Here is a 52,703-nt window from a genome sequence, read left to right on the forward strand (position 1 = left end):
TTAAAAACGAGTAGCATTTTAAAGCAAAATATAGACTAACTTTCCTATTTGCGGTCCTGCCAATCCCCAGATCATTAGGGGTTGAATTGACCCTTATTTAAGAAATTATTCTCTAATTTCTAAATCCAGCCAAATTTGGTTAAAATCAATTCAAGCATTAAGAAAGAGTAACATTTTAAATCAAAATGTTACCTTACTTCTCTTTTTGGGCCCCCACCCCAAAATCCCTATGGGTCAAATAAAATTTTTGAATATAAGAAATGATTCCCCTCTCTCAATGATGTTTCAGACCAAATTTGGTTGAAACCCATTCAAGCATTAAATGGAGCAGTGTTTTGAAGAAAACAATATTTCGGTAATACCCACATTATATTCTACCACATGAGTTTAACAAAAAAAAAAATGAAAAAAAAAAAACAAATAACAGATAATTTTCACAATTTACAAAATTTAATTAAGCACAGTTATGTGAATGTATCACATCTACATATTGTCACCTCAATAAACTGTTTTTAAAGTATTCTTCATTCTCTGATCATTAAATCTTCAAATATGATGCCAATATATTCTTGCAAGCCTTAATTTAAAAGCTGAACCCTGATTTGTTGAATAACCAACTCATTGCAAGCATCATTTGTGTTCAAATTTGCAACCAGATGTCACTCTGATCACAGGACTCTGTATCAGTATTTATAATAGTGAAGTTTCTATATATGTCACACTCAATTCCTATTTGTTATTTTGTTATACAGAGCACGACATGGTCACCAGACCTGTTGTTTACAGAGACTACATATACACTGATAAAATGTCAAAGATCCCTTAATGTAAACACAACTGTAGTAAGTGTTGTTTACTTGTATAACATCAACTACTCCAATATGGATATACTGGAATATTATATATCAATTTATGTGGTTTTTCAAGACAGTACTATTTGCTGGAGAAATTCAGCATAATAAATTCACTTATGCTTATTTCAACAGTTTGCAGATTTATGAATTTTGTGGAATAAAAGTTCAAACAAAATCATAGGAAATAAAACTCCCACAAATATTAATGATTTTGCAGTAGATAGTTCAGATCTTGTTTAGCTATTTCTACTAAATAGTTAAAAAGTAGATCATTGAATTATAGAAATATCTTGTGAAGTATCTTTCATAGATTGCATTATAAAATATTTTCCTTTATTTTGTGAAATAACCGTGTTTTGAACTGAACAAATTGCATCCCATCACAGTAATATAATAATTCACAGTATCTCAGAATATGATATTTCACTGTCCTAGATAGTTATCGTCTCGAATTCCTAAGATTTTAATGCAGAGAAATCAATTGATCATTTAGTGCATGTTGACTAGTCTTGAATACTGTTAAAATCATTAATTTTCACTAGGGATTTATTTATGTTAAATTTGTGGGTACTCTAAATCCAGAACTATATATCCATGAATGATATGCAGATAAAAGTTGATAATAGTACTTGTGCATTTTTCCAGCAAGATTTAACTACAAAATCATGTGTCAACAAAGATGCACATTTTTGGCAAACCTCAAACCTCAAAATTTTAGCCTCACAAAAAATATTATTTGACAGTATCTGATAGCAGGGTAACATTTTAACTGACACAATTTATGCAGCGACACAACCATATATATATATATAGTATCACTGTCTACCATTTTTGTGTTTTCCTTTTTCTTTTTAAAAGACAATTTTGTGTTTGGTCAGGTTTTATTGAAACATAAAACAAACTATTGGCCTTCACCATGAGCCTTATATCATGAAATATACCAGAGTGAAGCAGATTTCAAAAATGAAATATCCCAACAGATCAATGAGATCTTTTTGACAAAATGTTAGTAATTTCACAAGTTCAGTAATGTTTAAACTTAAAATACACTAGTCATTGTGACATATTTACACTAAATCCATAAAGCAATTCATTCACTTAACCAATCTCAAACACTTGCAGCCCCAATTCCATACAAACACACACACACACACACACCCTCACACACACACACACACACACACACACACACAAACGCACATATGAAAGTGTCACTTGCTTTATCACTAACATGATACACAAACCCATACAAACATTAGAAATCTCCCACAATGTGTCGCTCACTGAATTGCACATCCACTTTACCAGCATTTTATCCTACAAACCCTTACACACAGTAGAAATCTGCCACAATGTGTTGCTCACTTAACGTCACATCCACTTGATTAACATGTTATCACATAAACCCTAATACACATTAAATAATACAAGTCAACTGTTTTATGATGATGATATAAAATGTGTAGATTTAGCTTTCGTCAAATGTTTTTAACAATATTTTCAAAATGTTTCTTACAAATATAGGCACCTCGAGTTATACCATTGTAAATCCCAAGTCAAAACTAAGGAAATATCTTCCCACAAACAGACAACCATGACTGACCAGCTACTCGACAGCATATTCAAGATCGTCCATTCTGATCGCTAGTTTATGTTATTCAATGTATCCAGTGAAAAATATGAATGCTTTAAAGATCATTTTGCATCAGCAAATTTAAATTGATATAAACAACTAAATTATATCCAGAACAGAGAGTCTAATTTACTGTTTAAAATGTAACCAAGCATACATTTCTGAATCAACATACTTTTGTTCAAATAATCTGAGATTAACAATAAAAAATGTATCTATGTAAGGTGTCCTGTTTAAAGGCCACCCACATCAATTGTGTTTTCAGCAGAAATACCAAATAATGCTATATCACTATTGTGTAATAAATCTTAACTTCCTCATTTGAGTCGGACATTATTAGTTTGTCCCGTGGGCTTAATACACGAAATGGTATTTGTTTATACTGTGATTTAAGTATGGTTTTACTGAAGCTATTTCTCAATACATTTCTTGTGGCACTGAAGAGTGTATTATTGCACCAAACATCTTTGACCTTATGACCTCTAAAACGTGATGTATACTAGTTCATGAGGACCTCAATCTGGACGAGTCGTGCATTTGTGTCTCCTGGAAGTCTGTATGGCAACATTCCAGCAAACATGATCAGCGCGCGAGCCTGACTTCTCAGAAAATTCAGGAACTGAAACATAAATTGTCTTTTGTCTTATTTCCCATCTGATGATAATGATCTCCATAAAATAAACTGCAACAGCAGAAATTATCAATTCAAATATCTGAGAATACAACTGTAAGTTGTGCCAATTCAAATATAATAAGACACTCACCGTTTCCTTTCCACCGTCACCTGCTCTTGACCCTCTGCCTGTTACTGGACTTTGTGGAGCAGTATTTCTGAAAGAAAATCAATCAATTGTTTCCGAAAAATTTTAATAAAATGTCACTATTTTCACTTTGACAAAATGATACACCTTCAGAAATTATTAACATAAATCATACTATGCACAAACAATCTACCTCCTAGATTTGACTTTTATGAAATTAACTGAAACCAAACAAAATTAGACAAGTATATTTTCTATTTTTGTGTTTCAAATAACATTAAGATAAAATGGTATTGGTATTTTGCTTAGGGTTGTATTAATTCAAATTTAAACTGAAAGTAAGATTATAACAGTTCTTATCTGTAAGTGTCACATTCTGTATACAAAATTACAATAAAGCAGGGGGGTGGGGCCGGAGGGGGTTGGAGGTGAATGAACTATCCCCATTACAATCAAAACTACTAGTTTAATATAACACATTACATTCTCTTAGGCTAATGCAATAAAGGTAATTCTGAAAGCACTCAAAATCAAAACTGCTATCTTCAGGAAGTAAAATTTCTAATGTTTCACTGGCAAGAATATAATGTACAGTGATCTTTTTTCAACTTACTTGGCATTTTTGTATTGGTGATGTAAAATGTTCATTGTAGCTAACAGTATATCAGGTAAACATCTACGCACCTGAAACAACAAACATAAGAAAATTATTTACCTTAATTAATCAAAATCAATCTTACATGGACAACAGCTATTCTACAATGATGCAATACAATATCTTTTTATATTCTGGAAGTAATTCCAAACTTGAACACAAAGAGAAAATGACTATAAGACATGATGCCCAGGTTGTTTTAAGAACCAGAATATGATCAGGAGTAGAATTAAGTGTTCTGACACTATGGAGTATATATAACCTACATCTGTAAAGAGATACTCAAGAAATTATACCAACTGATAACAGACGGTAACATGACGGACGGATACAGGTAGGCGCATAAATAAGTTTAATGAAATTCATAGATGTGATATACCACCATAATTAACATGAAATTAGCAAAAAGCATTACCTCATCTGTGTAATGTCGGAATGAGTTCACTTTCTGTTCTACAGCATCCGCTGTAAGGGGAAGTAACTGCAACTGTTTCATCACCTGTAACAACCATCATAACACTAACACATAAAGAAGACCAAAGACTCTGAGGTTTATATGTAATGACCTTTAATGTCCCAGAAATAGTTCTTTGTCTGTAGTAACTGACATATCTTTGTTATTACAGTTGTTGGTAACTAACAATGTCTAATGTTTTATCCACACATAAAACATCTGACGTACAAGCCTAAATACAAATTTATAGGCTGAAGATGTATTAATGGGCTGGTTTATGTAGTTGGCCATCCTAAGAAGAATAGTTTGAAACATCACGTAAAACAATACCATAAAATGTGTTTTATCTTGTATTACAACTGATTTCACAAGTCCTTGTGCATTGAAATGTCACATCCTGTAATATCTTAGTTCTAAATGTGAACGACTGCTGTGGAAATTTCGATCTTCCAGTTTATTTTTCATTAAAAACTATATTTTCTCATGAAACAGAAAATGGTACTTGTACTATATTTTTGTATGTCAAATAAGTATACACAGTTTCTCTTGAAATCATTTTCATCATTTATTTTATACTTCTAATAATATTTCACTCAAAATCTAAATGACTTCCAATTGTTTAGAATATTATCCTCAGAAAATGAAATAACAGATGAATAAAACAATTGAAACACAAACCAAAACTCAATTCTTCTGAGAAGATATATATATGTTCAAAAACATATCAGCTTCATACAGGAAATAACAAAATCTGCAAATGTTCAATGTTGCACACAACAGTGGATTACATAAGGACAACTTACTGAGAGGCCTTCATCCATGTTGCCAGCGTGGTAGAAGTCAAAGAAAGTGAGAAGATCAAGAAGGAGGAAGAATGTGCTGGTGTTGGAACGATTGCCTTCCACACCCTCAGACCTGTATCTGTAAGACAGCAATAATCAATAATCTCTATATCAGGATATCATGCAAATTCTACACATAAAACCAGGAAATATCTGACAGAAATAAATTAATCCTCTCATGCTTGTAAGTATCATTGTTAAATAAAGTTGCACAAGTTGTCAAATGTGACATTTAGGAATTTGACGCTGTCCTACTACCATCTTAATGAAATAAGATGCAGAGTTTGATGTAATGCTACGCGGCAAAACTTAGAGTGCAGATGAATCATTTATCTGCATCAATGAAAAGGCCCTTGGTGTTTTCCAATGAAAATAACCAAAGGAGTTAACTTACCTCTCTGCCATACCAATGGCCAAATTGCGTAGCCGATCCCGTGCTGACTGAGGTGAGTTTGACTGGGACACTACCTGACTGATCAGTTTGTTCAAGATCTCCAGCACCTTGTCATGTTTCTGGTAATCAAATTCAAAAGCATATCTATCATATGTTATACTACAATTACAATTTTCAAGATGATACCATATAACAACATACTTCAACAGACTTTACATCTTACTTATCCTAGTTAGATTATACAGCTTTAAAACCTCCTCAAACAGAACTTAGGTCTCCCACACCTTAGCTAGATCATACCACCTAACAACCTCCTCAAACAGAACTTAGGTCTCCCACACCTTAGCTAGATCATACCACCTAACAACCTCCTCAAACATAACTTAGGTCTCCCACACCTCAGCTAGATCATACCACCTAACAACCTCCTCAAACAGAACTTAGGTCTCCCACACCTTCGCTAGATCATACCACCAAACAACCTCCTCAAACAGAACTTAGGTCTCCCACACCTTAGCTAGATCATACCACCTAACAACCTCCTCAAACAGAACTTAGGTCTCCCACACCTTAGCTAGATCATACCACCTAACAACCTCCTCAAACAGAACTTAGGTCTCCCACACCTTAGCTAGATCATACCACCTAACAACCTCCTCAAACAGTTCTTAGGTCTCCCACACCTTAGCTAGATCATACCACCTAACAACCTCCTCAAACAGTTCTTAGGTCTCCCACACCTTAGCTAGATCATACCACCTAACAACCTCCTCAAACAGTTCTTAGGTCTCCCACATAGCTAGATCATACTAACAACCTCCTCAAACAACCTCCCACACCTCAAACACCTCCTAACAACCTCCTAGGTCTCCCACACCTCAGCTAGATCATACCTCCTAACAACCTCCTCTCCCACACCTTAGCTAGATCATACCACCTAACAACCTCCTCAAACAGTTCTTAGGTCTCCCACACCTCAGCTAGATCATACCTCCTAACAACCTCCTCAAACATAACTTAGTCTCCCACACCTCAGTCTAACAACCTCCTCAAACAGAACCTCAGCTAGCTAGATCATACCTCCTAACAACCTCCTCAAACAGAACTTAGGTCTCCCACACCTCAGCTAGATCATACCTCCTAACAACCTCCTCAAACAGTTCTTAGGTCTCCCACACCTCAGCTAGATCATACCTCCTAACAACCTCCTCAAACAGAACTTAGGTCTCCCACACCTTAGCTAGATCATACCACCTAACAACCTCCTCAAACAGAACTTAGGTCTCCCACACCTTAGCTAGATCATACCACCTAACAACCTCCTCAAACAGTTCTTAGGTCTCCCACACCTCAGCTAGATCATACCTCCTAACAACCTCCTCAAACATAACTTAGGTCTCCCACACCTCAGCTAGATCATACCTCCTAACAACCTCCTCAAACAGAACTTAGGTCTCCCACACCTCAGCTAGATCATACCTCCTAACAACCTCCTCAAACATAACTTAGGTCTCCCACACCTCAGCTAGATCATACCTCCTAACAACCTCCTCAAACAGAACTTTGGTCTCCCACACCTCAGCTAGATCATACCTCCTAACAACCTCCTCAAACAGTTCTTAGGTCTCCCACACCTCAGCTAGATCATACCTCCTAACAACCTCCTCAAACAGAACTTTGGTCTCCCACACCTCAGCTAGATCATACCTCCTAACAACCTCCTCAAACAGTTCTTAGGTCTCCCACACCTCAGCTAGATCATACCTCCTAACAACCTCCTCAAACAGAACTTAGGTCTCCCACACCTTAGCTAGATCATACCACCTAACAACCTCCTCAAACAGAACTTAGGTCTCCCACACCTTAGCTAGATCATACCACCTAACAACCTCCTCAAACAGTTCTTAGGTCTCCCACACCTCAGCTAGATCATACCTCCTAACAACCTCCTCAAACAGAACTTAGGTCTCCCACACCTCAGCTAGATCATACCTCCTAACAACCTCCTCAAACAGAACTTAGGTCTCCCACACCTCAGCTAGATCATACCTCCTAACAACCTCCTCAAACAGTTCTTAGGTCTCCCACACCTCAGCTAGATCATACCTCCTAACAACCTCCTCAAACAGAACTTAGGTCTCCCACACCTTAGCTAGATCATACCACCTAACAACCTCCTCAAACAGAACTTAGGTCTCCCACACCTTAGCTAGATCATACCACCTAACAACCTCCTCAAACAGTTCTTAGGTCTCCCACACCTCAGCTAGATCATACCTCCTAACAACCTCCTCAAACATAACTTAGGTCTCCCACACCTCAGCTAGATCATACCTCCTAACAACCTCCTCAAACAGAACTTAGGTCTCCCACACCTCAGCTAGATCATACCTCCTAACAACCTCCTCAAACAGTTCTTAGGTCTCCCACACCTCAGCTAGATCATACCTCCTAACAACCTCCTCAAACAGAACTTAGGTCTCCCACACCTTAGCTAGATCATACCACCTAACAACCTCCTCAAACAGAACTTAGGTCTCCCACACCTTAGCTAGATCATACCACCTAACAACCTCCTCAAACAGAACTTAGGTCTCCCTCACCTCAGCTAGATTATCAACATCATCAAATATACCTCTACTCTATCTCGCCTCAGCTTCATCATACAACTTAACAGCATCCTCAAACAGACCTTAGGTCTTTCTCACCTTAGCTAGATCATACAACCTAACAACCTCCTCAAACAGACCTTAGGTCTTTCTCACCTTAGCTAGATCATACAGCCTAACAGCATCCTCAAACAGACCTTAGGTCTTTCTCACCTTAGCTAGATCATACAGCCAAACAGTCTCCTCAAACAGACCTTAGGTCTTTCTCACCTTAGCTAGATCATACAGCCTAACAGCATCCTCAAACAGACCTTAGGTCTTTCTCACCTTAGCTAGATCATACAACCTAACAACCTCCTCAAACAGACCTTAGGTCTTTCTCACCTTAGCTAGATCATTCAGCCTAACAGCATCCTCAAACAGACCTTAGGTCTTTCTCACCTTAGCTAGATCATACAGCCTAACAGCATCCTCAAACAGGCCTTAGGTCTTTCTCACATTAGCTAGATCATACAGCCTAACAGCATCCTCAAACAGAACCTTAGGTTTCCCTTACCTCAGCTAGATCACACCTAACAGTCTCCTCAAACAGACCTTTATTCTCCCTCACCTCAGCTAGATCATACAACCTAACAACCTCCTCAAACAGACCTTAGGTCTTTCTCACCTTAGCTATATCATACAGCCTAACAGCATCCTCAAACAGACCTTAGGTCTTTCTCACCTTAGCTAGATCATACAGCCTAACAGCATCCTCAAACAGACCTTAGGTCTTTCTCACCTTAGCTAGATCATACAGCCTAACAGCATCCTCAAACAGGCCTTAGGTCTTTCTCACATTAGCTAGATCATACAGCCTAACAGCATCCTCAAACAGAACCTTAGGTTTCCCTTACCTCAGCTAGATCACACAACCTAACAGTCTCCTCAAACAGACCTTTATTCTCCCTCACCTCAGCTAGATCATACAACCTAACAACCTCCTCAAACAGACCTTAGGTCTTTCTCACCTTAGCTATATCATACAGCCTAACAGCATCCTCAAACAGACCTTAGGTCTTTCTCACCTTAGCTAGATCATACAGCCTAACAGCATCCTCAAACAGACCTTAGGTCTTTCTCACCTTAGCTAGATCATACAGCCTAACAGCATCCTCAAACAGGCCTTAGGTCTTTCTCACATTAGCTAGATCATACAGCCTAACAGCATCCTCAAACAGAACCTTAGGTTTCCCTTACCTCAGCTAGATCACACAACCTAACAGTCTCCTCAAACAGACCTTTATTCTCCCTCACCTCAGCTAGATCATACAACCTAACAACCTCCTCAAACAGACCTTAGGTCTTTCTCACCTTAGCTATATCATACAGCCTAACAGCATCCTCAAACAGACCTTAGGTCTTTCTCACCTTAGCTAGATCATACAGCCTAACAGCATCCTCAAACAGACCTTAGGTCTTTCTCACCTTAGCTAGATCATACAGCCTAACAGCATCCTCAAACAGACCTTAGGTCTTTCTCACCTTAGCTAGATCATACAGCCTAACAGCATCCTCAAACAGACCTTAGGTCTTTCTCACCTTAGCTAGATCATACAGCCTAACAGCATCCTCAAACAGAACTTAGGTCTTTCTCACCTTAGCTAGATCATACAGCCTAACAGCATCCTCAAACAGACCTTAGGTCTTTCTCACCTTAGCTAGATCATACAGCCTAACAGCATCCTCGAACAGGCCTTTACTCTCAGTATCTTTAGCCACCAGTTCTATGATCTTCTGCGTGTCACCATGAAATTTATCTATGGCTCCTGGCTGCAATCAGCAACACAATATTTGTTAATACAACAATTACTTATTTCAGATGACATTGTAAATTAAATTGATGAATTAGCCGCAAGTTCATTTGTCCCTTTCGTGCAATTATATCTAATGAGAATAACAATATATCAGGTCACTAAATAAAATTATCATGAGTGTGAGTTATATTTTGCAATAATAATCATCGATTTCAGTTGATGGGGCAATTTAATTGTAATATCATCTTCTTGATGAAAATAACACTTTCACTTCAAAAAGAAGTGTAACGATCCATCCCCCTCATCTCACAAAAGTCAAAAATTCTTTTTTCTAGTATTCATTACACTATATTTCAGACAAAGTCAGCATCTTATCAATGTAAATTACTGCAATCCTAATTAATGTAAATCTTCATAGCCTGATTGCATATTGTTTACACTACATAAAGGTTTATAGTCAATGGTCGCCTTGTCTTGTTCTTATTCAAGTTTTAAAAGTTTCACAAGGCGACTGATTTACAATTATATGCACTGTTTTGGACTTTTTACTTACCCGTCGTGTCCCATCACGTTCAATCTTCCCAAGCAACATCTCGAACTGGAAATTGAAAAGAACCACATTACATGTTTAAAGAAATATTTATGCTCAGATCATGCTTAATATTATATTTCCTCAGATATAACATTAGAATTTATTCATCTACTATCTACACAATGATCAATGTAAAATGGTGCTTTTTATAATTATAGTGTTACTTAAGTTAAACCACTGATTAATATGATGTCCTGCAGTCATAATTTTTCCTTTGTACTGAATATTCCTTTCTCTGGAAAATAGAATATCTTTATAAGCCTGTTATACTTTATCTAAAGATAATTTTAACTAACTGGAAAATGCTCTTTAAGGTTTTTCATGCTTACATGCAATTGATTTTTTCAAAAAAATTATAAATCACTTTAACCTTCAATTTTAATGATTAACAAGACTAACACTATGTAATGTAAAACTCACTTCCCGTGTTTCCAGTACAAGCTCACTAACACATGACATGAATAAGTTCTCCCCTTGTCCACTTCTTAAGTCCCTGTGGGCAAAATACAAAACAACAAATGTTGTGACCATCTCTGATTTGGCTACCCCTAAAATCTCAAAATGTGCAAAACAAAAGTCAAACAATATCAAATGTGCCATGTTATAAAATTTTACTGTACTTAGCCATCAGCAGTTATTAGAAACCTTATTAATAACAATGATATCCCTATGTATAATTCATTAATTACTATATAATCCCTCTGTATAATTAATTAATTACTATATAATCCCTCTGTATAATTAATTAATTACTATATAATCCCTATGTATAATTAATTAATTACTATATAATCCCTCTGTATAATTAATTAATTACTATATAATCCCTATGTATAATTAATTAATTACTATATAATCCCTCTGTATAATTAATTAATTACTATATAATCCCTATGTATAATTGATTAATTACTATATAATCCCTCTGTATAATTGATTAATTACTATATAATCCCTAAGTATAATTGATTAATTCGAATATAATCAGTCCGTATAATTGATTAATTACGATGGTATCCCTGTAAATAATTAATCAAATATGATATCTTTTCTGTGTATAATTTAATAATTACAATGGTATCCCTGTGTATAATTTAATAATTACAATGGTATCCCTGTGTATAATTTAATAATTACAATGGCATCCCTGTGTATAATTTAATAATTACAATGATATCCCTTTGTATAATTTAATATTTACAATGGCATCCCTGTGTATAATTTAATAATTGCAATGGTATCCCTGTGTATAATTTAATATTTACAATGGTATCCCTGTGTATAATTTAACAATTACAATGGTATCCCTGTGTATAATTTAATAATTACAATGATATCCCTGTAAATAATTCATTAATTAAAATGACAATCATTGTGTATAATTAATTGATTACCATGGTACACCCTGTGTATAATTAATCAATTAATTACAATGTGTCCCTGTTTATAATATACATTATCTTTGAGTCTGATTTACAGGTAAAGCAGCATTTCTTTGTTAAAGCTGTTTTTGTTGATTTAAATAAAACTAAATGGTATGTGTATTTTTCTGGAGAAGTAAAAGTAAAAAAATACCTTAGTAATACAGCAGTTAAAGCCTAAAAATAACCCAATGTGCTTAACAAAAGTAAAATGGCTTGTAATGTATGGGTAAGATATGATAGCATTACAGACCTGAGGAAGTAGAAATACTGTAGTGCTTCTCGACTGTCAGTGGCCTCAAATTTCCGTGTGTACATGGTAATGAGGCGTACAAAATTCAGTCGCCTCATTGGCTGTTCATCTGCTGCTTCCTTGGTTACTGCAATAAGATAAAACAAAGACTATTATACTGGTTTTCACTTGAAAATATGAAATAAATTACTTTGATTGACCAGGACTTTCATCATGAGTGTTATTAATGAAGTAGAAGATGCTTTTCCTTTCTAAACATCTGGTCTTATTCATGTACTGTTTAAGGAGTCTGCATGCAAGTCTTTCTTTTGTTTATATTTTACCCTATTTCCTTCGAAGTTGAGTTTGAATGAAGATTCTGTTGAACTATTTTTTGTATTTTTTTTTTCTTTCTGTAAAACAAATTTATGAATGAGTTCCATCCTCCTCCTCCACACAAACATTTCAGCAAACTTGCATATCATAATATAGCATATCAAATTATGAAATCTTCAAAATCATCCTCACTTTTTTTTTCTCTTGATGCATGCCAGATACACAGCCTATCAAGTCAAGGGGCTTCTTTAAATCACTAGGCCATGTTATTCAAACCAGTAACACATTTACAAACTGAAATTGTTGAATACTTACAGAGCTGTGACTGATTGGAAGAAGCCAGCATCAACATCTTCAATTCGTACAAAACTAGAGCCACATGGACCGAGTGACAAAGAAGCTTATCAATTCGGGACATAAACTCGATGGCTGCTTCAAATTGAGCTGTGAGGATTAACACCTGAAAATACAGGTATGGCTGCTGGTATCCATTGAAGTAACTCTCACCTGGATAACAAATGAAAACTACAAATCAAAACAACTTTTGACAATTACCTCAAACTTTACTAATTGATGATGAATTTGTACAATGTTTACAATGATATTGTGTAAACATACCAAAGGTATATCAATTCTGATTGAGGTTAACGATAAAACATTGTACAGAAGATCTTAAATATTTGAATATGAAGTGTTCAAACGTGATCTTTGATAGAAGGTACTGATCATTTGTACCAAATATAGTAGTCAACACAAGTTTCCTGAGGCATAAAAAATTTTTTTCCAATGACACAGTGACATATAGAAATCATATTTCCAGTAACAAGAAGATATCCTGTTTCCAGTGACCTATAGAAATCCTGTTTCCAGTGACATATAGATATATAGAAATCCTGTTTACAGTGATATATAGATATCCTGTTTACAGTGATATATAGATATAGATACATAGAAATCCTGTTTCCAGTGACATATAGATATATAGAAATCCTGTTTCCAGTGATATATAGATATCCTGTTTCCAGTGACATATAGATATATAGAAATCCTGTTTCCAGTGATATATAGATATCCTGTTTCCAGTGACATATAGATATATAGAAATCCTGTTTCCAGTGATATATAGATATCCTGTTTCCAGTGACATATAGATATCCTATTTACAGTGATACATAGATATCCTGTTTCCAGTGATATATAGAAATCCTGTTTACAGTGATATATAGAAATCCTGTTTACAGTGATATATAGAAATCCTGTTTACAGTGATATATAGAAATCCTGTTTCCAGTGATACATAGATATCCTGTTTCCAGTGATATATAGATATCCTGTTTACAGTGATATATAGAAATCCTGTTTACAGTGATACATAGATATCTTGTTTACAGTGATATATAGAAATCCTGTTTACAGTGATATATAGATATCCTGTTTACAGTTATATATAGATATCCTGTTTACAGTGATATATAGAAATCCTGTTTACAGTGATACATAGATATCCTGTTTCCAGTGACATATAGATATATAGAAATCCTGTTTACAGTTATATATAGATATCCTGTTTCCAGTGATATATAGATATATAGAAATCCTATTTACAGTGATATATAGATATCCTGTTTCCAGTGACATAGAGAAATCCTGTTTCCAGTGACATATAGATATATAGAAATCCTGTTTCCAGTGACATATAGATATATAGAAATCCTGTTTACAGTGATACATAGATATCCTGTTTCCAGTGACATATAGATATATAGAAATCCTGTTTACAGTTATATATAGATATCCTGTTTCCAGTGACATATAGATATATAGAAATCCTATTTACAGTGATATATAGATATCCTGTTTCCAGTGACATAGAGAAATCCTGTTTCCAGTGACATATAGATATATAGAAATCCTGTTTCCAGTGATATATAGATATCCTGTTTCCAGAGACATATAGATATATAGAAATCCTGTTTCCAGTGATATATAGATATCCTGTTTCCAGTGACATATAGATATCTAGAAATCCTGTTCCCAGTGACATATAGAAATCCTGTTTCCAGTGACATATAGATATCCTGTTTACAGTGATACATAGATATCCTGTTTCCAGTGATATATAGAAATCCTGTTTACAGTGATATATAGAAATCCTGTTTACAGTGATACATAGATATCCTGTTTACAGTGATATATAGATATCCTGTTTCCAGTGATACATAGATATCCTGTTTCCAGTGATATATAGATATCCTGTTTACAGTGATATATAGAAATCCTGTTTACAGTGATACATAGATATCCTGTTTACAGTGATATATAGATATCCTGTTTGATATACAGTGATATATAGAAATCCTGTTTACAATGATACATAGATATCCTGTTTCCAGTGACATATAGATATATAGAAATCCTGTTTACAGTTATATATAGATATCCTGTTTACAGTGATATATAGAAATCCTGTTTACAGTGATACATAGATATCCTGTTTCCAGTGACATAGATATATAGAAATCCTGTTTACAGTTATATATAGATATCCTGTTTCCAGTGATATATAGATATCTAGAAATCCTGTTTCCAGTGACATATAGATATATAGAAATCCTGTTTACAGTGATATATAGATATCCTGTTTCCAGTGACATAGAGAAATCCTGTTTACAGTGATATATAGAAATCCTGTTCCCAGTGATATATAGATATCCTGTTTACAGTGATATATAGAAATCTTGTTTACAGTGATACATAGATATCCTGTTTCCAGTGATATATAGAAATCCTGTTTCCAGTGATATATAGAAATCCTGTTTACAGTGACATATAGATACACAGATATCATGTTTCCAGTGATATATAAAAATCCTGTTTACAGTGAAAACCAAAATGTAGACATCCTATTGGCAGTGACGAAAAAACTCACCAAAATCCTCATACAACATGGTCTGTAGTTTCTGTAGCGTGAACTGGTCTTGACTCACAGGGTCAGGGTCTAGTTGTATCTGGGATAACTTTATCCACAGGTAGTCGTCTATCTTGTCAGCAATGTCAGAGTGGTTCTCCTCGTAGTCACATCGGCCTATCACACAATATACTGCCCTGTAAGTAAAAAAGACCTGTCACTCTCCAGATAAATAACATCTATAGCAATCACTCATCCTAAACCATAAGTTAGCAGTCTCCAGTTTATAGTAGAAACAGCAGATATGTCCCCACATTATCTGTAAACAACTATATATAAATTGATAGATCCATAAATTGACAAGAACTACATTTTAACCAAATAGATGCCGATGGTTTATAAGGAATAGGAACTGTGGCAAATTTGAAAGAAATTCGTAAAGTATCATGATTTCTTACAATCTAAAGCATTTAACCATTAAGAGACTGCAACATGTAGCCTGACAAAGTTATCTACTTTAATAGTTGCTAAATCTGGTGAAATAGAGATGTATACCGTTTGAAAGGATCAGTTCCATTCTTTACTATCCTTCTATAGTGTAGATGTATCTTTGTTTCTGTACTGGAACTTAATCTGCAAAATAAAGTACATTATATGGATTTTAATAAATTGCTAGTAATACAAGACAAAAGGATCTTCAGAGAAAAAGTACTTGTTTAATCAACGTTCACATACAAGACTGAAAGTAGAAGACACTTGAAATCATCAAGTATAAGGGGACATCTACTGAGTGCTGCCAGTATTTGTCTAGAAACAATGCTGTCTCCTCATTCAATGCATATATTTAAAACCAAGGTTACACTTGATTAATCGGAATAATGAACAATCATTGATCTGTTTTCTGACAAATAGAAGGATTTATTAACCAAAAAAATTTATATATTTCTTGTGGCCCCTGGCTTCAGGAAATAGTCAAATTCAGAGTCACTGGAGTCATGAAAAAATATTTGAGTCATCAAGAGTATTTGAGTTAACAAATTGTAAGATTTTGTATACCCCTACTAATATATAACCTTCAGAAACAAACAAAAATGATTTCATTTGGGTCATTGATTTACTGATATGCATGTCAAATTACTGAAAAATGAGTGTGTTGATAAACGATGTCAGCAATTTATTCAAAAGTTCATGTAGCTTTATCAAGGTAATACATGTTTAATTTTACACAAAATAAACAAATGATAACACAACATTTACATGCGAAAGTTAGCTCAGACCTCACTGTAAACAGATGATGTTTCCAAGCGAAAATAGAGGTGTGCAAATATACAACTGACAGAGAATCACAGTTTGAGTGATAACTTAGTTAAAGATATTAAATAAGCACTACAAGTTGCACAAAAGCAAAAACTATAAAATAAGACACTTAAAACTGAGACACTTGACACCTCAATATCATCCAATCGTAACTGACATATCACATTAGCTATCTCTATTAATATAAAAGCCATCAAGGTGAAACGTGAAAACATTTACCAGAGTACCAGACCAAGGTTGTGATTTACGATAGACAGGTAAGTTCAGTGTGACAGAACATTGTGACCCACATTTCCATGTCAAATTGTCGTGAGCTTTGAGTGTTAATAAATGGCTTTCTGTAAGTACTGTTTTACTGTTAATCTATATTCGATGAATCAGATTCATAATATGAACATGGGTTTTATGAAGACAATATAAAGACAGATTCTCTATTTACAAACTGAAGCGATAACGGGACATTGGGTGTCCTACAATAATAATGTCACTGAGACAATTTGTTGTAACACTTCATCAGAAGTGTTTTTAATTTTTCAAATGTGTTATTTATGGCTAAAATTTGGAACTTTGTGTTAAGAGGTACTTTCTAGTAAAATTTTCATTTACAGGACCAAACATTTACTTCAAATTATTACAGTTTTTACAAGTTTTCCAAGTCTTTATCATTAGGATAAAGATAGAATTTTGCCTGGCCTGACAAAGTACTTTGAGTTAAGTAGAGTATTCAAGTTTACCAAGTTCAAATTAACGAAGTTCAACTGTATCACCTTCTCAGGTAAATAAAACCTTGGATACCCTTAAATCAGGTCAATAATTGTTTTATCATAAGATGAAAACCTATGTCTATATTCAAACCAGAATTAGATCAGATGTAGAACTTATTAATATGATATCATGCGCTTGGTATAAACCAAATCTCCTGTATTGTTTTCAAGATGTAATATTGATTTAAAATATGGTGTGACAGGATGGATCAGACACACATGGGTAACACTATATGCCTCCCCCATAAAATGATAAAACTCAGTAACATATTGGAGAAAATGATCTGGATAAGATCATTGATTATCAATACATGACACCTGTTGGCAATTTGACTCCACTTACCTGTGGTCCTCACTGGCTATATACTCTTGTAGAAATGATGTAAAATCACCAACATTGTGTCTGTAATAAGATGATGTCATTTTTTAATCTTATCAATCTTAGAGAAATGAGTTTATCATAAAACATATGCTATGAAGATCATAACTTTTGAGGGATTTCAATTTTTGCTATTTTCAAGGAGGGATTGAAATTGCTAAAAAAAAGACACCATGAAATGAAATCATGAGAAAATCCTTGTCCATTTCATAAAATCATTTATTTTGTTTCAAGCTTTTTAAAAAATCATGAAAATTTCAGCTATCAAGAACAGCTAATTTTACGATAGTTTATATCAAAATATTGATATAGAGGTTTATTAAAAGAGATAAATGATTTTTCTGTCAATAATCAAGTAACATGGTACATACGCTGCCTTGTCAACGACTTGCTGTGCTGCTTGAAGATCTCCACATCGCAAACAATAGTATACCATTGCCCAAGTAGGGTGTCCATCAACTGTCTCATCCTGCAACAGCCAACAATATATGAAATAAACAAGTAAACCTGAATCAACTGGGAGTTTCATTCAATCTCAAGTTTTTATTGACAAGAATGCACGTTTCTTGATGCATTTTTTTTTCCAAAAACAAATTTCCTCTTATTTTGCTTTTTCCCCAAAAAACTATTTTTTTTCATACAAGAGACGTAATATTCTTCACAGTAAGCTTAGTAAAGCAGTTACATTGTTTACAAAGAACAATAACTTTTAACTACATTGTACATGTTTGTTTACAAAGTATGATAACTTTTAAGTACATTGTACATGTTTGTTTACAAAGTATAATAACTTTTAACTACATTGTACATGTTTGTTTACAAAGTATGATAACTTTTAACTACATTGTACATGTTTGTTTACAAAGTATGATAACTTTTAAGTACATTGTACATGTTTGTTTACAAAGTATGATAACTTTTAACTACATTGTACATGTTTGTTTACAAAGTATGATAACTTTTAACTACATTGTACATGTTTGTTTACAAAGTATGATAACTTTTAAGTACATTGTACATGTTTGTTTACAAAGTATGATAACTTTTAAGTACATTGTACATGTTTGTTTACAAAGTATGATAACTTTTAAGTACATTGTACATGTTTGTTTACAAAGTATGATAACTTTTAAGTACATTGTACATGTTTGTTTACAAAGTATGATAACTTTTAAGTACATTGTACATGTTTGTTTACAAAGTATGATAACTTTCAAGTACATGTTTACAAAGTATGATAACTTTTAAGTACATTGTACATGTTTGTTTACAAAGTATAATAACTTTTAACTACATTGTACTTGTAATGCCAATGTCAAAATGGAAAACAGAGTTTGAATTATTTTCAATGAAAATTAAACAAATGTTCCCTATCAGGCTCCACCCATTTGGCTCCAGGATGCTAAGACCCAATGTTTACACAAAACTAATTTCACTTCTCCTCGCAATGATTCAGACCAAATTTGATTAAAATTCACTCAGTTGTTCATGACTAGTTGCAATTTATAGGAAAAGCTGACAGATGACTGATGATAAATGGATGGACGATGGAAGCCACAGTATCCCTATAGCTTACCTGGGCCTTCGGACTAGGCAAGCTAAAAATCTACTCTAAGCACATACACGAAAATTTGAGATATGCTCACATTCATTTTTTTTAACATTTCATTTAAATCGGAAAAAAGAAATATTGTTAATACCACAATTTAATGACAGAAGAGGTCCCTCCAGATAGCTTGTGCCATATCTTTAATTATCAGCACTGACACTCACCTCAAGGCCTCTAAATGTAGGAGGTTTGACATTGAGGAAACTGCGGACCAAGTTGTAAGTACCAGGGATGCCCCCTAGCTGGGCCTGCTGGAGGTTACCATATATAGTAGTGGTAATGTACTTTTTGTATCTGAAATCAGAAATATAGCAAAACTTGTGAACATCTCTTGTAATATCAAGTCCTTTTTATTTCCTTGCAATGTCGACAAATACCATGTATGTTCTGTATAGTCAGCATGAGTCATACTTACTGCGTCTCTAGGTAGTCGCGAGCCTTGTCCACAAAAGCCATGTGTGTCCTGTAGTCAGAACGAGTTTGACCAATACTACTGGTCAACACCAGAGGAACCTCCACCATGCATTTCACCATTTCCCATAAATCAACTACATGCTGAAACAAAAATATAAACTTTTGGAGATATAGTTGATGCTTGAAACTGATATACATATACATATGGTTGGAAAATTCTATTTTGGAGGATGAGCTTTCCTAAGTTTATATCCAGCATTCTGATAGTTTGTTCACATTGCGGCTCTGTATCTTTGATAATAATTTCATTCCTTGTCATTCACTAGTGGGCCAAGAAACACTTACAAAGTTTTGCAATATCAACTCCAAAACGGCAGTCACCTGCATGCGAGATTAATCTGACAACCTGTTGCTCCCCTCGATCTAAACTTATCATCAAGGAGTTTCCCTGGGTTTGATTTTTATTATCCAATCAAATAACAGTAAAAACATTTGACACATCCCTAAAAACAATCAATAATATGAAACAATTACTACATTTTCATTAGATTTATGGAAGTTTTATTCCAGTGATGGGATATCGGTTAAAATCCATAATCCATTATCATTTAAATCAGACAGACTTTCTATTGTTCTTAATCAATCACATAATCAGCTGAAAGTTTGTGTAATATTGATAGAAAATGAATGCATTCTCCACTGCAGTAATATTATCTTTTTTTTTTTGTAATTTTAATCTACAATACTTCTATTACCTAGAATTTTCAGAAGAATAACATTGGCACTTAGTATCTTAACTATGGATAACATGATTTTTGCTTTTGTAAAAACACAAGAAAATGTTGTAATTAATTAATACTGTGTCTCCTTAATCATGTATATATCGGTAATGTACTGTGGGAAATTGGAAAGACATGAAGAAGGCAATACCAAAATATAAACCACATACAGACCTCTTATGATTAAATTCTTACGAAAATGAATTAGCAGGTTTTAGTTTATATTAATGTGGAAAAAATAATAATAAAAAATATTTAGTCATATCTAAAACAATTGTCATACTATTCATTTGTGATAACAATAATGAAGCATCATTCTTCAACCAATACTTTAAACAATTCTACCAAATCTGAGGCAAAAAAAGTAAATTCTGAGTGAATTTGTATTGATGTATTTATTGAATAGACTTTGCCTTTCAGCCGATGAGTCATTCATATTCTAATCAGTATCTTTCTTACCTTTAACTTAGATTACTTTTTTTTTTTAAATGGAATTTTTATTCTAAAAGAATCTATCTCAGGAAAGCTAACACAATACTCTCATTTTATTGTATTAGGTATATTCTACACAAGGAATAATTCTACAGAAAATTGTTAAAATGAAATTTTTGCACATCTACTTCATACCTTGTCGTCCAATTTTTTCGCCACATCCAGAAACATGTCGACAAGAAAAGGTCTCACACTACCTTGTACGATTTGTTCGTTGTACTGGAATACCTGTACAACAGAAAGGTTCACCATAGTCAGGATTTATCTTCTCATCATTTTCTACACAACAATACTTGATTTTTCAACTCGTCATTTTTATTTTTCGGAGATAATTTTGTCTAGTGTAACATCAACAATGATCAGAAAGTGATCATATGGTTGTCTCAATAATCTAAAAAATCCAAAATGTATCAAATTACTTTTGTTCATTCACTGGATCAGGGAAATGTTTAGGCAAGATAACATTACTTTCAAAATCTTTCTCTATTAATGTTAAATCATGGAAATATTACAGTTTAATTCTGAAACTTTTTTTTAACCAGATGAAATAGGATGATCTTTTTCAGAATGTTTAAAAATGGACAGTAGAAATATTTTGCTAAAATTACGGGTTCATGAAAGTCAGATTTGACTCGCAAGAGGGTATAAACTGTATGCAGATTTGAGCTTGTAAATACAGACAGAAATTTAGCAATTTCACATTTTGTACTATTTCTCAGTATCCTATTACATTCAAATATGAATGAAATTTGTTTGAAAAAATCACCCGGAAAATAACACAAAAATTTGTTATTAAAGAAAAATTGAAGAATAATTTTTGAGAAAAAGACTTCTTCATTAACATCTCCTATAACCAGTAGCAACATCTGAAATACAGCAGCACTTTTTTTCAAATTACCTTTCTAAAATTTTACCTTAAAAAAAAACAAAAAAACAAAAAAAAAAAAAGCTCAGAATAAAAATTTTTTTTTTCAGAAATTTTGATCATACATCATTCATACATCCTAAAAACAGGAATGTGCCTTTTTTCAATCAAAACCCTTTTTTGGAAGATCTTCTCTCTCATTCCCTAACCAACACAGTACCTGTCTAGCGTATGCTGCTTCGATGTTGTCCAGGCTACTACGGCCCTGCATATTGACTGGATCTGCCAGGAAACTCTTCAAAATAAAATCAAAACAATACAATATGCCTTTGTTTAGCCTATAAAGTAACTAATTGGTATACATATTATTTCATACTGATATCCGATGCCTTACCTCTGACTCTGGCTGGAAGTCGAGTGTATCCTGCCCAAGGCCCCTTAATGAGTTGAGAATCTTCTGCTTCTCACGTTCCCATTCACTCTCCATACACTCCCAGTGTCTTTTCTCAGTCTCCTCAAATGTCTGGAATGAATATCTGGGATAGTTAACAGCCATTGTTACATTGGGTGGGGGTGAGGTGGGGGGAATTTACATAGCACTGCAATGGAGGCCATAGAATCATGTTTAATAAAATGAAGTTATTATTATAATTGCTAGTCCTTAGTACTTCCATCACCGAAAACAAAACTTTGGAATGTAAATGCTTTTTATCAAATAGTTACATTTTTTAATACATTTAGTACTGAAAACATACTTAACTTGGCACATTCAATATTTACCAGCAAAGTATTTTTTTTTGTGGTAAATTAGCCCAATGATGAATAAGTATATCCACAAAAGTAGTTATACAATCAACATACAACTGCAATCATATTTTAGCGCAAAACATTCAACATAAAAAATGTGAAAATTAGATTGCTACAAAATACATAAGTTTACTAGTGTTAATTTATCTAACCTGATACAAACTAAAATGACTCATTCCTGGGTCTTTTTGGGAGTAAATTCCTTTTAATCATCAATTTGCCCTGTTACATCAAGATCTATCCACGTTCGAAAAATTGAACATATCAAATGTTTATAAACTATGACACAAGATACATCAAATCTTCTTCAAACAATTCAAATTTCAATTGCTCACATTTTTCCGAGTCTGTTCAATAACTGCCAGGAGAGCATTTTCTCTTTCATTTCTTAAAAAGCTCTGAAAAAAATAAACATTAATTTTGAAAGCGGTTTTATTCCCATGATTTTTTCTTTCTTTCATTTATCCATATGCTGTAAACCATATGATACAGCCAGGCTCAATCCATATTAAACAATATGTGTATATCTGTTGTATCAATAAAAAGTTCATCTTACTTCTGCGAGGTTATGTATTATTATGTCCAAGAAAACATAACACCAATTCTTTTTTCTATATGTAAATTTTCATTATAAAATTGACAGGAAAAAACTCATACTCAAAGAGATTGGAATCAAATTTCTGTGTCAAACAGGAAATAAGGAACTTTCTATCAAAATTTGTCAGAATATATGTACCTCTATATCTGTATCTCTGATGGGTTCTAAAGGCTCAAAAGACTTTGCTGCACTGAGACCTTCCAACTTCTGGGCTATCCTTGGTACATCATAGCCTTTTGTTCCCAGCAAGATGGAGCTATCAAAAGCATATTTTTCACACATTTTATTAAGACCACATTCAGACTTACAATTTTGGCAACGATTTTCAATCATTTCAGTTAGTTAATTTTAATTTAAAATTGATACAATAATGTGTGTAGTCATTCATATCCACTTTCTCTTGGAATACAGATGACCACAGGAGTTTCTTTGCCCCCGTTATGTTAATCCAATGAAGATGTATATTTTGAAGGCAGAATAAGATCACATTACATGTGGCATCAAAGTGTTAATTCAGTAATCACAAGCACCTATTTGCTTAATAAGACATTGCCTACATCTGCCACACCTATTTTCATTTATCAGCATATACAATAATAGTTACTTGATACCAAGTCACTTCATGGTGTGAAATTCTGTGATTGCCATTACAAATACAATACAGCTTTGACAATAACACTGAAGTCAATGCCAGCTAAGGCCAACTTATGGTGGCCTGTGTAAGAGTAAACCTACGCCTTGACATCAGTAGAGTCCTGGCTTATCGGTGCAACTTTGGACAGGAGTCGTTGTCCTGCCTCTAGAATCTGAGTAAGGTTACGGGATACTCGAGGCAGATCTGTTCCACTTTCCATCTCTGCTGTAAGTTGCTCAGCCTGCTGCTGCAGATCTCCAAAGTCATTGCCATCTTCAACCATCATTTTGGTTGGCTACAACTGTAAACCAATCATTTTGTATTAGCCTTTCTCCCAGGTCCTTATGAGAGCATGGTAGCCAAAGAAAAAAGGGGCCCTTACCACATGCAGGGTTGTCAATGGGGCACTCTTAATTATATGATAAGGGCACATATATATGCCTCAGCATTGCTCCTATAGCATCTGTAATAGGGTCATATTTTGTCTGTCATATATTGTATAACTTGTAACATTCATGTTATGTCATATTTATGTGATATTTCATATTGGCAATGTTTGCTGTAGTTAGTAGCTATATTTTGTATTGTAGTATATATATATATATATAATGTACTGGTTATATACATGTATTATTATGTTTTCGTGGACACGTCGTTAGTGTCACGTTTTACCTGCGCATGTTTATACGTATTGGCGAGCGCGTCTCTTTGTGTAGTGTGTATGTATGTACTTGTGTACGTGAGTACTGTTTACTGTCCAACTGGACATGTGACATGTGACGGACTTGGACGTGTTGTTTCATTGGTCCAAAGTTTCTCCTGGGTATGTGTCTTTTGTCTCTTTCTTTTATCGGGTACATTTGAATCTCCGCCGTCTTCTGTGACGGTCGTTCAAATGTTTTGGCTCTTTAGATTTCATCTTTCCGTTAAGTTTCCTCTAGCTTTATTTCTTTCTAGTTGTTTCTATTTGGTATTTCTTTTATATTCGTCCCGTCGAGTGTTTGTATTTATGAAGAATGTAATTGCAGCAGTAATATTTTTATATATAACTGAACGTTCAGAATAGTATTAGGTGTGAACATGTATGTATTGTATTATCCATAAATCATGTAATTGATGGATTTATAAGCGTTATGTGTTTCTTAAGATATTACATAAATTGTAATATCAGGTTATTCATTGGTTGTAGTTGCGCCGTAACTTGTAACAACGATGTGGTAATATTGTGGAGTGGTGCGACTGTGACATTGTACATTAGCGCACTATACGTGTTGTAAGTGTTATTTTACTCTAATTAGAATGGTCAGGTTTTAATTATTAGAAGTATTTTATTGAATCTTATTTTTTATTCAAGTGTAAAAGTAATGACATAGTTTGACTATGTGAAATGTAACAAGTCTATGAAAGAAGTATGAATTGTTGAGTAATGAGTATGTAACAAGATATTTGTGAATTTGAGAGTGTTTGATTAAGCTATATTGTATATTTCAGAGTGTCTATTTTACATCGATCAGTGATTAAATTTTGGAAAAGAACCCAGCGGTTTTGTCTTATATGATACAAAATACACCCGCTACATGACATGATCTCTGTTAAAACGCCTTTCCTTCAAATCATAATTTCAAGCATATTATTCTCTTGCAATAATTATTAAACAATTTTTCAGTTTTACCATTCTTTCTGTTGTGTTCACTATGCTTAGGTAAATCGGACTTTCATTCATACGTGAAGTATTATTATCATATCAAAGCTTTATTGAAATCAAAGAAAAAAATTGCAATTCAAAGAATAATAAATAAATGGAAACAGCAAAAGCAAGTAAATTAACTTTAACCAGTGTTTGCTTATAAATCGATGGACCCTGATTATCATCACAGGCTAATCATTAATTAAGTATATCCATTACATTGCCAGAGGATGATGATAGACTAGGGTACCCTATGTGTCACACAGGTCCTCTTACCCTAAATTAAAGGGTTAAGCTGATAACATGTGGTTCACACCTTGTTTGCTTACATGACTAAACTAGTGCCCCAGTGCTTGCATCAGGATGGCTTGCCACAACCCTAATTGTGACATATATGGGTAACATATATATGTCAATAAAGCAAACAAAAGGTACTCTGTATGGGGGATAGGGTAGGATGGTGCTGAGAAGACACAGAAGGGTAAAACAGGGGCAGATTGCTTTTTCCAGTCCGGGTTGTCAAATGAAATCACAAACAGATATTAAAGAACTCTGGCTTCTGACATGCTCCAACATTCTATAAGTGATATGATGTGACATAGTGTAACTGCAGTGCCATCAGTTAACGTCAAGGAATTGAAAAGAAATGCCCATCAAATTAATAAGTCCCTTCTTTTTTTGTAATATTTTTTTCCGGCCTTTTTATAGCAAATAAAACTGTTATATTATAAGTATGCCTTTTAAGTTTTGACAACTATTTCTCTGCAAGCCCAATGTCTACATGAAATTGTTTTGAACGTTATTTAAAGTAGGCAAGGGGTAGCCATTCGCCACGATGCTGTTCACTGAATCTGAAATTCCGCTCTAATACCAAAATGGTCTCATGCACAAGGCCATTCTCTTTAGTTTGAACCGAAAGCAGCAGTCATTGAAAACAGTCGTAGTGTGTCCGTGGTGTTATGTATTAATAAGCAACTCCAAAGCTATAAAGATCGACGGCTTTGTGATAATCAACCATAACTACCAATTAACATTAGTTAGGATGTCAATTAGGGACCTAGTTTTATCGGTTTACTTACCTCAAAACCGAAAGCATGCAAAGTAGCCGCCACTGAAATCTGTATCTGCGCATGTGCACTGAAAAACGAGTCGTCGCTATGTTTGGCAGGAAGGATATTCATACCGTGAATTTAAAGCGTACATGTAACATTGGCAATGGAAAATGAAAATGGCTGCGCCCATGGATGATTAAACCACACATTGCAAAGACACACAACTACGCGGAGCTATGGAAAAGACTTGCATACCTTTATTTATCCAAAGTTTTGATTTAAACTGACAGCAATGTCAAGCTGAAGAGTGCTATATATCACGTGACATAATTAAGACATTGATAAGATTTAGAAATTCACATTTTGGAAATGGCTGGTTCTGTCTTGGAATATTCCAAAAAGTTAATTTTGGCTCCCATGGTCCGCATCTCAACCCTTCCCACGAGACTGTTAGCTCTGCGTTATGGAGCAGATATTGTGTATTGTGAGGTAATAATATGAACACTTAAATGTATTGGCTTTATAGTTTTACAACTTATTAAAATTTGTGGAGAGGTCTTACTTTCTGTTTAATAATATTTGTGAAATTCCATTTTCCAGGAGGTGATTGACTTTAAGATTCTTGCTACCACGAGATATGAAAATAGTAAGTCATTTTTCTCCTGATACTTTCCATGTAGCAGCATACTGTATATATGTAATCAATCATAATCATTTGCCCATCATTAAAACAAAGGGAAACAACATACCAGTAAGCATTTTTTTGATCTCGAAAATTTTCGTTGGAGCACATAGTTATCATCATATCCGTCTTTCCGAAAATTTTCTGGTGCTGCAGTTGACATCCAACGGAGGCTCTTTTATATGATAAGTAACACATGCATACAAAAGCATGCAAAGACCTAACAGATGATGCCAAATCACATGATACATGGCTAACAGTACATTTCAATGCAATTATTTGCTTTGGTTTATCAGACATCATACTGATATCACACACACAATATTCACTTACTAAGTTGTAGCAAGTAGCACATATGACATTATCCTTGATTTTTGTCTACACTCAAAGAAAACAAAAACAAAAAATGATGTTGAATATATGGCACATACTTCAGGCAATAGATTTTCTTCAATACATATTTATTTATTCAATAACAATTTTAAAATTAATGATGTGAATCAGACACTTCTGTTTTAAATTTAGACATTTTCTATAGCGATACTGTATTATCCTCCTATATGCCCAGGATGATGGTGTTTTTAATCGGACCAAATATTAAGGTATGTTATGTTATTACAGGACAATGGAACAGCAATGGTTGATATACTTACTGCACAGCAATATACAAATAGGCTTCATTACTAACTAGTGATAGGTTATTGCCCGATAAATAAAGTACAACACTTTCCACTGCAGGTATACTTGGTACAGTAGATTATATCGCCACTGATGAAACAGTCGTGTTCAGAACTTGTCAAGAAGAAAAAGGAAAGGTTGTTTTTCAGTTGGTAAGTGTATTACTTAAGTATATTTAAGGATATTTTGTCAGTTTCTTCATGTATTTTCAGTTGTTCTTACTCAATAAAAATAAGAAATGAAAATTGATTTATGCATTATTTGCATTATCTTAATTCAACTGTTAAGTTTTTGTTTTATTTACTGGTGATATGCCTAATGTTTTCCATTCTTTTATTACAGGGAACATCTAATGCACAGAGAGCATTAAAGGCAGCTAAAAAAGTGTTAGTATTCAGTCATAATGTCCATCATGTAACAATATTAAATAGTATGTAGCTGTTGGCATAAACATTTTAGGTCTGGATCCCTCAGAAAGCATTGATTGTGTCCATAAAAATATGACCCAATACAAACAGGGTTAAGTACAACACACTTTTCATGATGAACATTTGTAATGGTAGCATACAATTTATAGATTAATCCAATTTTATGACAAATTGGGTATTATGACATGGTGATCAAGAGGGATAAGCTGAATAATGATGTTCATATATCAATTATCAGTGTGTTGTTGGATATGTGATATGTTATTTGTATGTTATTGTTGTCGCAACAAAGGAAATTTCACCACCAAAGTAAAATGTTCTCTTTTTTTCCTCTCGCTTTCAGGGAAAATGATGTTTCAGCTATTGATATCAACATGGGCTGTCCAAAGGAATTTTCCATCAAGGTAAGAAAGATTAAGATTTCAGTCAGACATATCTGTAGAGACACTGGGTAAGTAGTAATAACATTATTTTTTGATATAGAAGAGGTAAAAAAATTCATCAATGCTTTGAAAAAAAGTGTTTTCTTGGTATTTTAAATATGAAATTTTTATGAAGGATTTTTAAAGACAGGAGACTATGAAATTCATCAAACATATATACCTGGTACTTATATACAGTCAGTAGAAGGGAGATTTTTTTGTTTTGTTTAAAAAACTTTTACAAATTAACATGCTTTAATAAACTATCATATTATTTTATGTATATCATATATTGTCTTTATCGGTTTTTAGTGTAAGAGTGTAATTAAATGAAAATGCATTGTGACAATTTGACAGCTAACTCTACACTTTTGTTCATTTGTTGAATGGTGAACTTACATCAAGGCTCAGTCATTTGTGCTCTTTGCTTAATAAATTGACGGAAACAGATGTTTTTTAAAGCTGTTAGATACAGTTTTAAATCACAGAAAACTATATAAGTATGCCAAACTGAAGAATCTCATCTTGAATACTTTAAGGCTCTAGTTTTTCAGTAGAGCAAATTTTCAGTTTTAGTAAAATTTTCAAAAAGTATATGTTTTCCATGGAAAATCACGAAACAGACTAAAACTGTCACTGTTTATGTCATTTCCAAGGTATTTATTTTAATGATTTTTATTCAGTCCTTAAAAATACTGCAAATTAAAACCCCTCAATATCAGCATACTTTACAGTATACTGTAAGTTGACAGAAATAATTCCAGTGATTGCAGGGTACTTTTTACATGAGATATGGAGACTTTAAGCATGAAATTATTCATGATATGCAAACTGAAAACTTATTTACTGCAGAAAAGATCCTAAATGTGTCTATACATCTATACATCAAATAGCTGCTGATAAGGTAATCATGTTATGTTTTCTAGGGAGGTATGGGTGCTGCTTTACTGACACAACCTGATAAAGTCAAGGAAGTAAGTACGACAAATTCATGATCAATTTTATATATAATTTATACTTGTTTCCATACAGAATTATACCCCACCCCCATCATAAGAAAAGGATGGTATTATAGAATACAATTTTAATTGTTTCCTCTGATATCATTATAGGTGGAAATCTCTCTCATCCTATCTGTGTGTTCAACTGTTTCTGATCTATTATACTCTTTTGAATTTATTGATTTTTTTTGCTCCTTGAAATATTTTCGGGGGAGCATATAATTGCCACTTTGTCAGTCTGTCTGTCCATCCTTTTGTGTTTAAAGCATAACTTTGCCCAAAGTTAAACAAGGATCTTGAAACTTTTTTTTGTATACACTGGTCGTACTAAAATAATGTGTAGTGTACCAAATATAGGGCCCACAACCCCTTAATTATGGAGTTATGGCTCTTTGTTAAAAATTCATGTCAGGAGCATACATTGGTCATACGATGTACAATGTATCAGATTTTGGGCCCGCAACTCCTTGATTACACAGTTGTTGCCCTTTGTTAAAACTTCTGTGTCCTCCACACGACTTTGCTTTCCTTTAGACTAGGACAATGAAACTTTGTGTATACATTGGTCATACTAAGATGATGTGGAATGTACCTAATTCATGGTCTGAAACCCCTGAACTACAGAGTTGTTGCCCTTTGTTAAATTTTTGTGTCCTATAGAGTTGTTCATTAGTTTCACTGATACTCTTGTGTTTTTGGGAGGTGTTGGGTTGGGCTGTTATTGTGTTACACATGTCTGTTCGTCCTGTTGTCTTGTGTTCTGAATCATTGTCATTTCTTATTTGGTTCATTAGTCCATATTTGCCTCATAGTGTCAATGTTAAGTCCTACACCTGATCAGATTCTGATTTCATATGAGCAGAGGCATTCATGTCTATACAAGTAAACATCTCCTAGCTTGGTTTAAAAGATTGAATGCATGTTGACTTTTCTCTGAATTTTCAGATCCTGACAACTCTTGTTGAAGGCCTGTCTATACCTGTTACCTGTAAAATCAGACTGCTACCAAAAGTAAGGCAATGACTGTACTCAAAGTGTGAATTGTGATTACTGTGGTCCTGTGATAAGCTCATTGCAAGTAGCATGTGAATCTCATGACCGGCGGGGAAATGTTTGGAACAAATTTCTGAGATGTTTTAGAATAAGATAACAATAGAGCAATTGAATGAATTACACTGCGTTATAAATGGATTTTGCCTTCTTGACTTCTCAGTGATGCCAAGGGCTTAAATTGTTGAAATCTTGAGGGAGATCCAATATTGTTGAAATGAATGTCAGAAACCAGATTTGTAGATGCACTAACCAGAAAATTCAATAAATTGAATAATTTACAATATTGATTGCATGCGGATATTCTGAATTGTATTGAAACATGTCATGCAGGTTACAGTAAACTATGGGGACTAAATGTTAACCAGCACTGTCTACCTCCTGCAATCTCACAGATTGTACAAAAACCTCAAGATAATAAAAATGTATCTTTCAATATGTCTACAAATTTAGAATTAGATACAACAACTGATCTACTGCCTTTTCCCCCTGAAGCAACAATTGTGACATTTTTCTTTTCTGCACACTCTATAAGATTCACGCCTACATGTCTGTCAGTCTTATCATGGTATAGTGCATACCTATACCTACATTGTCTGGAGAGGCCTTATACCTTTATCATCTGGTAAGGCCTGGTACCTTTATCATCTGGTATGGCCTGGTACCTATATTGTGTGGTATGTCCTGGTACCTACATTGTCTGGTATGGCCTGGTACCTATATTGTGTGGTATGGCCTGGTACCTACATTGTGTGGTATGGCCTGGTACCTACATTGTGTGGTATGGCCTGGTACCTACATTGTCTGGTATGGCCTGGTACCTACATTGTCTGGTATGGCCTGGTACCTATATTATCTGGTATGGCCTGGTACCTAAATTGTCTGGTATGGCCTGGTACCTACATTGTCTGGTATGGCCTGGAACCTTTATCATCTGGTATGGCCTGGTACCTACATTGTCTGGTATGGCCTAGTTCCTATATTGTTTGGTATGGCCTGGTACCTACATTGTCTGGTATGGCCTGGAACCTTTATCATCTGGTATGGCCTGGTACCTACATTGTCTGGTATGGCCTAGTACCTACATTGTGTGGTATGGCCTGGTACCTATATTGTGTGGTATGGCTTGGTACCTACATTGTGTGGTATGGCCTGGTACCTACATTGTCTGGTATGGCCTGGTTCCTATATTGTTTGGTATGGCCTGGTACCTACATTGTCTGGTATGTCCTGGTACCTACATTGTCTGGTATGGCCTAGTTCCTATATTGTGTGGTATGACCTGGTACCTACATTGTCTGGTATGGCCTGGTACCTACATTGTCTGGTATGGCCTAGTTCCTATATTGTCTGGTATGGCCTGGTACCTATATTGTCTGGTATGGCCTGGTACCTACATTGTCTGGTATGGCCTAGTTCCTATATTGTCTGGTATGGCCAGGTTACTATATTATCTGGTATGGCCTGGTACCTGTATAGTGTGGTATGACTTTTTTTATTGTTCGACTGTGAAGACTTTATTTGTAGATACTGGGAAGGTTTTTATCTGTTAATAGTTAGAGGATACTCTAGCACTTGTGAAGATGATAGAGAGCACAGGTGTGGCAGCAATTGCTGTACATGGACGACTGAAGGAAGAACGACCTCGCCATCCAAACCGGAACCACATCATTAAAATCATTGCAGAGAATGTCAACATTCCAGTCATAGCCAAGTAGGTCAACATTTCTGTAATATCCAAGTAGGTCAATATTTCTGTTATAGCCAAGTAGGTCATCATTCCAGTCATAGCCGGGTAGGTCAACATTTCTGTTAAAGCCAAGTAGGTCTTCATTCAAGTCATAGTCAGGTAGATATTTATTTCAGTCATAGCCAAGTAGGTCAACATTTCTGTTATAGCCAAGTAGGTCAATATTTCTGTTATAGCCAAGTAGGTCATCATTCCAGTCATAGCCAAGTAGGTCAACATTTCTGTTATAGCCAAGTAGGTCTTCATTCAAGTCATAGCCAGGTAGATATTTATTTCAGTCATAGCCAAGTAGGTCAACATTTCTGTTATAGCCAAGTAGATCATCATTCCAGTCATAGCCAGGTAGATATTTATTTTAGTCATAGCCAGGTAGGTATTCATTTCAATCATAGCCAAGTAGGTCATCATTCCAGTGCTAGCCTATGTAAGTTTATAGTATGTCAACAAAGCACTTAAAATGATATTGTTCAGTATTTCTCATGGTATAATATATGGGTTGATTGTTCTTATCTTATATTGTGTAAATTGGCCGTTGATGGATTAAAACAATACAGAAATGATGATGATGATGATGATGATGATGATGATGATGATGATGATGATGACGATGACGATGATGATGACGATGATGGTGATGATGATGAGGATGATCTCAGTTCGATTATTCAATGAAACCTGAAACCTGTCTATGCAGGTTGCTTGAGGGAACTGTTGTAGACAAATGGCCTTTTGTGCTAATAAGGAAGGAGAGCCAATCACAACTTTACATCTGTCGCAATTACCTACATGTATCTGTACTCATGATGACATCCTTGTTATTCTATGGTTAACTTTCTTTTACAGATATATAATGTACTTCAGTTGAATTTATATATACATTATTATATTATCACAAACAAATCTACTTGACAAATCTACTTCCTGATACTATTTTGTGTTGGAAATGCTAAATATCTGCTTTATTGAATTGCAAAATAAACAGTTGGAAAAACTTCAAAGATGCTACCGGTGGGATTTCCTCTGTATAACTAGTAAAAACAATTTTGTAACATTAAATATTAGGGATCTTTATAGACAGGTAGCCTTTATATATCACGACCGAAGCAGGTGACCTTTATAAACAGGTGGACCTTATATACAGGTAGTCAGGTTTCACTATTCAGGTTTATACTTCAATATTTTACATATAGCTTTTAACGTTTTATTACCTCAGTGGTGGCTCTAAGGAGATGCGTACTTATGATGCCATAGCTACATTTCTACAGGAAACAGGTTGTACGTCAGCAATGATAGCACGTCAGGCAGAGTGGAACCCCACCATCTTCAGAAAGGAAGGCAAGCTGCCTTTGTTAGATGTTTGTAAAGAATATGTCAGAGTGGTGAGTTACTGTGTAACCTAGCGTTATCTCCTCTTCACGTGAAATATTTTGAACTAGTAATTTTGTTTTTTTACCTTTAAACCTTTATTTGATTAAAATTTTGAATGTGAATGAAGTATCCATAATTTCCAGACTATTTTGATCACAAAATCAATTATTCAATTGGAAAAATCTAAAATATGAATAGTTTTTGTGGTTTAATCTTTACTGAGGTATTTTCTTAACTATATGAATGTTAAAAGGAATTTCAAAATGGAAACTTTAATCTCCACTGAAAAAACTGTGGTGTTAAGTATTCTGTTGTACAACATCTTGTGAGACTCGTTTTGTAATGATCAACTACATTTGTACTTGGTAGTAACCATATACAGTAGATCCCAAGCTTGTTGGTTCTTCAAAGGACATTAGGGTCAGTATGTTGCATTTACCAATGGAATTGGTTTAGGTGTATATGCCAAACTGATTAAGCTTTGTTGAAACACAGTTCGTAGTAAGAGAAAAAAAAAAAAAGACTTGCATAGTTTATATCAGTCTTTCCTGGAACTACTTGTCATGTATTTTTGGTTATAAAATGACATATTTGATATAGCGAATTTTGTGTGTGACTGATGTGTTGAAACAGTTCAACAGTCATTATTTCAATAGATTCTTGACATACTTTACTAATGCATTTCTGAATGTATTACTGAGTTGCTACCTACTATCATCAAATGGTGCACCTTTCAAATCTTTCATCCATGATCTGTCCTTATATACAATTTTATTTATCACTTTTTTGTGATAAAACACGATAGAACCTTCATAAATTTCTTGTGTATGTTTCCCATTGTCTATAGTTGTGCCAATTGCTGAATGATAACACAAACAGGCAGTCATTTTGGTTTTGGACAGTTTAATTGTTATTGCTGTTTCTTGAGAAACAGTTGTATGATCTGACTAAAATTTCAGATATATGTTTACCTTGATCTCTAGTTCTGCAAATTATACAACAAAGAGTTGACCTGCATCTTGGATTTTGACAGATTAATTCCTTTCTGTGTTGTATGTCCTGGTTCCTCTATAAGTGGGTTACCTGTTGTTAATGTGTTGTATGTCCTGGTTTCTCTATAAGTGGATTACCTGTTATTTATGTGTTGTATGTCCTGGTTTCTCTATAAGTGGGTTACCTGTTGTTTATCTGTTGTATGTCCTGGTTTCTCTATAAGTAGGTTACCTTTTATTTCTGTGTTGTATGGCCTGGTTTCTCTATAAGTGGGGTACCTGTTGTTTATGTGTTGTATGTCCTGGTTTCTCTTTAAATGAATTACCTGTTGTTTATGTGTTGTATGTCCTGGTTTCTCTATACGTGAATTACCTGTTATTTATGTGTTGTATGTCCTGGTTTCTCTATAAGTGAATTACCTGTTATTTATGTGTTGTATGTCCTGGTTTCTATAAGTGGGTTACCTGTTATTTATGTGTTGTATGTCCTGGTTTCTCTATAAGTGGGTTACCTGTTGTTAATGTGTTGTATGTCCTGGTTTCTCTATAAGTGGGTTACCTGTTGTTTATCTGTTGTATGTCCTGGTTTCTCTATAAGTAGGTTACCTTTTATTTCTGTGTTGTATGGCCTGGTTTCTCTATAAGTGGGGTACCTGTTGTTTATGTGTTGTATGTCCTGGTTTCTCTTTAAATGAATTACCTGTTGTTTATGTGTTGTATGTCCTGGTTTCTCTATAAGTGAATTACCTGTTATTTATGTGTTGTATGTCCTGGTTTCTCTATAAGTGAATTACCTGTTATTTATGTGTTGTATGTCCTGGTTTCTATAAGTGGGTTACCTGTTATTTATGTGTTGTATGTCCTGGTTTCTCTATAAGTGGGTTACCTGTTGTTAATGTGTTGTATGTCCTGGTTTCTCTTTAAATGAATTACCTGTTGTTTATGTGTTGTATGTCCTGGTTTCTCTATAAATGAATTACCTGTTGTTTATGTGTTGTATGTCCTGCTTTCTCTATAAATGAATTACCTGTTGTTAATGTGTTGTATGTCCTGGTTTCTCTATAAGTGAATTACCTGTTGTTTATGTGTTGTATGTCCTGGTTTCTCTATAAATGGGGTACCTGTTGTTTATGTGTTGTATGTCCTGGTTTCTCTTTAAATGAATTACCTGTTGTTTATGTGTTGTATGTCCTGGTTTCTCTATAAGTGAATTACCTGTTGTTTATTTGTTGTATGTCCTGGTTTCTCTATAAATGAATTACCTGTTGTTTATGTGGTGTATGTCCTGGTTTCTCTATAAATGAATTACCTGTTGTTTATGTGTTGTATGTCCTGCTTTCTCTATAAATGAATTACCTGTTGTTAATGTGTTGTATGTCCTGGTTTCTCTATAAGTGAATTACCTGTTGTTTATGTGTTGTATGTCCTGGTTTCTCTATAAATGGGGTACCTGTTGTTTATGTGTTGTATGTCCTGGTTTCTCTTTAAATGAATTACCTGTTGTTTATGTGTTGTATGTCCTGGTTTCTCTATAAGTGAATTACCTGTTATTTATGTGTTGTATGTCCTGGTTTCTCTATAAGTGAATTACCTGTTATTTATGTGTTGTATGTCCTGGTTTCTATAAGTGGGTTACCTGTTATTTATGTGTTGTATGTCCTGGTTTCTCTATAAGTGGATTACCTGTTGTTAATGTGTTGTATGTCCTGGTTTCTCTTTAAATGAATTACCTGTTGTTTATGTGTTGTATGTCCTGGTTTCTCTATAAGTGAATTACCTGTTATTTATGTGTTGTATGTCCTGGTTTCTCTATAAGTGGGTTACCTGTTGTTTATGCGTTGTATGTCCTGGTTTCTATAAGTGGGTTACCTATTGTTTATGTGTTGTATGTCCTGGTTTCTGTTATTGATGTGTTGTATGTCCTGGTTTCTCTATAAGTTGATTACTTGTTGCTTATGTGTTGTATGTCCTGTTGTTATTTATGTGTTGTGTTGGTTTCTCTATAAGTGGATTACCTGTTGTTAATGTGTTGTATGTCCTGGTTTCTCTTTAAATGAATTACCTGTTGTTTATGTGTTGTATGTCCTGGTTTCTCTATAAGTGAATTACCTGTTATTTATGTGTTGTATGTCCTGGTTTCTCTATAAGTGGGTTACCTGTTGTTTATGCGTTGTATGTCCTGGTTTCTATAAGTGGGTTACCTATTGTTTATGTGTTGTATGTCCTGGTTTCTCTATAAATGGGTTACCTGTTATTGATGTGTTGTATGTCCTGGTTTCTCTATAAGTTGATTACTTGTTGCTTATGTGTTGTATGTCCTGGTTTCTCTATAAGTGGGTTACCTGTTGTTAATGTGTTGTATGTCCTGGTTTCTCTATAAGTGGATTACCTCTTGTTTATGTGTTGTTTGTCCTGGTTTCTCTATAAGTGGGTTACCTGTTGTTAATGTGTTGTATGTCCTGGTTTCTCTATAAGTTGATTACCTGTTGTTTATGTGTTGTATGTCCTGGTTTCTCTATAAGTGAATTACCTGTTGTTTATGTGTTGTATGTCCTGGTTTCTCTATAAGTGGGTTACCTGTTGTTAATGTGTTGTATGTCCTGGTTTCTCTATAAGTGGATTACCTGTTATTTATGTGTTGTATGTCCTGGTTTCTCTATAAGTGGGTTACCTGTTGTTAATGTGTTGTATGTCCTGGTTTCTCTATAAATGAATTACCTGTTGTTTATGTGTTGTATGTCCTGGTTTCTCTATAAATGAATTACCTGTTGTTTATGTGTTGTATGTCCTGCTTTCTCTATAAATGAATTACCTGTTGTTAATGTGTTGTATGTCCTGGTTTCTCTATAAGTGAATTACCTGTTGTTTATGTGTTGTATACCCTGGTTTCTCTATAAGTGGATTACCTGTTGTTTATGTGTTGTATGTCCTGGTTTCTCTATAAATGGATTACCTGTTGTTTATGTGTTGTATACCCTGGTTTCTCTATAAATGGATTACCTGTTGTTTATTTGTTGTATGTCCTGGTTTCTCTATTAGTGGGTTACCTGTTGTTAATGTGTTGTATGTCCTGGTTTCTCTATAAATGAATTACCTGTTGTTTATGTGTTGTATGTCCTGGTTTCTCTATAAGTTGATTACCTGTTATTTATGTGTTGTATGTCCTGGTTTCTCTTTAAATGAATTACCTGTTGTTTATGTGTTGTATGTCCTGGTTTCTCTATAAGTGGATTACCTGTTGTTTATGTGTTGTATGTCCTGGTTTCTCTGTAAATGAATTACCTGTTGTTTAAGTGTTGTATGTCCTGGTTTCTCTATAAGTGAATTACCTGTTATTTATGTGTTGTATGTCCTGGTTTCTCTATAAGTGAATTACCTGTTATTTATGTGTTGTATGTCCTGGTTTCTATAAGTGGGTTACCTGTTATTTATGTGTTGTATGTCCTGGTTTCTCTATAAGTGGATTACCTGTTGTTAATGTGTTGTATGTCCTGGTTTCTCTTTAAATGAATTACCTGTTGTTTATGTGTTGTATGTCCTGGTTTCTCTATAAGTGAATTACCTGTTATTTATGTGTTGTATGTCCTGGTTTCTCTATAAGTGGGTTACCTGTTGTTTATGCGTTGTATGTCCTGGTTTCTATAAGTGGGTTACCTATTGTTTATGTGTTGTATGTCCTGGTTTCTCTATAAATGGGTTACCTGTTATTGATGTGTTGTATGTCCTGGTTTCTCTATAAGTTGATTACTTGTTGCTTATGTGTTGTATGTCCTGGTTTCTCTATAAGTGGGTTACCTGTTGTTAATGTGTTGTATGTCCTGGTTTCTCTATAAGTGGATTACCTCTTGTTTATGTGTTGTTTGTCCTGGTTTCTCTATAAGTGGGTTACCTGTTGTTAATGTGTTGTATGTCCTGGTTTCTCTATAAGTTGATTACCTGTTGTTTATGTGTTGTATGTCCTGGTTTCTCTATAAGTGAATTACCTGTTGTTTATGTGTTGTATGTCCTGGTTTCTCTATAAGTGGGTTACCTGTTGTTAATGTGTTGTATGTCCTGGTTTCTCTATAAGTGGATTACCTGTTATTTATGTGTTGTATGTCCTGGTTTCTCTATAAGTGGGTTACCTGTTGTTAATGTGTTGTATGTCCTGGTTTCTCTATAAATGAATTACCTGTTGTTTATGTGTTGTATGTCCTGGTTTCTCTATAAATGAATTACCTGTTGTTTATGTGTTGTATGTCCTGCTTTCTCTATAAATGAATTACCTGTTGTTTATGTGTTGTATGTCCTGGTTTCTCTATAAATGAATTACCTGTTGTTTATGTGTTGTATACCCTGGTTTCTCTATAAGTGGATTACCTGTTGTTTATGTGTTGTATACCCTGGTTTCTCTATAAATGGATTACCTGTTGTTTATGTGTTGTATACCCTGGTTTCTCTATAAATGGATTACCTGTTGTTTATTTGTTGTATGTCCTGGTTTCTCTATTAGTGGGTTACCTGTTGTTAATGTGTTGTATGTCCTGGTTTCTCTATAAATGAATTACCTGTTGTTTATGTGTTGTATGTCCTGGTTTCTCTATAAGTTGATTACCTGTTATTTATGTGTTGTATGTCCTGGTTTCTCTTTAAATGAATTACCTGTTGTTTATGTGTTGTATGTCCTGGTTTCTCTATAAGTGGATTACCTGTTGTTTATGTGTTGTATGTCCTGGTTTCTCTGTAAATGAATTACCTGTTGTTTAAGTGTTTTATGCTCTGTTTTCTCTATTTGTAATTAGATTACACATGTTGGTATGTTGTAGGCCCTGCAGTACAACAATGTCTATACCAACATCAAGTATTGTGTCCTCAACATGATGCATGAAGACATGGATTTGGAGGAGGGACAGAAGATGCTGGCATCAATGTCTCAGGAGGATATCAGGTGAGGGGTTATATCAAAGGTGATTTTAAAGACACTTCTGTGATATGGGATGTCTCAAAGGTCATTAATGACACCAATATGACATGGTACCACTATGATAAATTATGGGTTATCTCAAATATCAACGTAGACCAGTCTTTTTAAAAAGTGTTTAATGTTTTTCAGTGACATATGGGGCCTCCGACAGTACTTTGAGGACTTAAAAGCATGTTGGAAGAAGAAAGAGATGGAACTCTTTGATAAAAAGATAGAAATTACAACAAAGAAAACAGAAAATGGAGATATGGAATTTGTGGAAATGCCAGTCCGCTACCTTAAGTATGTTGTATTTAAGGGCTTGAATGAAGTGTGAATGAAATTCATTTTTCAATATTTTGTCAGATCATTTTTGTCCATTATCATGCTCCTCGAACATTTTAGGAGGAGCATATAGTTACCACCATGTCTGTCAGTCCATCCATCAGTCTGGAGCATAACTTTGCCCATAGTTAAGCAAGGATCATGAAATTTGGTATGTACATTGGTTATACTAAGGCAATGTGCAGTCTTCTAAATTCATGGCCCTGGACCCCAAACTTTCAGAGTTACTGCCCTTTGTTAATTTTTTGTGTGTCCAGAGCAAAAGTTTGTTTGTATTAAGCTACAGTGATGAGGTTTGGTGTATATATTGGTCATACCAAGAAAATGTGCAATGTGCCAAATTCAGGACCTTCCACCCCTAAGTTACTGAATTATTGCCCTTTGTTACAATTTTGTATTTTATGAAGTTGTTCTCAGCAAGCTTACATCAGTTTGATAATTTATTAGCCGAAGTCTGAAATGCCATTCTGGAGTTAAATTAATTGCACATCTGTACTTACTATTCTCATACTCATGATTTGTTTACCTATAATTTTCCTGAAATACCTACTGACCTAGCCACTGCATGGAATGATTGGAATTTCATCAATATTACCATAACATTTTATCTATTATTTTCTAACTGTCATGTTCTATGGCCAAAATAATTTGTTTCCCCTTGAACAAAACTTTGCTATCAAAAACATCTTCCCAGTTTTAAAGAAAACATTACTATATTTTCCCAGTTCATACAAGAATAGGCTGCTGGAAAATTAAGGTTGGAAAAGCACTGCAGTATATTAATTAGCATCTTGCTGGCCAAGGGTTTGTCTTGTATATACACTCAATATGTATCCAAGATCAACCCTTGGATATCTAAGATTATTGATTATTAGAACTGAGTGGAAATGAACAAAATATCCCATATATTCCATTTCACTGAAATTTTCAGCAACAGACAATTCTAAAGCCCTATCCTTTGCGTTTTTAAAATTGAATTTCAAACTTTTTACAACCTACAGATCTGAAACATATACAGTAATTTATAAAAGATAAACATTAAGTGTTTTTTTCTTTTGCACTATTATGATGATAATAATCAATTATGTGTTTCCTTAATGATGTTATACAGGAAGGACTACCCTGTTGGAATCAGTGCTAAACAGAGGCTGTTTGAGTGGGCTAGGCGGAATAAGATCCTACGTCCAGATTACAACACTGTAAGTTACATTAATCGGTTCTATTTTCATCACCAATACATAAATACACATTGATTTATTATTGATTATAATCAGTTTGATTAATTTCCTGCAAAATAGTTTGAACTGTTCTTCCATGCTTTGAAAATATAATTTATTTAAATCAGTGTTTATTGACAAGTTTTACTGTTTAAAGGTATGATTTCTTTAATCCATTAATTTACACATATCTTTTTCATTGTTGGATCATCACCGATTGAATCAGATGAAAATCAGGTAATCTTGTTGTAAAGAAAAACTGTTTAAAAGCATCTAACCATGAATAGAAACAAAAGCAGTACACTGTTAAGATTGTAAAATGTTGTTCTAGGTACGTTACAATTAATATCTATTTTGGACTGTGGACTCTGTCGGTATAGCTTTGGTCTATATAACTTCAGATGAAGGGCTGAGCTGTTCAGTCCAATACTCTCTATCCATGACAGATTGTCTTTCTCTGGGACCTGAGAAACAGACCAGACTGTGCTAATATCATTTTGTCCTTTAGCATGACACTTTACTTCAGTTGCTCTGGACGACATGCAACAGGCCTCCAATCTGTTGTTCATTGCAGTAGCCACCACCTTCTTCAAGGAGACTTCGCTTTAAAACGACCTTGTCTGTTTATAAACCCAACAAAACAACAAATTATATCTATGTGACCGCTGTCTCTGACTGATCAATATTACACAACCATGATATATACATGTAACAAATTAATGCTCCAGTATGTCAGTATACACTAATATATCCTTTACTGTAGGTGGAGAGAGAAGGAGATCGCTATTTCATGAGTGTGATGACATTGGGAGAGACGAAATACAAAAGCGCCTTCTGGTAAGATTTTTTAAATTTTTATTTGATTTTGAAATTTTATTATTTTTTTTTTTCAGTCATATTTAGTTTTGAAAAAATTGAAAATAATTCAACAGTATTACAATGATAATGATAAGAGACACAGTTATTAGAATTAATTTATAAAGATTTGAGAATCCTAAAATACCTAGCGTGCTACCACAACACTTAACATTCATCTTTGAGACAATGCCTAGGGATAGGAAGAATCATGGCGATGGAAACCATGTATGTAATCAACCATAACATACGTAAAACTGTATCTATTTCTACAGGGAAAAATCGAAAAGTATTGCAGAACAGAATGCTGCAATTGTAGCATCAATTGTACTGGGTATAGATGATGGTCGCAAACCAGGATCCGCTGAAATGACAGATGCAGTGGCAGTCAGGTGGAGACAACTCTGTCAGGAGGAAAATGCAAGTGATAATATATCCCAGACAAGTTGTGAATCTTCAATAAACTTGAAACATAAAGAGAATGAAAATATAACTGAATATAAATTTGATGAGACAACGAGGAAACACAAGATTTCTGAAACTGACATTACAGAAGATTTGAATGGAATAGCCAGTAAAAGAAAATGTGATAAATTTACTGAGGGAGGTGAACAGAACAGCAATGACAATAATATGGACAGCCCATCAGCAGCTTCATCTATAAACAAGAGTGGACTTGGTTAGTCCTCAGAAAAAGTACATGATGTTCTAATATTTCAATGTAATTCAACTTAAAGAATTTATGCAATTTTAAAATTATTTGACTGATAAAGTAAAAAAAATAAACTTTTATGATTATTAAAATTCAATTCATTTATTGGAATGGTATACTAAATCTGAATTGCTCTTGAATAATTTTTTCTCAGATGTGTGTAAATTGTCAGTTTTCAAATATGATAGTTGGAAAAATCTTACCTTTGTGATTTATCTTGTTGCAAAGCAGGGTTTTGTCAATTTAGCTTCCAATAATTACTTTGTGATTTAATCCTGATGAACATTAGAAACACATCAGTATCACTTATATCTTAAATGTGATACAGTCATTGGTAAGTACAAAGATTTGTATCTAGGTCATGAAGTATGAAAAATACACCAACATATGACCAAGACAGTGATTAAAGTCTGACCAAACTCACCTGCTTTTATTGTTATCAAACATATTTCAGTGTACAAAAATATATTTCTATCGGGAGAAATTATTAATGTGATGGAAACTTATAAAACAGCATTTTGATATGTTAAGTTGTATTGACCAATCAGAATGGTGCTTTCTATTTGCTGCATTAAGCTCCAACAATTGAACTTTTCAGGAGGAAAGTGAAGTAAACCTTGAAGTGTTGGTTTTGATAGTTTAAATTTTTTTATCACTTTTTCCGAGGTTTCATTCTTTGATAACATATATGAAGGTTCTCCTCGGTGCCTATTGGTGAGGAAGACGGGACTGAGTATGAAATCAATGTGTCAGGTTGACAGGTAGTTATTTTGGATTTCAGCTCTCAAGAATGTTTTCTTTTTTTCTCAAGATATATTCAGTTGATACATCCCAAACTTTACTCTTACTTTCCTTCTTGTTCGTTACTATGCTTTTGGACAAATCTGAAGAAAAAAGTCATTAATGGGTGACCATCTTGAATTTTAACAATACATATTTGTTCCTGCTATACAAGGAGGACCTTTATCCCTTCTCTACCCTGTTATTAGCGTAACATCAAGGATCACTTACATAATTGCTTGTTAGAGCATGCATGTGATATGACCTAGAAGAGCTGTGATTGACTGAAGATGACCTCTCTGGTGAACAGCTGTGAGGTAAAACCTGTAGATAAATTAATTAATTAATAGATGAAGAAATAGAAGGTTTCCCCTTCCAGTCTGAGTTCATAACTTCATGGTGTGATTTTCGTTATCAAGTCCATAAGAAAGCCTTATAGAATGAGAACATTGTCCACTTACATTTGGTATCTGTCTAATAAAGTTCTGGGGTTTTATTGTTTTTTCTTTCGAAAAGTATCAAAGTTACGTGGTTACAGAATCTTATATTCGTTTCTGTTCCAGATAGACTATTGATGAAACTCTTGCCTTATTCTCATTTCATAAATTCCTCCATGATGCCTTAGAGAGGATGTGTAGCAAATAAGGTCAAAGGTCAAACTTGTGTAAAACCATGCTTGGTGCCAACATCACCTTGGATTGGTAACGATTTAGTCAGCCATTCCAATGAAATAATTGTAGAATATCGCATATATCAGCGGGTTTTAATTAGCAGTCAAAGGGTTGCTACAATGTTATAATAATGTATCAAGTTCTTTCAAAGTCAAATTTATTAAACCGATGGTCCTGTGGAGATGTTGTGATACCCACACAGATTGGGGTTTAAACCAGTTTTAAGTTTATGTCAATATAACAAATCTTTCATGAGTTTTACAGGAAACAGCTTAAAAAACACCAACTTCAATATATCTAAGTCTGTCCAAAAACAAACAAAAACAAAAATAACAACAAGAATTTTAAAAAATCAATGAAGTAATAATGACAGACAATGGAATTGTCAGATTTTTTAGGCAACCTGTCCCTAACACACAAAACATTACATTAATTACATCACATACATGGAACATGAAATAGATACAAAGTTATCAAGTAAGATTAAGTAGTGTAAAATTCACTTGTCCGTACTGTTAAATTACTTCATTGATCATATATCTATTCCAGTAACACAGCTGAGGAACATCTGTCTGTTAGGATCCAGTACCATTGGATTCTTACAAATGTTGTTCGGATGCCTATTGCTGGCATAGATGTATGATCAATGAAGCAATTACAGTATGGACAAGTGAATCTTGGAGGGAATCAGACACTTTATCAAGATACAAATTATCACATAAATTACATCACATACATAGAACATAATAAATATCATATATATACATACATATATATATATATATGTTTATTACACCTGCTTGATTTCATATAATATTGATAATATAAAAGTCGATTTATTGAATTAGAAGTTTTCAAAAGTTAGCAAATTAACAGGCCCATTATGTCTCTTGTGTAACAAAGCAATGAAGGAAACTCTTTTTTTTTCTTCTGTGTTTTTATAGTTAAAGAAGACAGAGTTGTACTTTATGTTTGTTTGTTTCCCAGCGTCCAACCGGTCTTATAAAACAAGGAGTTTTTGTAATCCTGTTTTGTTATGATTTAATCTTCTATATATGTATCCGGTGTGCATGTTATATGCATTAACTACTTATATGCTTAAATTCTGTCCCTGTGGATTTGTAATCCATTAAGTAAATGAGTATAGGTACTTAAAATCTCTTAGCGTGTATTGGCTGTTGATCAGGGCGTACGGGTGTAGCTTGGTTTGTCCTAATCACAGTGTCGCTATTTTTACCAGTATCGATGTATACTGACTATTTTTACCTCGCCTCTATATTTAAGTAATATCTGTTGACTTTAGGGATCAAAGTTAAATGTATATCCGAAATAGACATCAGCTTATAAGTCTTAATTCACAGTGGAGGTGATTTCTTTTGTACAATATATATGTATATTAAAAACTCAGACACATTATGAGACTACGATAACAACCAGGCCTAGGGTTTAACCGCGAAGAGACAAAAGGCGTTCGAGCGTGTCTGAAAGTGTGGCGGGTTTTGTACACTAACCTGTCTCCGAAGTATAGGGCGTTGTCGAAACAATATTCTGTTCCTAGACTTATGAATTATAATATCATGACGATACAAATGATCTGTCGAAACAATGGACACAGTTAAACTTTAACGTATATTTGATAGATATGTAAATTAATATTGTATTTTGGAAAGCTTGTTGAATTCGCTTTCATACAAAACAAGTTTTAAAAACGTCCTTTTTTACCACAGACCACAGACACAGCGACTTCCTTGTGTATATTTTAATGAAGATACTAAATGCTTTACTAGTCTGAATTTTAAGTTGTAATATTCTTGTAGGATTTAAATCAACGAGTAGCAAATTTACGTAACAGACAATAAATCTTGTGACTTATGTATTGTAAGTGTGATTTCCGTAATCTTGGAACACGGATGGACGATCGATAATACACATGACATATATCCGATGACGTACTTCGGAACACAATGACACCTATTAACTAAGGTGATCAAACATACTATATCTTGTGTCGAAGGTTGTTTACCTCTACAGGTACAGATAACGCACTAAATTAACTCGATCGCGACCCACTTAAACAGTCATAGAAGAAAATTATTCCACGTGGTTCCAGTCATATTTCATCACCTCTAACTCCTCCCTTCATCCCCTTCCAACCCAATTCATCATGTTATGATATTGGCTCCGAGTTATGAACTAAGGGTCTTTGGTTTGGTTACTTTATCTAAAGAAACGTAGGTAAAAAATACCCCACCCTTTACACACACTCAACGAAAAAAAATAAATAAAGTACACATATGTAGATAACTGAAATTAGATAATTAAAGAACATATCTAAAACGTTACAAAACATGTCGGAATGTATACAAATAGACGTGTAATATATTCTCATATCCCCGTGATGTAATCAACACGTTTGTTATTCTTCCGTGAAATAAAGGTCAGGTGGAGGACGATAATGGGTGCCCCAACATAGTATATACAAGTGTTGACCACGAGCCGTGTAATTCACATGGTATACTAGTGAAGCGGTACGTCATGAAGAACCTGCCTTGTAGTCAGTCGTTACTTCTGTGTATTGGGTTGGTACGGTGTAAAGCAGTGGGAAATAGGGCTGATCTACATATGTACTTTATAACTGGATGTTAACATTATTCAACTACACACATGACTTATGGACGTATAGCTGTTTACTAAACATCATGAAGATGTAACCAAGTTAGATACCTGTATCCACGTCAACTAGGCGAATATCTCTACCATTGTTAGCTTCCGTCGTCAATTTGTGATTCAAAGTCTCTTTTTTAGGTGTCTTGAAACATTTAAATGTCTCCGAGTTTGATTTTCAAAGTTTAATCAATTTTCATTATCTTACCATGTTAAATATACACACAGGAAGTTAAACATTTTGAAAAAACAAAGCGAAAATAAAATAACTCGATAGACTGACGATGTCTTGGGTAGTGAGGCCGAACATACAACGACTACCTGCGGTATACATATCCTTTAGACTAGCGAAGTGAATACAGGGCGTGGTTAGTTTATACATTATAGACATAAAAGGCGAGTAAAATTAACACATACATTTTAACCAAGCCCAATAGCAATGTGGAAAAAATATATATACATTGTATTTATTTATTTATCTATTTTATTTATTTATTGATTTATTTATTTGACTGTCTAGTTTATCTCTTTGTTTTCATTCTGCGAAGGATATCGCCCATTGTTTTGTTATTGTTATAATTATTATTATTTAACATAATCATTTATGCCATTTTCAGAGTCAGGGACACATCTCTAACAATTAACATGTTGTTCCTGGTGTATTCTGCACTTATTTTCATCAGTGCAATTTGAAATGAAAAATTAAAAAAAAAATATTGATGAACATAGTTGATCCGTGGACCAACTCTTCAGTGACATCGATCGGAGATGTATATTTGTATATACACACTTAAAAATCACATTTCTTTTTCTGCTTCTAAACAATAATACACAAGAAATATAGTTTCAATATCACTGATCCAGGAAACACTATTTGTAATTTTCCTTAGCGTTGCCATTATATCATGCAGTACCTTTTAATTCCATTACGCCGATTGTCAGTTTACATAATTAAGTTGTTATTTAGTACTTAAATTAACCCAGCCCATAATTTTAAAAACCCGATCTGAGCACGAATAGCTTTAAAAGCTACTGAACTTCCATCTGAATCGTTCTTCACCCGACGATCAATATATTTTATCATACACTCTGTTGTCGTAACTTCCTCTTTCATGTCAAATAACCACCCATCAATTTTCACATTAAGTTAAATCTACGCAATAAGTTCAATCTGAAATTTTAAGTGGTCTTATGAACTGAACGTGGTTTGTATATCTATATTCTCGACTTTCAACGGTTGGCTGATTCCATTGTAATGGGCAACTCATATATCGAGCATAGGTATACCTCTCCAAAATCCGTTGAATAAACTAAATGTGTTACAAAAGGGCGTTACCCAAAGTGAGATTTAGCCACGTGGCTAGGGAAGCACGGGACACTCCCTACTGTAAACATGATAATCACGAGACTGTTGTGACACTACTGGCTTGTAGTAATCATGATAACAAATGACAATAGTCAAATGTTCCAAAATAAATACAGTCATGTCCATTTGAAATATAAATTTAGAAGGAACTGAGTTAGTCATATTTACGGCTTCCAATTAAATTAAAAAATAAATTATTTTCAAAAGATTAACATGCAAGTGATTTTTCAGTCAAAAATTGCTACCTAATGTTATGATAATTACACTGGATACGTTTTATTAAAAGAAGAACCTAGAATAAACAAAAATATGTCAATTTCATTCCCGGTAGATATTGTTGGTCACACACACTCTGTAAAATGATCTCAACTTGAGATTTCCTCAAGTCGAGATTTTCCTCAGCTGATATCTCCTCTAAAACGGCTTGTATAAAATTTTCTCAAGGAACAGGAGGAATTCATAGGCTAGGATGTCCTGAAATTCCTTGAGGAATTTTCATACAAGATATTTTCAAGGAGATATTAGCTGAGGAAAATCTCGACTTGAGGAAATCTCAAGTGGAGATGTTTTAGACAAGTGGGGCCTGAACTGACATTTATCCATAACTCGGATCACAAGCATGATACATGTGAATGAAGACATATTCATAATTACAGAACTGGATATATGTAGAGACTTGGAATACCGAAGTTCTGTTGGTTTGCCCTCAATGTAAACAACACTTTTGAATAAGAACAAATAATGATCCAGTTAAAGAAACTTCTGTTGAGTAAGGGATCGGGTCGAAAGCAACGGAGGGAAGAGTTGAGGTGAAGGTAGCCGTAGGGGTTTCCATGTAGAATTGGGATGTACGTTTCGTTACTGGGACTTAAATCGACCTTTTTAAAGCCTTTTTCTATGGTTAGGGTTACGATTTGACAGCAGAGTAGAAGCTAAGCTTTATCATATTACCCCAAACAGAAAAAAAGTCTTGTATGAGGTCGGGATAGATTAATACTGGTAAGTTATTAGTAAGGCCCCAAAATGTATCACCAACCATTCATCACCTAAAACATCATTGTATTATACATTTCTTAAGAAAAGTTCGAAATTAAAACTGCATTTGATTTCACAGATGCTTATATATAATGACATAGTCATAGGCTGGTCCCGATGTACCCACAGAATTCATTATCGTTGCTGCATGGTATATATATAAACATTTCAATACCTAAACTTATGTATGTTTTTCAGTAATCTAAGCCGTTTACGATCAATTATGGAAATTTAATCATACAACACCACCCATCAAAATTACAAGCCGATACGGCCTACTTCATAAAAATGCTAATTGTTCTAATTATCACGATTAACCTATCAGGTGTATGGGAAGTAATAGTGTGGCTCTATATAGATCTCCACTTAGCCAACAAAATACACACCCTGCTTAGTTAGTAGAGGTCCTAGCAATACTGCGTAAAACTTGCACATCAATGTCGTTTCCAGCGGAAGTCGTACAAGGTAAATGTTAGCGGATTTGGGAAAAAAAAACAAAAAAAAAAAAAACAAAAATAAACACACACACACGTAGATGTATACGTACGCACTGTAATTAAGATAATAAAAACTGACATGCAAAATATTGAGACGTGTCGTGTTAAACAGGTGGCAACATATCGGTTTGTTATAACGAAACATGAAACGATATAAAGAATGAATAACGCGATTCACTGTGTTAGCGAATGACTCGGACGTTCTATCGACTTGGATTGACAGTCGATATAAAAAAAAGTCGATCGAACGTCAAAATAAATAGAAAGGGTGCTGATAAGTGACAAAACATCAAGGTACAGTGTACAGAAAGGAGAGATAGTCAGATTGCAGTATGCCGAGGTGTAGTGTATAGAAAGAGACGACAAATGTGGCAATATATCGAGGTGGTTCGCTAAGAAACGGGCAACTATCAGACAGTAGTACATCGAGGTGTTCCATAAGGAAACGGTCTAAACTTTTGTAAAAGTATAGAAAGAGGCGACAAACGTGATAACATACCGAAATATACCGTAAAAAAATGGACAACAAATAGGCGGCAGTATATCGAGGTGTACAATATAGGAAGGGGAGACAATCGGTCGGCGGTGAAAAATGGTTAACAAAACCTCTCACGGTGCTGTATCGCTTTTTTATAAGATGTTCATAACTATCAATCCGTTGTCTTGAGTACTTATCCGGTTATGTCGCTAATAAAAAAGAGAAGAACATTTAATTGAAGTCTATAGTTTGAAAAGATTCTTAGGTTTTCGAGACATACAAATGTGACCTTTGTAAATCATGACCTCCGTGATCCGATGATAAACGTAACAGCACAGTCATTCTGGTACTCGCTGGTCATGATGTGTCTTATAGAACCGGAGAAGATTCTGATTCTTTTAACGTATTCGAGATTTGTGATGTTTAAAAATGTCAAGGTCATCTATATGAAGAAACCCTCGTTTGCTGAAAGACCGTAAAAAGGAACGTTAAGACAGTTAAATAGATATGAGGAAAGTTACTGCGACTCACCCAAAAAAGCTAAAAGCAAAATATTAGTCGGACCCTAATGTTTAACCCCACCCCTTCTGTGAAATATCTTCTATTACTCCATATACGTGCTGCGGATCGTTGGTTTGTGACGAAAGTTGTATAAGTTGAAGGTGGACTGACGGGAAAATGCTGCACCATACCATGCATCACTGGCAATGCCTACGAGTAATGAACTATTCATAAATTCTTAAACAAGGTCATGTTTTTTAAATATCAAGAAACTGCCATTGTTATTGACAGTGCCAGACAATGGTTTAAATCCTATACAATTATCCTTGAACACAATACATAATGAATCATGGTTTACCTACTGCTTTGTAGGAAGACACACAGGATAAGTTACTAAATATAGAACGAGAAAAAAAAGAACAATCAAATTGAGTCAGAAGTCGGTCGATTACCTTACGTGTGTACAATAAACAGGATAGTCGTGTGATACACAATAAGTAACATGGATACGTTTAGGTCCAAAAACATAGTGGATCGTTTTCAAAGACGTCGTTTAGAAGACAATTTTAGACAAGATCGTGCTCAAATGTACCTGTGTTGATAATCATTACGTCAGCAATGTTGAAATCTACCTTTCTTCATCTCCTGTCTTGTATTGTATACAACATAAGTAAGACTGTTTTCTATCGTAGACTGTCGATTTCACACAAAAAATGCGGTTTATAATATATAGTAACCCTATAAAGTTACAATTAAAGGAACACCATTATTTGTTTAGAAAATATGCCAATTAATCATATTCAGTGGGACTATATTTTGTCTAAAAGATGACAAAGCATCCGATCCTAGGACTCTCAGTGACTAGTAAAACCATTATGAACATGGTTATGATATATGACCACACAGTAATGTTTGGATGCATGGGGTCCACATTTTTTAAATCTTCAGTTCTCTATAACGTTGGGGAATCGCACCTGCATCATGGTGATACAGGTGCTAGAAAATGTAAATTGAGAATTATATATATATTTAAAAATAACATGTGCATGCCGTAGTATCCTAAAAAACATAGCTATCATACAAATAATGATACACTTCAAGTCAGCATGCTGAATATCAACCGATGACCAAATAAAAAAGTTTTTGTAAACAAGACAGTCTTCTTGTGTTAGTTTCCCATTACAAAATATTTACAAGCAGAGATTGCCTAAGGAATTAAAACATATCGTTTACCATCTCCTAGTAGAGCAGTAGTTGAGTAGAATGCTGTTGTTTTCCCTTTGAGCATGTGACACGACTTGATACATGAAGATTTTCATGCATGGGTCACTCTAGTTTTAAAAAGCATACAGTAAATATCCGGTTGAAATTTTTCTCTTTAAAAG

At 34.3% G+C, this 52,703-nt stretch overlaps 2 protein-coding genes across 2 annotated transcripts; one reads left to right on the forward strand and one right to left on the reverse strand.

The window, feature by feature from the left end:
* Positions 1–463: 463 nt before the first annotated feature.
* On the reverse strand, positions 464–26,943 carry LOC132560458 (nuclear pore complex protein Nup93-like). The gene is made up of 24 exons (XM_060225119.1): positions 26,912–26,943; positions 24,247–24,446; positions 23,650–23,767; positions 23,249–23,311; positions 22,501–22,629; positions 22,327–22,401; positions 21,377–21,469; positions 19,972–20,111; positions 19,721–19,850; positions 18,319–18,416; positions 17,912–17,971; positions 16,043–16,120; positions 15,509–15,684; positions 12,895–13,086; positions 12,265–12,391; positions 11,011–11,083; positions 10,552–10,596; positions 9,898–10,014; positions 5,594–5,712; positions 5,161–5,278; positions 4,319–4,402; positions 3,862–3,932; positions 3,252–3,318; positions 464–3,106 (listed from the first exon to the last, which is right to left on the reverse strand). Exons 2-24 carry the CDS (start codon positions 24,429–24,431, stop codon positions 2,987–2,989), a joined length of 2,478 nt encoding a protein of 825 aa, XP_060081102.1. The 5' UTR covers positions 24,432–24,446; positions 26,912–26,943; the 3' UTR covers positions 464–2,986.
* A 134-nt stretch (positions 26,944–27,077) lies between these two features.
* LOC132560459 (tRNA-dihydrouridine(20) synthase [NAD(P)+]-like) lies at positions 27,078–43,722 on the forward strand. Its single transcript, XM_060225120.1, has 14 exons — positions 27,078–27,373; positions 27,485–27,530; positions 28,305–28,396; positions 28,587–28,630; positions 29,016–29,076; positions 30,021–30,068; positions 31,041–31,106; positions 32,702–32,859; positions 34,109–34,274; positions 40,061–40,182; positions 40,348–40,500; positions 41,654–41,741; positions 42,523–42,596; positions 42,890–43,722. The coding sequence occupies exons 1-14, from the start codon at positions 27,254–27,256 to the stop codon at positions 43,296–43,298; spliced, it is 1,647 nt and encodes a 548-aa protein (XP_060081103.1). The 5' UTR covers positions 27,078–27,253; the 3' UTR covers positions 43,299–43,722.
* The last annotated feature ends 8,981 nt before the right edge of the window (positions 43,723–52,703 follow it).

This window comes from Ylistrum balloti, unplaced genomic scaffold (genome assembly GCF_031769215.1).
Source record: "Ylistrum balloti isolate Yb309-2 unplaced genomic scaffold, AGI_CSIRO_Ybal_v1 Utg371064, whole genome shotgun sequence".
Classification (NCBI taxonomy): Eukaryota; Metazoa; Mollusca; class Bivalvia; order Pectinida; family Pectinidae; genus Ylistrum; species Ylistrum balloti.

Bases quoted from the DNA above. Each gene is read 5' to 3' on its own strand.
- LOC132560458 (XM_060225119.1), bottom strand. From the start codon at position 24,431: ATGATGGTTGAAGATGGCAATGACTTTGGAGATCTGCAGCAGCAGGCT. The intron at 20,112-21,376 runs GTATGAAGTAGA...TTTTTGTTTCAG, and splicing joins CGAAAAAATTGGACGACAAG to CATGTAGTTGATTTATGGGA. The intron at 4,403-5,160 runs GTAAGTTGTCCT...TGGTTGTTACAG, and splicing joins ACATGGATGAAGGCCTCTCA to GTGATGAAACAGTTGCAGTT.
- LOC132560459 (XM_060225120.1), top strand. From the start codon at position 27,254: ATGGCTGGTTCTGTCTTGGAATATTCCAAAAAGTTAATTTTGGCTCCC. The intron at 27,531-28,304 runs GTAAGTCATTTT...TTTCCACTGCAG, and splicing joins TACCACGAGATATGAAAATA to GTATACTTGGTACAGTAGAT. The intron at 29,077-30,020 runs GTAAGAAAGATT...TATGTTTTCTAG, and splicing joins CAAAGGAATTTTCCATCAAG to GGAGGTATGGGTGCTGCTTT.